This window comes from Chrysoperla carnea, chromosome 5, assembly GCF_905475395.1.
Source record: "Chrysoperla carnea chromosome 5, inChrCarn1.1, whole genome shotgun sequence".
Lineage (NCBI taxonomy): Eukaryota > Metazoa > Arthropoda > Insecta > Neuroptera > Chrysopidae > Chrysoperla > Chrysoperla carnea.
Genome location: NC_058341.1, coordinates 6,614,794 through 6,686,882, shown reverse-complemented (window position 1 = coordinate 6,686,882; position 72,089 = coordinate 6,614,794). Strand labels below are relative to the sequence as shown.

The following is a 72,089-nucleotide window of genomic DNA, read 5'->3' as shown; positions in this document are numbered from 1 at the left end:
CTCCTGACCGAATAAAGAAGAGTACCATTGGTACTCTGGCCCAAGGTACCACGGAGATCAATTCTGTCGCGATATTCGGGCTGAGATACCCAAAATTCCTCGAGTAACGAGTTTGGATCAATTATATAATGAACACCCAGCCAGATATGATTTTAATAATTAAAAACAAAAATTTTTCAGATCATTCGGTTCTGGAAATTAGAAAACGGAGCTTTCTAATTAGAAAAATTCGAATTTCTACAAAGTTAAAAAAAAAATTCCGAAAATATTGCCAACTATCTTACCTGCTTATCTTAGCTGCTTCGAAATTTGGAAAATGAGTTTTTCATAGAACTTTCTCATTAAAATATAAATAAGTTATTATAAGATTTTCTACTTCAACTTTCGAGGTGAAAACCATAAGTTTCTATTTAGAAAGTTAATACTTACTTCAGCTTGAGTTGTGTTAAAATAAAATGATGAATAAGAAATTAAATATTGTTGTAATAGAACTTTTAAGAAAAGTCTAATCAGACTATGTTTAAAATATTATTTAAAATCTTTTTACATCATGATAGAAGGTAATATGATAGTTTTTTAAATAAAAAAAAAGTGCTTTTATTATTATTTATTAAAAAGTTTTAAGCGTTTTTAGAAAAATTATTTTTATTAGAAAAAGTATTACGTTTTAACATATATAATTGAATCATACCTCAGTGTAAAAAAAAAAAAGTTACTAGTTGCAAAAAAATATGTTGTTTCTGGTTCAAGAAAATGTTTTCTTACTCTATGTTTCCTTAAATATCTGACTCAAGAAATATATTTTTGAGGTTTCTTAATCAATTTCTCTATCGAGTTTCTTTACAGAGTTCAAAAAAAGATCCGTGCGGAAGATATTCAAATTGTGTCCAAGAGACTCTGGTAGGAATATTTGAAACAATAATATTTCCATATTCGCTTTTTTGGACGGATGATGGATCAATGATAAATGCATATCAAACTAGAAATAAGAGGGTCATACACAAACATTTTGCTAAGAATTGAGCCATAACAACATTAGCTTTCAATTCATAGACATATTGAATGCTCTCCCAAATACCATTGACATAAAACAGTTCGCTTCTGACATTTTATTAAATAAAGCAAATTGTATGAGTTTATTGATGCTTCATAGTATTGGTCTGTGTTTAAAAAAAACCAATTAACCTCTTTTAAAGCTTTTCCAAAGATTTAACAACGATTGTCCACAGTCTTAAGCTGAAAAAAAATTTACATTAAATTGGATATTGTTTCGTCTGTATCTAATTTCTTTGCGAATTTGTCAATGTGACATTTTTGAGAAAAAAGCTGTGTGAAGAAATTTGATCCAAAATAGACGAAAACTTAAGGAGATAATATACATTTATCCGGAAATATGACAAAGCTTGTAAAGATTAGAATAGAGATGCAAAATTTAAAATATTAAGTACATAAAGATTTAGATATTCGATTTGATTTTCATTCTTTTATGAAAATATTATTCTATTTCAGCACAAAGTTTTCGAATTGGTTCCTTATTATTGAAGTACAGAATATCCCATTCTTTGAGTTCTATTTATCCATTTTTGAAGTGATGAGAGTGTTCTTAGCTATATTTCAAGTGCGAGTTTAGTGTTTCGTACCCGAAAATCTCAAAAATTGGCGGTGACTTTCAAAATTTTGTATATTTCACTTTTTTTTCTAAACATGGATCTTAACTCATTGATTTCTCATAAATCTATTAAATACTTTATAAGTTCAAACAAATAAAAATCAAATTCTTCATATCCAAAACTCCAAACATCCAAACTTTGACTTGGCTAATTATTTTTCATTGACACTATTTTTAGGCAAATGTACCATTAAAATTCTAATAAAAAAATTCTGGAAATGATACACTCGGTAAGAACTTATTTCAATTGTACATTCTAACAATATCCGTTCTATGAAAAGTATGTATAACACGATATATTTATTTTATTGAAACTAGAAAATTTTTGTATAGAATATTAAATAGTTGTGGGAATTGTTTTCAAACAAAATATCATTTATATATTTATATTTATGTATTCAACAAGAAAGAATAAAATATCACACAAGAGTGAAAAAGGAGGTAAATGATACGATGACAAGAAAAAAATCATTTTAGTAGTTTTATTTTTATGGAAATATAAAATAAAAAGACTTAATTAACTCAAATTTTATGTTTTATTTTGTCCATATTGTAAGTTCTTAACTTTAAAAGTCCTGTACAAAAAAGGAGGGGTAGTTTTTTTTACCTGTTTCGAGTCTTGACAGTCTTATATCATAAAAAAATCAAAAAAAATTTTTATTTCTAAATATCGGCCGCGTAGACACAGGAAAAACGTAATAGTTGTTTGGAAAACGTAATTTTAGTTTTTTCATTTAAGAAAATTTAGATTTCAGAAAAAGCGTTTAAAGTTTTTTAACAAAGCTCTGCTTTACCAAGAAACCGGTTCATATATATTTGACTTTCATATATACTAGCGACCCGTCCCCGCTTCGCACGGGTACAATGCTGATACTAAATACACTACAGAAAAACTGTGAACGTTGTATATAAAAACATAGCGGCCCGCTTTGGCTTCGCACGGGTATAAAATATATAGCCTATGTGACTAAAATCGATCCAGTAGTTTTGATTTATTCATTACTGCCCGTGGCCCGCACGCGTTAAATTTTGAGTAAAACAATCCCCCTTTCCCTATACCATGAAGATTTCCTGCTATCTTTGGAATATATAAATTCATACACTACATTTTTACTTATTTACTTTTTTCATTTTTAACTTTTAACCTCAAAAATAGCAGTACTTCTCCACTATTTAATGGATGTTATTATACATATAAACCTTCCTCTTGAATCACTCTATCTATTAAAAACCGCATCAAAATCCATTGCGTAGTTTCAAAGATTTAAGCATACAAAGGGACATAGGGACATAAGGACAGAGAAAGCGACTTTGTTTTATACTATGCAGTGATTATGAATTTTTTTTCATCTTCGAATTTCTTTATAAAATAGTTAGAAGAGTATTATATTAAGTGAAATTGTAATTAAATTATAAAACAAGAAAGTTCGCTTAAAAGAAAATTGCTTCATAAATATTTTATCCCTTTAAAATTTTAAAAACAGACATGAAATATTTTTCTTAAAATACATAGTCAAGAAATGGTGGAAGTGCAATTAAATTAGGTAGCATATCCTTTGGTACTGTATATTATATATTTATTTGCGCTCCCACCATATTCATATACATATGTAAAGGTATCACATAAATTAAGGCAAGATTTGAATGTTTGCCCATTTGCGTGATAAAGTGTTGACAATAAAACAGTAAAGACAGCATGACAGTTGGTAAATTAGGGTTTTTAATCAATCGAGTACTCGACGAAAAAAGAACGCGTTTTCACTGTTAGGCAAGGTTTTAAATATAATAAAGTTTAACCACCTATATGAAGTATAAGTTGAAATTGTGATTTATCTTCATCGAATTCTGTAAAGATAGGTTTTTCCAAAAATTTAGAGTGATAAAATCATTATAGATCACCCTAATCATGATGTTTAACAGGGTTGAACTTTTTTCATCGATGTTTTTTGAAGACTGAAGCTTGTAATAACATGTCTGAGACCACCACTCACGTTTTGAAGGAGATAATTAAGGTCTATATTACCACTATTCAAGGAAAATTTCAAGAAAAACCTTCTGTATCATCAAGATCTTTGAAATTTATTTAATTATGCTACAAATTTTACCACATAAGCTATTCTACATATAATCTTATTCTGAAAACTTTATCAACTCAAAAAAAATATATACTTTTGATAAAAAAATATGTTTTTTTTTTATCAAAATAGCTTCTTTCGTTAATTTTGAGATTCCTTGTAAAAGCTAAGTTCATTTACTCCTCTTTATAGGTGTAAATTGTTTTTATTTTAGTAAGTGTAAATATTACCTATAAAAATAGACATTCATACAGTTGTAAAGACCATTTTAAGTGGACATTATACTGGGCAATATAATTTTATTTTCAGTAAAAACAGAAAAAGCAGAAATAATAAAAAGACAAAGAGTTGAAAACAGAAGAAGTGAAAATACTTTCTATCCTAATGTGTTTATTGAGAATATTAAAATTGATGATACTCATTGATTTCTAAAATGATTTTTAAAAAGGATTAGTTACCCAGGTAGATTAGTATTTTTCTTATATGAATTGACTTGGTTGACTTGGAATTTGTAATGCAAATTAGAACTGCAATGCGGCTATAGAACTGTAATTTATATTTGGCTATATTTGGCTGTCCACGAAGGACACACTTAGGCTATAGAGCCCAATGTGATACAATAGAGTGTTTTACCACCTTTTCGCTGATAATTTCATTTATTATCAGCTTCTCAATTTTTTAGGCTGAGTGCACCTCCTTCATACATTTACCATGCACTAAACACCAACCCACCAGGGTATTTCAACCAATAATTCAGTCAATTGTTTATTTTCACTTGTGTAATATAAAAAATATACCATTTTATTATTAGTAACAATTAAGTTATATGTATAAATATTTATATGTAAGTATTTTGTATACATTAGCATATTACACAAGTAACGACAGACAGTCTAACCATAGTGCCTTTATTATGGTTGCAAACCATTTTCAATATGAATGAAAATAAACTGTATTTGTTCGTTGAGAAGACATTTTAATTAAATAACATTAAATAATACGATTTGATAAAATTTAATTTATATAACGTGTATATGTAAGTATTGCATGCATATATAGAGTGGTCTATTAAAAATTTGATCATGAACTGACTTTTTTAAGCAATTCGTTGTGTGCGTAGTCAAATTTTGGCGTTAAAGGAGGCTGTTATAACAAATTTGCAATTCTTTACATGTTAATGTTATAGAAAATGTCAAATTAAAATTATTGAAAAACACTTAATTAATAATTAAACTTAATGCATTAAAAATTGTGAAAATAAGAAATCAAATTGCACAAATATTATTTTTAAAATGTAAATTAATCATAATTATTTATTTAAATTTGTGAAACAATAATATTAAATTTTCAATGTAACTCATAAATGCAATATATATGCATCCATACAATTCTATAATTGAAGTAGTGTATCGTTACCATTGAAACGCCTCCAATAAGTCTTACACACGGTGCGAATAGTAAGTATTCCACGATATCATATTCAATAGTTTTCATGGGCAATTTTCTTATATAGATATAGCAAAGCTTATGATGAAAGTATTATAAAAAGTATACAAACTTAATTTAGTAGAATACTTTTTTAGCAAATCACTCTGTAGGAAAAATACCAACACATTAGCGCCATTAGTGACAGTGAATAGGAACTTATTGTACATTGTATTATGTATATAAGCTTATTTTTTGTTTTTGCAACATTGTTTTTTTGCAACATTGAAAACAACATACCTACTTACAATTAACACAAGTAAATAGGAAAAAACTGTTGCATAGTTTCTATGGAAATTGGAAAATACTGTCTGTACACATTGTTTTCACATTTCAATTGTAAAAAAAATACCTAAACTGATTAAAATTAATGATATTGTTAGTGAATGCATTTTGTCTGGAAAATTGCATGGAAAAACCTATCTTTGTTAGGTTTCTGTTTTTGTTAACAATGTATTGCGTTTTACTATGGTTTATTTTTTTTGGAAGTATATTAAATATTGTATATTTTTCATTCAAATGAAAAATAACTTTTAGAAAATCACAATAACTCAAATCGTCTGTTTTTGAAATATTTTCTGTAAAGTAACGAAATTCAATTTTATTATGCAAATTTTCCTTGTCTATTGACACATGATATATTTTCGTCCAATACCTTGAAAGATGTAATTTTGAAAGGTCTCTCAGGCGCCAGATAATAAGCTTTTGTTCTAAAATTATTTTATTGCCTTCAATTGACGTTCCTTATCTAGTCAAAACAACGTGTGAAATCAATTTTTGGATTACATTAATAACTACGAAAATATGAAGGATTTAAATTTACAAATAGAAAGAAAGGAAAATAGCACGTGGTGACGTCATAACTTACGATTGCCATAGAGATTACATATCAAAAGTTTTTTTGAAAGAAAAAGATAGAAAAAATTATTAAATTGCTTATATCTTTGATGTCTATCAATCGATTTAAATTTTGATTTCTGATCTTGTTTTGTTTTGATTATTCTAATTACCCTCTATTTGTTAATATTTTTCGATCTTATATATTATTTCTCTAGCCTATTTTTCTCTGGGTCTGCGAGACCTTATTACTTAATCAAATTCCGTGATTATCACTCATTTTCAAGCTATCATGCTGGCTCATGACGAAAACTAGACCCATGGTCTAAAAATGAAAGAAAGTAAATTACTGTTGATATTTTTTTTATCATTTATACAGTATTTATCTAGCCTGTCTACGGAATTCCGCGAGAATTTCACGGGTATGACACTACGGAATTCCGTACGGATCGACTAGCAAGCGTTAATTTGTATGTGGGGTGCTTTCATATGTCCCATACTTAATATGGATTCCAGTATTTTTAGCGTTGATGACAGAGTTATGTAAATAATTAAGCTGATTTTATTTATTTTTTATTATATCCTATTATTCTATTTTAAACTATTACCAATTAAAAATTTTATTACATTTTACTCTTAAAATTGCAATATTTTAATCACCTTTTATTTAATTTTAATATCCATATCATTTTCGCTTATTTTGCAATCCCATCTTTTAAATTCAGTTTATCAAAACCGTTGCAGCGTAAAATTTTCTGACAAAAAATCAAATTCCATTAATTTACACAAACAAATACATGAAAAAAGAGAATAAAACATGACAACTGATGTCTATTTGATTGTAAAATGTTTAACTATACATTTTTCATTTTTAGTATTCCGTTTCAAAAAAACTTACTATTTCAAGATCAGATCATACAAAAATGTATAATATATAGATTTGTCCTGTCCATTCCGATTTTGCTCAGAGCGTAGTGACACAAGATTGCCCAAGTTTCATTTTATCTCAGAGGCTAGAACTGGTACTCTAGATTTTCCTGTTGAATACCTGTTTTTTGCTTGAAAGCCACAAAAGCCCTGCAAAATCTAGTATGAACGACTTTGTGGGCTATATAAGACAACAGCTTCGACGTATTATTATCAGTGATATAACCATGAGGAATGCATTTCGATTTTAGAGTAACATTAAGCCCCAGTCTTGCAGAGTTCATTTTTTTTTTTTATTAAATGTCTCTCGATTTAATCCAATGAATTGGTGATTTATAAGAAAATATTACTTTTCTCACTACCTATTCAAACAATGTGCTTCGATTTTCCAAATTTTCTAGTAAACAAAAGTTACTTAACAAAGTCAATAGTGTAATGACCAAAATTTCTACCATCACTAACGTAGCAATAAAACTCATTCTTCTATACTCTCCGAATTATAACCAATTCATGGGGATATTTTTCAAATTATGAAGCTAAACATCAGGAAAATCTGATTCATATAGAACCAATTGGCGTACAATTTAACACTTGACGATCATTATATATTTTGTTTTTAAATAAATACCAAAAATAATATATTTTCAATTTGTTTTTGTCATATGTCTATTTTATTACCCAACCAAATAAACTGTCACACTGTTTGCCACCATAATCTCTCTACAATCAGAGCATTCTATACATACAACAATTTAGTAGATTTTCACAACACAAAAATATAGACGAGGAAATTTAACACAAAAAACATCAAAACCACGAAAAATGTTTAAGGTAGTACTAGCGGTAATAGACTTTGCATTCAGAATTTAATGAAACTTGGCATAGTTGTCAATTATTATATCATAATTAACCAGTTAAATTTTTAGGGGACTTCAGAGAATTGAAAAAAAGATATTTTAACATTGATCCTTATGGGAAATCACAGATTTTATTTTATTTCACAAAACTGAACGTTCAGATTTTCAGTTCTCTAAAGGCTCCTATAAAAATTTAACTGGCTAATTATGATATAATAATGGACAACTATTCCAAGTTTCATTAAATTCTGAATGCAAAGTCTATTACCGATAGTACTACCTTAAGTAAGTTGAATCGAGATGCGGATGCTTTGTGAACATTACAGATTATCGGCAGATAATTTTCCAAGTTTGGGCAATTGAAAAAAAAAATTATTATCTCATCAATAATGTATCAAATGAACTGGAAATGGTTAGTCGGGGGTTGTTGAGGTAGCTCGAAGTACCTGGGTACCTGGACATCCTGATTTCAAAAGCAGAACTTTTTTTTCCAAAAACAGAACAAACGAGGGAAATTATCTCCCGATAATCTGCAATGTTCACAAAGCGTAATGCCAAAAGTCGATCAATCCATCTTATATAGAAATTTTAGAGGTTATATGCTAAATTTTCGCGACTAATTCGATAAATAATTTAAGTAAACTACTATTTTTATTTTTATTTCATTTACAATTTGATTCTATTCACAAAATGATTGTGTATATAAAGTATTTTTGTAGGGCATTAGATCAGTATATAAATACTTGTTTGTTGCCTTTCCTGTCTCGGATTAAAATGTTTAAAAACATGCAGCAGGTTTAATATAAAATAAATTCTCTTTTTTTCTCCATTTTTAAAGAAGGTGAACCAATTTTTTTTTTACCGATAATAAATCACCTTTGAATTTATTGTGTATACGAATTAACAAAACTGAACAAAGGATTGACTTTGTATTTGTTAAAATTCGTTTTTTATAATCTTCTTTCAAGTTTTAACCTAGAAATACGTATTTCGACCACAAAGTAGACATCATCGTTATATATCTAAGCTTATCGTTATTACTCTTTTGGCTTGGGTGTATTTTTAGGTGAAAAATGTGTTATTTGTCACTTATTTGTGCGACACTTGGATAAATTCAAAAAATCACGTTGTTATTTCATTAATACTGCTCGAAATCTGGAAAACAATAATCTAGAACACTTTTTAACCAGGGGCATTTCTCATAGAGTTGAACGAAAATCCGAAGTAAAATTTTTCAATATATACCATAGTTTTTGGAAAGTTGATGTCTAAAGATTTAGAAAAAATCACTTATAGAAGAAATAACACACGAATGGAAAACGAGTGCCGTTGGCTACAATTTTCTTTATATAGGAAAAGATTAGTCATGCTTTTAACTAAGCAATATGGGTTTTTCCAATTAACAGAATTTTTTAAGTTTAAAACGCAAACTTAAACAACTCAAATCTATAAATTAAACACCGTAGGAGGCATTAAAAAATTTATCTAGTTTAATCAAAATTTATTTTTTAATACACCCAAGAAAGACTCTAAAAAAACACACAAATTTTTTCCCAAAAAAATTAAAATTAACTCATTTTCTTTTCATGTATGTACCTACTACAGAACATAAATTTTCCGTTAAAGTCAAAAAAAGAAAAACTTTTTGATTGTTCTTGTATAATAATAATATAATAAACACAAATATAATAAATATACAATTTTAACATATACAACTTTAATTTTAAATAAAATGAAATGAAAAGTTTTTACAGAAATGTAATAATAATGGTATCTACATAGAAGAGAAAATTTCAATTTATACAAATTATAAATATGACGTAATTCGTAGTAAGTTAACTTAATTCGTAATCTTATGAGAGGTTATCTCATGTGATGTGGATGTTAGAGATGTTGTTGAGTTAAATTTACTCCATGAATCTGTAACAAGTGTATAGACCAGAGATTTAGGCTTTTATTTTTCAAAATTTGCGTAAATCTTATCTCTTGATATATGATATAAGATCTGGCAAATATCACTAAGATGTTGATTTAAAGACGACTAGATTTTGGAGATACCTTTTTTCATAAAATTAGGTATGGATATTTAAAGAGAATTGAAAAAATACACTCGAACCAGAACCCGGAATTCTTGGATTCATGTCAAGCACCCTACCAATTAGGCCATTCGAGTTCTAGACACAGGGTGCAACTCATTGAATTTTTATTTTTACTTTGTTTATTCACTTATTATTACTTTTTGTTTTTGTTTACTTTTAATCATGTATACGATATTTATTTACATCATGGTCTCTCGATTATAATTCATGATTTTTAATATGATACATACAGCGTATACTAGATATTGACAAATATCTTCTAGTAATCCAAATTAAAGAGAATTGAAAATTATGGTAAACGTTTTTATACAAAGAAGTCCATTTCGTTGTTAAAAATGCCACGATTTTCAGAAAAACATGTCAAATTCCGTATAATCTAACATCAAATTTCGCCAACCAAAAATATCTACCAGACTTTTATTACTTTGTTCTCTAAATTTCAAGAAATTTTCAATAATTTCAAAATATTCACTTTAGACAGTCAGATCCATATTCGCTTTTACCTCCCCTCACTCGAAAATTTGATAAGTTCTAGAATATTCTGAGACTTGGCACAAAAAAACCAACCATGATAAAAAGACATTTTCACCACACATTTACCTTTTCAAATAGCAGTGTTTTTCCATACTTAATATAGTTTTTTCAATCCATTATTCTCCTGACTATAACTAGAATTGTCGAGTTAAATTTACTCCTTGAAGGCTATAACTGTAACAAGTAGTTGTATGTGTAAATATGTAAGGGAGAGTAATGTACCTTGAATTATAAATATAGAAATAGTCGCTTGTAATTGCACAAGTATTCCTACCCACTATAAATATGTATACAATGCGCTTGCTAAATCATTTCGCAAACGATTACCAGTTATGGAGTAGAGTGAGCTTTTCATTGAGCTTAAAAATCTAGGTCAAGTTTAACGTCTGCGTAAAATTTGCGCTTACACATCCAACATTTTTCGCTTGAACCATTTTTATCGATAAAAGTTATTTAAAAGACAGCCTGTTGTTTTCATATAGTTTGCTGTCTTATTGATAGTAATACTTTTCCCAAGAAAAATTGACGGTTGATCCAAGAAACATTGGCATCAAGGTACAACACTTTATCCTGCACCTTATTTGTAACTCATCACATATATAAGTCAGACGAGCGACTGTAGGACCACAAACATTTATCATACTCAAGAGTAAATTGAACAAACAAACTTGGTGTTAATAATTTAATAATATAATATTTTATGTAACGCGGGCGGTGATTACATCAACACGAACACGACTAGGCTAGGACTAGGCTCTTGATTGCCATCACATGGATACTTCAACTTCGTATTATTAACCTATGCTTTCTGTTTGATAAATAAATTGGTATATTACATTGATTTAGGTATAAAACTAGCATACATTTTTTGCCACAAGTTAAAAATTTATTGGTAGAGAACGGATGTTTTTGAAAGAATTGCTCTTCTCTTTCTAAGCTAGCTAAATTTAATGAATATCTAGTTTAATTTTCTATTGTAATTTCAGAGACGTCCCTTTGTTCGGTATGAAGCAAAATATTTTAGCTATTATTTTCGATTCATCAACAAAAAAGTGTTTGCGTCAGCTCCGACGGACGAGAAGAGTCTCCAACTGACAAGGGAAGTTTAAAAATAATTTATGACGAGAAAAATATTCACCACTAGACTAATAAATTTTCATTAAAAAGTCAGACAGACAAATTATTCATATTTTATTTTCTGGATTCTTTTTTTTATAAATTAATTCCGAAAATGTGATTTGATTCATTTAGAAATTCGTTACCACTTTATCAAAACTTTATCAACTGTATATATAAAATAGGCTTTACATAGAAAGTACAATACAATCTGATTCAGAATAACAAATTAGTTAATTAACCTGCTTAAATTACAAGAACAAACTAAATTTAACTATTTAGTTTTAAATAAATATTAGAATATTTGTGTTAACACAATAATTTTAGCATAATTTTCTTTAATAATCCTATTTCTACATCTTACATAAATTGATTGAACGTGATTTTATGTTGATTTTAGTTATCGTATAGGCATTAGTCATTACAAGACTGTTAAGTTAGTTGTCTAAATTATTATTTATATAAGGTATTTATTAAAATGTATAACTCACGTATTCACAAAAGGGACACTTAAAACGGAGTTATGGACAATATAATGTGGTAAAATAAAAACAAGTTTTTCAATATAAAAAGAAACCTCAGTTTTCACTTTGAAGATTCAATGGGAAAACAAAATATTTTTCGTAACACATACTTTCTACCTTTAACAAATCTTTTTACTTTTTATCAATGCTATAAAGTTTACAGATATACCGTTTTCACAAAAAAAAAGCTACAAATACTTATACAGTGTGAACTCTTTTAATCTATTATGGCTAATAGCTCGTTTTGTAAATGACCAATCAAAAAATATCTTAAACAAAAGTTGCAGAGTTTGACGGAGGACATCATGCTCTGACATCTGATTGGACCTAGTTTTCCGGGTTTTTCTTAAGCTAGCGTATTTTCTTTCAGTTAAATGCAATAACGGCATGCTTTAAAATTGCATTTTCTCCGAAAGCTTGCGATTTTCGAAAAAATGATTTGAATAAAAAATGTTAATTTTTTAATGAGGATCAACTTTCTAATTTAAAGTGTTATTCCATCTATTAACTGTTAGGAAATAAAACTGACTATTAAAGCAACCCAGACAGCTTGAACCAATCTGATGTCAGAACATGATGTCTCCCATCAAACTCTGCCACTTTTGGGTAAGTTATTTTTAGATTAATTAACTACAAAATGAATTATAAACCATAATTGCTTAAATACAATTATAGAAAATCGAATAAAAATTTAATAAGTCCATAGAAGAAGATCATTTCCGGATGCATTTTTCTCGAAACACACTGTATAACTGTTATGTTCCAAAAAAAAAATTGAATTTTCATGAATACCTTCCTTTTCTTTTCACTTGTAGTATAAATAATAATAAAGTATACACAATTTCTTAATGTTTTTCATGAAAATTCAATCGATTGAAGTATGTTTTTCTTTAATTACATTTTAAGGAACGACAAAAACAGTGAATTTGATTGTGAAGTGTTGACATTGAGAATAAAACAAGATTATGGTAGATTATTAGATTAAGGATAAAAAATTTCGTGTTATTAGTTTAATTTGTATTAAAAAAATTCGAATCTGCCTTTGAGAAAAAATACAATAACATTCCTAATAAACCAGAAATGTTTAACTATCTAAAACACAATGATTTCCATGATTTTACGATTTTAAAAGGTTCTCAAAAGCAATGTCTTCAAGATAAGAAAATTATCAAGAGTTATAACGGATTATTTTTTGTCCCAATTTTGATAAACTAATAAGCATTGAGGTCGTTCGATGTTCTTATAAAAACTCAATAAAACTTTATGATAAGTTTAATTAGATTTTTCTTTGAAATCTATTTCATTCCTTTATTATTAGTAGAATAAAAAAACTAGAATAAATTATCTTTGAAAAGAATATTCATAGATTTGTTTAGAAATACGTGTAACGATACAACTATTCACTATAGTTTATTTATTCACTGAAATGCTTTCTTTTTAAGTAATCATGAATAATTTTATCTGTGCATTTCATCGTTGTCGAATTATATTAATATTAGAAGCACGTTTTACCAGAAAAATTCGAATAACAAAGGAATTTGTATTTTTCTAATGATATAGTTGGGTTTTTATTCAAAATAATAAATTTACATCGTTGACTCAGAAATTCTCATCGGTTTTTAATTTAGATTAGTTAAATTACTAGCCCATATGTTATTCATTAAATTGTTTCGATACCAAAACGAAAGTTGTACCTAAAAACTAAAAGCAAAAAACTTGTGTGTCAATTCATGAGTATTTGATACGCCTTCTGTATAAATTTCATGTCGATTTTCGACGATAAATTAATTATTAAAAACATTCCGGTGGTACATTAAGAAGTCGTAATAAATGTTAGTTTTTTGGTCAATAAGTGCTTTTAAAAATGTTTTACTATTTACGTAAAAAAACTTTTATCAATATTCCTCAAGTTTTAAGCTGTAAAATCATACCAAAATTCAGAACTGTGCGTAAAAATAAAAAACTTTATTTTGGTAAAAACACTGACTTTGATAGTAAATTTCTCTTAAACCGTACAGAGAATCGATATGAATTTTTCACAAAAGACGTATAAAAGTATGATTAATTGATAAATAAAATTGCGCTTTCAATTTTGTATTCACATAAATTAAAACGAATGATTCATTTCGCTACGAAGATTTTCGTTCCGAAAATATATAATTTTCATCATATTTTCAAAACAATTTACTCAATTATATGTTTTAAAATAAAGTTTTCCTTTTTCTTTATTTTAACTTTCTCCAAAACCATCACATCGAGAACTCAATAAAAACATAAGACGTGTCGAGCCAATTCAATTTACCAAAAAAAAAAAAAATGTTTCCTATACTTAGTTTGAAAAAAATGTTACCTATATTTTCAATTTTATAGAATCTCTAAAAAATATACGTTTTAGATTATCTACATTTAGAGAATGTTACCTTTGTGATACCGTATAGTGTGCCACTAACGGTGACATATTGTTGTTTGATGTGTGTGAAAAACATTCCATTTTATGAAAATTATTTACAACAATTTCTCTCTACTTACAGTTTTAAAAGGTAATATTAAATATTCTTGTCAGAGTAGGTACTATACAGCGTGTCCAAAAATTACCACAAAATAAAATCCAATATTAACGAAATAGTCTTTCTTTCCTGTAATTTGGAGAAAATTTCAGCACCAAGGCAATTTAAAATAAAATATATGATGTTAGGCTACGTCTAAATCTGAAGCTAACGAAAGTTTTTCGGGTACAGCTAGTACTTGGATGGTAGATCGTTTGAGAACATTGTGTGCTGTTGCCTATTTATTGTTCATAATAGTTTTTTTATACTCATTGTGTATCTTATTTGTTAAAATTTAGCTTCCGTACGTTTATGATCGCAAAACTCGAAAAATAGACAATAGATTGACTTGAAATATCGACACACCTTACTGGAGCAAATATTAAGAACAGGAATGAAAGCTATATAAATTTCAAATGTGTTTTTAGACTATTTTCATGTACTCATCTACTAATTATTATCAGAAAATCCACAGCAAAACGATATATTCTCAAAATTAAAAAGATAATTACCGAAGTCCTATCTCGTAAATGGTACATCGGATACAAAAAACTGTAAAAGAACATTTAGCTTAAAATTTTATCATTTTTATCATTCTGTTGAATTTTATACGATAGTTCTGTAACATCTTGTATATAAAATACGACATTTCATGTATAGTATTTATAACATATAAATATTTACATATACCTATGCTTTTGAAGTTATATATTATTATGAATTATATTATATAGGTATGTAATTTTATTTTAGAATAAGGAATGCCAAAATTTTCGCTTACATTCATTTTGTAAGCGATACATAAACAAAAAGAATATAAATATTAGAAATGTAATTATTCTAAAAATACACATAATTTTTTTATATTTGATATTTTATTTCAAGTTTTTCATAGAAAATATGAGCACTTTTCGTATCAATTTTCATGTTTCTCATTGAATTAAATTTGGGTACAAAATAATCTTAAAGGGACCAATTATGCTCAACAGAAAATTGAAGAAATAAACGTAGAATTAATTCGACTAACTAATTAATATAGATTTTAAGAAAAACTATATTTTCTATTCATTTGTCCGATATTTCTTTGATGTAGGCATTGGAATTAGACCTTTTGCACAGCCACATTTCTAACAAAATTGATGTCCAAATGTAGTCAAAATATTCATAACAAATACATAAAAGATAATATCGATGAATTCAAGAAAGGTGTTTCATATCATATCCAAATTTTCTTTGATGTTTGTATTTAATAGTGGGGTAAATCTACCCGATTTTGATAGTCAATTCGTAGAATTTTGCGGCTAATTTAAAAAAAAAGGTTTCTATCGTTGTGAAAAACAGAGACAGGGAGTTATTGCACGACCTTCTGCACGCTGTTTTAGGACATTATTTTCTTTGGAGACGTTTTCTTGAATATCTGTGCTCCTATTGATCGATATTGCATCGACCTTTCCTGCTATCAAATCCTGAACAAAAATCTCAAGAAAACCGCAGTAACCGCATAACGTACTCGGATAACTTTTCGAAAAATGAAGGAATTGAGTTGAAGGAATTCGGGAAAACGTGTAACTTATGATCATAAAAAAGTGTGATAAATTTTAGTCCGATACATAAATTCAATATTGAGAAAAACGATATCTCGTTCAGTTCAGGCAAATCATCGGATTTTTATGTACTTTTGGATAGTGCCAACGGTTTTTTTTTTCAAAACCTGATTTCAGCAAAAGTCCATGAAAAAAGAACACAAAATCCATTCATCTTGAAATCAACTTTTTAGCGTCATTGTCAGCTCTGATATCAAATACCTTAAACTTTCTCGAAATGACCGGTAATAGAATAGAAACAAAAAGACATCTAGGTATTTCTAGGTAATAAAAATTCCGATATAATGCCCATTGAAATAATTGTGGGTATTAAATAATACCCAATAATATCAATACCCAATAATATTAAAACTATTGATATTAATAAGTACCTATACTATTGATATTATTATGTTTTGTATATGAATAAATACTTTCAAACTCATCAATGTATAATGAAGTGTTAAAATACCTTTATATATAGGTTACAGGTTGATGTGTAGGTATGTGAAAGTGGGTGTTGTTGATCATTGATGATGTTGGTGATAGATATTTCTCTGTGCTCTCATTCATATGCAAATACTTTCAATATATTGAAATTATAGTATAAATATTTATAACTATTACCTATATAGGTACTACTACCTATCATCAATAATATTATTTAACTATAGTTGAACTCTGTTAAAAATTGTATGCTACATTCGTTGCTAAAGCACTGGACAACAGGAATTAAGGATGTATGAGCATGACAACAATGTTTGATTTAAAGGCTCAAAATTTGTTTGTAAGTAGTCTTTTACTCAAAGAATATGTGGTTAAAATTTCAGCTTAGGTAACCGTGCAAATTTTTAAGAAAAAAGTCATTAAAAATCGATATAAAATACATTGGCTCTTATGGAGGAATCTCAAAAAAAACTACATATTTTGGAAGTTTTTGATAATTTTCATTTGGAATGAATGAAAACAAATTTAAAAAAAACTTTTTAATAGAAAGTAAACATATTAGCAATGAATTAGAAAAGAAAAAAACTAAGTGTCACCGTCCATATAAGAGATGTAAGAGCAGGGTAGATTAAGGGTTGAAATTATTTTTATCTTATTTTCAACTTTGATGATGAATTTTGTTATAACTTCATGAATGTAGACGAAAAATAAGAATAAAATTTTTCGATATGTGTCTTGGTTTTCGAAATATCGAAAGCTAAATAATTAAACAAAATTATCAATTTTCGATATTTTGAAAATTAAGCCAGATATCGAAAAATTGTATTCTTACTTTTCGTCTTATATCGTCAAGTAATAATATAAATTTATCATCAAAATTGAAAACATCTATTTTTAAATTTGTGCCCCCACTACCATGCTCATACCCTTAAGAATTTTAAGTTCTAACAACAAGAACGTATTGTTTAACCGTAAAATTTAGCAGATTTGGGTATCAATGGATTATTTAGGATCCAAACGATATAAGAATCTAGCTCATTTGATGAATATTTTTCGAAATATTTCTCCGAAATAAAAGTATGCCAGTATCGGTGTGATACTGGGTAATATATTGAAGGAATAGTAACATTAGCAGTAGTTATGGCGTGCGAGTCAATGCAGTATAGCCGTCAGGTTCAATCTGGTTGGCAATACCCACAATACTTCTGGTGGATAACCCTCTTCAATACAGTAATATTACTTATGCTAACATACATACTATATAATATATCTCTATACCATACCAGCATTGTAGTAAACGCTATGCTATGGATTTTCTTAGCGTATAACATGAGATAACATTTCTACAAGAGATTTTCAATGCTAAAATGGACAGGAAATAGAAACGATTTGGTTGAAGTTTAAAGTCCACTTTCTGAGGGTAGGTAATTGTGCTATTACCATGGATTTCATTGATCTTGCGTAAGATTTAAAAAAAAATAAGAATCACCAGGTTGTTACGAGTTTAAACTTATTTAGGTTCTAATTAGTTTATCAGACATTTGATCGTTAACTTCGAACATGTATATTAAATTTTACCCCGCAAATAATTTAATGACACCACATAGCATTTATCCAGCTAGAATGATAGAATGAACTATGAATGAATGACTGACTCCGAATGAATCTCTGTGGTTTGAGAAATCATTCATTTGGTTTTATCTATCATGTATTTTGTATTATACAATACATATAATCATAATAACAATAATATAATACGAATAGTTATAGAGATATAAAATAAATAATAATATACGTGTTAAATTTTCTGGATTTCGATTTCCATTATAATTAGTTTAGAATAGAAAAGCTATGTCTCTCAAAAAGGTCTCTTTGTTTGTTTAAGTGTTCGATACCTATTTACTCCATTCTGTTCATTTATTTAGATTAGGCACAGTAAAAAATTGGTTATTACAACATTGAAGGGATCGAAAATTACAGTCACCGATAGTCAATATAAGCGATATGTACCTTTTTGTATTCAAGTACACGTGTGCACTTGTTGATCGTTATTGCTGGCTAATTCTAATGACAATTGGTCGATGAGTCAATAAGGTCCTAAATAAAGTTAACTGAGGCTATACAGGCTTAGTTAAAACAGGATTGAGAAATAATGAAAATATCAATAGTAGTTTACTTTCTTTTTACTTATAGGCAATTTTAGTACAGGTATGATATACAAATTGTATAATGAACAGAATTAAATCATAATATTATTTTTCTGTTTTCCTTCACATAATTTTAAATAAAAAATGTTCAGAAATTACTTGAACTTTAGAGGATTTATCTTGACATCGGTAATCGGGAGAAACTACACGTTTTCCTTAGACACCCGATCAAATCTTGAGAGGTATCATTTTATCCTATTTGACAGAAAATCCAAAAGTGGCCTTTGAAAAAAAAGAGACAAATTTCTTTATCAGCTTTTAAGGACGTTACACCCAAAAAATGACCTTATGAAATAATGGAGAATAGCGTTTCATATTTTGAGGATTGGATTCTATTAGAACTTTGAAAAACTACACGAATTATGAGTAAAATTTTTCGATATGTGCCATATTATTTGAAATAAGGATGTCTAAAGATTCAAAGAAAATCACTTTTAGAAGAAATAACACACAAATGGCATTCATTTCATCACTTTAAATGTATTTTATGGAAAAACGAGTACCGTTTATTATAATTTTCTTCACTGGAAAATATTTGCAATACTTTTAACTAATAAATATTAGTTTTCTAAGTTAGTCTTAAGAAAATTAGCCTTGTTACATAATAAAGCATACATTTAAAAAAAACTTTAATATAGGATTTAATCTTAAAAACGCAAACTTGAACAGCTCAAATCTAAAAATTTAACACCGGACCTTAATTAGAATGCATATACATGATTTGGAAATGATCCTAAGAAAACGTGATTTTTGGGGAATTTCCTTAAGACATTCTCTGTTTTCTTGTGATAAAAAAAATGAAAAATTGAATTTTAACAATATATATTTTTCATATTAAATTGAAACACTTATTTATGTAAATTTTTGCTCAAAATCATCGATGCATAATATTTCTTATATATGAGTTATGATATATTATTACATCATAAAACTATATGATGATGTATGACATATTAAGTTCATTGATATGTGTTTGAAATGAAAATAATAACATATTATTACGGAAATATGGTATGTGCCATACAACAATACAATAAGGGCAGTAAGCAAGCATTCATTGTTTGAGATAGTGTAACATCATACGTATATAAGTTTTATAACAATAATGGTCTCATTGTTATTGAAAAGTCAATCTAAAGACTACTATTGTTAATATTATTCATTTCACTTACGTACAAGTTAACTCATTGCATTCTTCTACAGGTGGCCAGAGGCGAATCTAGAAATTTTGGGTCCATAGTCAGTTCAAAAAGTTAGCGACACTCTTAATAAAAATCTATCAATAAATACATTTTTTGTAGTTCTTTACTATTAAGTTCTTTATTTCTTTGAACCTTTAAATCATGTTGCTTGTTCGAGGCAGAACTCCGGCTCAAGCAGTCGTTATAAAAAAATCACGAATTTCGACCGTTATCATAGAAAATATTCGTCCAATCGTCAAGTGAGAGCGATTTTTGAATTTTTTGGGTCAAAATTACTCTAAATAATGATTTTCATCAAATTCTGAAGCAAAAAATTTGTTTGTAATTTTTCGATTTTTTTGAAGGGGTACCCCTTAAGAAAATCCCAAATAATTGAATAAAATTTGTTGCCTCCAATTTCAATAAAACTCATAATATAAGGTAATTTTGACCCAAAAATTACAAAAATACCGTTTATTTGATGATTAGATGAGTAATTATCCAGGTATCGCTCAAAATAGTTCAAAAATATCAGAATTTCGATGGTTTTCATAGAAAATATTCGTCCAATCGTCAAGTGAGAGCGATTTTCGAATTTTTTGGGTCAAAATTACCCTAAATAATGATTTTCATCAAATTCTGAAACAAAAACTTTGTTTGTGATTTTTCGATTTTTTTGAAGGGGTACCCCTTAAGAAAAACCCCAAAAAATCGAAAAAGATTTATTGTCTTCAATTTCGATAAAACTCATTATATTAGGTAATTTTGACCCAAAAATTTCAAAAATCGGAATAATTTAATCATTGGATGCATAATTCCGAAGATATCATCAAAAATCTCATACCAAGAGCGATTCATCGGATCGATTTACGACAATTTCTTGGCAAATATTTGTTTAATAGTCAAAAGGACTGAATTTTCATAGCTTTTGGATCTAAATTAATTTGGAAAAACAAAAAACCTTTAAATAAAGTTTTAATAATCACATTTATTAGTTATTTTTAAAATCATAATAATAAAAAGTTTAAAAAACTTATTCCCGATTCATTCGACTTTTTCGCAAACTTGTATTAACATATTACTGTATTTTTTTTTCAGACGTACAAAACTAAGAATACAACAAATACAAAAATGCAAATCAACAATCATAATTTTATTACGGCCAGCTTTTTTGGAACAATTTTCGTATTATTTTTGGCTATTATAAACACAAAAGCAATACCTATAAGGTATGTATCGTAACGACATCTATGAAATAAATACTCAACACACATAGTGAGATTTTCTTTATCGAAAATGTTATTAACTTTTCATTTATGTATTTCCAGTGAAAATGGTGAAAAAGTACCATCCATTGATGAATTTGTTCAACTATTAAGAAAATCATACGATTATCAAAGGTAAGAGTGTTATACGGCGATGTTATCTACACTAACTAGAGGGACTCTAAATTTGTTATTAAGGACCGTGAGCGAATTTCAAAGTGAAATTTCCATGATTCTTTTTCCTGCGTTCTACAGGATTCATTTAGAAAGGAAATAGAATGTTTTCATTTTCGAGGTTTTTGACGATTGTTTTTTTTGTTATCCATGAAAAGAAATTCATTCAGAAATAAAAGACCCCTTCGACAGTTGTAAATATCCAGCCATTTTTTCCCACTGATTGTATAGGCCGACAAAAAATTACCATCGAAAAACTCTATTTCAATATATTCGACACTCGAACCACAGTTAAAACTTCAAATTTCTTTACCAAACTTTTATCAGCTCAAAAAAGAAAAAATAATCATAAAAATTGCAATTCAATATGGGATCATGGTCTACTATATACACTGTCATCTAGTTTTTTACTTGTGAACTATTAGTTAAGACACAAACCAGTATGATAACATTAAATGACCTTCAATAAACCTTTTCGGTTGAAAATTCAATTATTCGATTCAATCAACTTTAAAGCAGAATCATTCTTATAGAAGAACACAGAAAAATTGTCAAATAATCAACTTTTTTTTGTTCGTATGTGTATGAGTATGTCAATAAAAGCTCTATATTTTTATTATATATACGATGCAATAATGTGAAAAACTGATTTTCGATTTGAGTGAAAAAAGTAAATAGGGTTTTTAAGAAAATAAATTGATATTTATATAAATGATAAAAAAAATGAAGCATGAAGATGAAAAATCATAGTTGGATTTTCTCATATCAATTCCAAACACTTAATTCTAAAATTAAACATGATTTTACTACAGATTTATTTTTTTAATTCTGCATTTGTGAACAATAATAATCTCTTACGTCAATATATATAGGCAATGTTATTATCTAATATGTATTACAAATTGCCTATATATATAGAATAGGCTATTACTATTATTGAGTAATAAAAATAAATAAAAAACTTTTTTTTAAAATGACTCATAGAGCAAATATTTAAATAGTTTTATATAAATTTGTCAAATATATTTCATATTGACGTGCTGAAAGAAAAGTATGGATATCGAGAAGAAATGAAATGTTTTAAAAAGGTTGAAGGTGTTTGTTTATATACATCATTTAATTTAAAAAAAAATCCACCTACCATTTAACATTTTAAGTTATAATATTTACCAGAGACACATTTTCCATTTGATATGTGAAAAACAGGGACGTAGCTTAAATTAGGACTCAAAGGCGTCACAGTTGTAAAATTTATGTCGCATAGTGATGAGCAAAATTCGTATCGATCTTGCAGTCTTGGTCTTGTAAATTTTTCAAAACCGATACTAAGATTATCCGACAAGACCAATACTAAGACATAAAATCGTGTTATTAGCCTTGTCGAAGTGATACTATATTGGTCTCAGTTTTGAAAAATTGAAAAGGTCAAAACTAATTTTTGCAAGACCAAAACTTATAACAAGACTTTTTGTTGAAAATAATTAATGAACCCCCAAAAGAATTTTTCAATGTGCTTTTTTTATTATACCAGAACTAATTTTTCTTTCGAATTTGAAGTAAAACTAGAGAAATAAAGAAAAAGCAATAACTAATCTTCTAACTTTCGGTATAACACATCGAAATATGATCCCAAAAGGACTAAAAACATCGAAATTTCCCACGTAATCGAGTAAATTAAGCCTCTATCGTCCAATATTATATTTATTTAATGTTAAAAATCGAAAATCAGCGGGACCAACGTCTTTTTTGTTAATTGATTAATACATACTTGAAACTTCGTGAGTGGCTTCCTTTTAACGAGTCTACCAAACTTTCTTTCCATACGATAATTTTCGACAAGTGGTGCGTTTTCAAATGAGCATTGTAACGTAAAATTTAAGCCATCGATCGGAAAAACCGTAGCAGGAAAGTCGGACACTATGACCACTTGATACCATTATTAAGCAATAAAATATTTTGGTCGACAAAAATATTGAACCGATGTGCTTGTCTACCACCTCGAACATCCCTTACTAAAGAATTGCTGAATTGTTTGATAATTATCAGACCGATCATGTTCATTTGAAATCGCAGCACTTTCGAGAAAAGTCGTGGAGAGAAAGTTTGATAGACTCGTCAAAACAGAAGGCACTCACAAAGTTTCAAGTTATATATTGATTATTTAACAAAAATGGTACTGTCCCGCGGAATACCATAAAAGTTGTCTTTATAATGAAAGTTGTGTGTGTTGTCTTTATTATTAATCCAAATCTGATTGAATTCAGATGGACATTTTTCTATAATATTGAATATTGATTCTAATCGAGGTGTGTTGAATTTTGATTTTAAAACATAAATATAAAATTATAGAATATTTTTTTTTTTTGAAATAAATTATTAAATAATGAAATAAGCTAGTAGTTAGTGGTTGACCTAAATTCTCATTTTTAAATTTAGCAAAAAATACATTTATATATAAAATTGAAATGTGAAATGAAATGATACTTTGTCATTTTTAGCGAGTCAAACGATTCAAGCGTGTGTATTTGTGTATGTTGTTACTACTCTACATTTTAGTTAGTTTTATATATATTTTTTTTTAAAAACTAAATAGATACACGTATTTAATGACAGAAACTTGTTTTTTAATTTAAACTGGTTTTATTAAATAAACAACCTCAATCAGTATACTACAAATTATTATTACAACAAAAATATATGGTTGTATGAAACATTACTACCCGATTTTGGATTATATGTTGACATATGTTTGAAACACGCGGTATGCTTAGGATAACGGGTTCGATTCCCGCCGTCGCACACAAAATTCATTTAATTAATAGTTGTCATGGGCTGGTGTAGTGCATGGTATATGCATGAAGGAGGTGCACTCAGCTTCTGAAATTGAGGAGCTGATAAATGAAATTATCAGCGATAAGATGGTAAAACACATATGGTATCACAATGGGCTCAAAAACATTTCAATATTTTCCGGTCATGCCAATGAAGATATCACTTTTTCCGATGCGCAAATCAGAAAGTCAGATATCTATCGTAGTAACTAGGGTACAGTATCCTAAAATAATTCAATTATTTCAAAATAAAATAAAAAAACGATCACATAAATAAATAGTTAAGTTTTTAATACAAAAACAACAAAACAACATGCCATGCCATTTTAATAAGTTATATAACTGTCAGACATACCAAAAACCGTTTCACTTATACATACATACATACTTATAGATACATATTTATTAATTATTATTAATAACTAGCTGTGAACTACCCGCTTTGCTGGGCAACATCCAAACTTGCACCCCTCCCTCCACATTTCCTTGCGTGGGATAACAGTTTTGTAATGTACACGTCATGCTCTTTTATTTGATATCCCACTTAGGTATATTTGTAAATATTCGATAATTCCTTCCCACTTTCTCGCTACACCTTTCTACCCTCCGAAGGTTAAATGTAGATAAAAACAATAGATCTTTGAAACTGGTTGTTTAACGTGTCAATATTTGAGCTTAATCGATGCACAACTTTTTTAGTTTTTGAAGCATATCCCTTTCAACCCCTATTTCAACCCCTTACTCTACTATAATATGGATGTATTATACATAAAAACCTTCCTCTTGAATCACTCTATCTATTAAAAAAACCGCATCAAAATCCGTTGCGTAGTTTCAAAGATTTAAGCGTACATAGGGACATAGGGACAGAAAAAGCGACTTTGTTTTATAATATGTAGTGATTATTAATAATAATAGTTATATATACAGGTACTATATTGTAATACCATACTTATACATACCTAAAAATTTAATTAACAGGTAGGTCTTTTTACAACGTAATTCAATTGTAGTTCTTAAAAACTGTAAAACAATAAGCATATTGGCCGAAAAATAATTTAGATTTATGTCTTTTCTGCATTAGTGGCAGTTTAATTAAAATTATTTTAGGACATTCCCAAAAAACAACACTTTTTCTTAGTATCATATTTAAATCGGAAAAGCTCAATAATCGAAATACTTTTCGTTAACCCGAAATTGTCGTGCATAATTGCTGCAAATTTAATACTTTTATGGTTTTTTCATGGATGGCGTTGTCAAAACCGGACCAAAATGAAATAAGACGACACGGGAAGCACCAGCTTTCAAACAGTTAAAGAATTATCGCAAATCGGTTCACTCAGTCAAAAGTTCTGAGGTAACAAACATAAAAAAAAAATACAGTCGAATTGATAACCTCTTGTTTGAAGTCGGTTAAAAATGATATTGTTCGTTTGTATACACATCTAATTTGACTTAATTATATATGTACAGTCTGACTTAAATACATACATTCCAATTCTGTTTTTGCAATGCTTTATTTTATTTATAATGAATTTTTTCACAACAATCCTGGTAACTCGAACATATCCAGTAATCGAAACACCTCTGTTATTATATCGAGAGTTCGAATTATCGAAACTCAAATTCATTGCCATAAAAACGTGGATGTATTTACTTGAAATCCGCCACTGTGTAATCATACACATACCTATACTTATTAATTATTTATTTTTATAATAATATAAAGTATAAATTAATTAATTTAAAAATAAATATTTTTATAATATTTAATAATATTAACAATTATAATATTATATGAAAGTTGAAATATTTGTAAGCCATGTTTAGATATTGATTAATGATTACAAAATAATATATAAATATTCTTTAGAGTATTTATTGTGTTTAAGCCGTTTAAATAGATTTAAATAATTATTATATAGTAGGTTACGACCCAATAAAGCTATGACAGTTTTTAATCGATAATAAACGATATGATCGATTGAATATTAGATAAGGATGGTTAAATAATTGGTATAAGATATTTGAGAACTACGTTTTTTTAAATTTTGAAGGTGTATTCTGTTAGGGCTAGGAAAAGTTTGACAAAATATCTTGAATTTGAAATATTGATGCCTAACGATTTAGAGAGAATCACTTATAGAAGAAATACCACACAAACGCCATTCATTTTGTCACTTTAAGTGTATTTTATGGAAAAACGAGGGCTATTTGTTATAATTTTCTTTATCGGAAAATATTTGCCATGCTTTTAATTAATAGAAATGAAATTTCCGAATTAATCTTAAGAAAATTAGCCTTCTTACATAATAAAGCTTACCTTTAAAAACTAGAGCACTAAGATCGAGATTATTTTATTATTTGGGAACGTCCTTAAAATATATTCTCAAAAACATTGCCACCCCTCGTAGCGAATGTGGCAAAACGAAAATACAAAATATATTCGGTTTTATATTCGTAAGCTTGAGTATAATGTTTCCGTTCTTCGCAAACCGGGTATCAATGAATAACTAAGCCAATATTTGTTGACCCCGAGACGTTGCAGAATGACTAATATGTTCTTAAATATTAAAAACTTTTTGAATTTTCAAAATCGGCTCTACGAAAAATAAATTTTTGTAATTTTTTACAAGGTTTCGGAACTTTAAGGTACCTACTAATTAAAAATTGAACTTACCTTTTTAACCACAAGATGATTAAGTTAATTCTTGACCTTAAATCAAACATATTTGGGTTTTTTTATATGATGTTAATTCAAGAGAAACATCATTGCTAATCAATTAATTCATCGCTAAAAATCATGACCTTCTTAGAATTTGAAGGTATTTTTTTTAAATTGATTTAATATATAATTTAAATCCTGCTGAGTCAGTAGCGTCATTTGAATTGAACTGAATAAGAAAATTTTCCTCCGAAACAGGTTCTGATCGGCGTATTTGTAGTGGCATAATTTACAAATGTAACAGATCTTCATAAATTCTAGTCGAGGTAAAATAATTACAGTTTTGAATCAAATTTTACAGTGAAAAGGATAAAATATCCAAAAAATTGTCTATGGACAAAAAATTCTGAAAAGCGATCGAATTTTTCGGTAACTTACCCAAGTAAAATCTTCGTTAATTACTTATTACTCACGAATAGAAAAGTGATCTTGGTTTAAAAAAATCTTTACTAGTATGCAAGATATGAACGTTTAAAATTCCTCATCAAACAAAGAGGAAGATACCCCCTAGTGACGTCAAACGTGGGTATCGCCATAGAGATTACATATAAAACTTTGTTTAGCTAAAAGGGGATGGACAACCTTTGAATGAAATCTTTGATTGCTTATAACTTCTTGTTTTTTTAATAAATTTTACACATTCAAATTTTACCATGGTATCAAGTCTAGTTTTACATTTTAATGGGTAATGTTATCCATATTACCCATATCATATTATTCTGTACCCCCCGCTACATAAAAGCGAGACATGGAAACCTTGACTCTATGTAGATGTAAATTAAATTCATTATTTTGCAAATATTTGACACATTCTAAAATTGGCCCATATCAAAAAATCAAAATTAGATAATCGTATTTTGAAATATACCCAAAAATAAAAAATAAATTCAATTGACAGTAACAAATGAAAAAGATATAAATCTAATTTTTTTGTATATTAAATTAAAGTATTAATAGCTTTAGTAAGAATACGTTAAAATAAAATAAATTTATTCTTATTTTTTTTTGCCAAAAGAGTTATTACGAAATAACATGTTATTTTTTATTATACAAGAAAAGATAGATATTTTCAATGACCTTGTAAAGAATTTCTGCTTTATAGTTTTTGATTAAGCGAATAACAATAAATGAAATATTATTATTATTAAAAAAAATTAAATAAATAAATAAAAAATGAAAAAAAAAACGTATTTAAATACATGAGAAAATCTTATTAACTTCATGTAAATTTAAATAAAATACAGAGTTTACCGTAAATGGGTTGCCAGTTACGAAAACTGTTAGGTTTTTTAAATTTAGGCACATGATGATCATTTCATAAACCTCAATTTTTTTGTAATTGCAGAAATAATGTTTATTATTGTATTTTTTATCTTCCCTGCACCACCACCAAAAACATGCAGTAATTACGTAAAAAAACATACAATTATTTTACATAATACGCGAGTGGTGACGAGTTAAGAAAAATTTTAAAAAAATATGAAAATCGCTAGTTATTTATGATCAAAAACTTTTTCCATATTCTGATAGTTTATTCGAGAGAATCGGGATCTATTAGGAATACTTTTTGGAATTGTATTTCTACTTACGCCTCACTCTGTATGAAAAATTTATATAAGCAATAATTTTGCATGTACAAATTTTATTCATGTGTGTTTGTAAAACCACATATTTCCAGTGATTTTCAAACAATTTTCTCATTCACCACATTGCTTTGTTGCCTGTGAGTCTGCTAAAATTAAAGTACTTTTCCATGACATAGAAAGATGAAAATTACAGAACACTTATAAGACAAAAATAAGTCATAATACTAATCAGATAATCGCACAGAACTTGTCTCAAGTGCGAATCTTTCCGAAAAAAAGACAATCCCTCTTTCATAAACTTAATATTGCTACGATAAAATTTTCTTGACTCGTCATTCATCCAACATATCGCACATATAGTAGACGAATCCAAACTTTTCCATTTTCATTCGAAAGCTCTATTGATTGAAAACATAGCCACAACGTATTTCTGAAAAATAAGAAGAAAGAGAAAAGCCGATTATTTTTAAAATAGAAATGAAAGCATAAGTAATATATTAAAATGTTTACATAATAATTATTCGACACGCAATCAACAAAAATGAATTTATTTTGCTAATGAGAGTGAATTCATTCGCTCACCTCACCATATGAATGAATTTACCATTATTTTAGTCTAAGAACTAAAATGAAAAAATTCAAATGTGTTATCATAAAATTTCTTACAAATTTTGATGCATAGCGAACGAATAATCGGAAAATTGAGACAAATGAATTAAACTAAATATGATATGCCTTAAGATTATGGCGTGTCCATGACAGGAATACTGTATATCCAATATTCATTTCAAGATATTTGATTTTGTAAGAAAATCTTTTATACTGTATTAGAAATCTATACTGCGTTAGAAATCTGTTAAAAAATTTAAGTTTCTACCTTCAATGGTTTGCCGATTTCTATTTCGTACAACTATAAAATATAGTTTCAGATTTTCGATTAATAAAGAAGCAGTCCTAACATACTACTTGTGAGAGTAATAATTAGAATAATAGTTAAAAACAAATCCAAGTAACACGACATTTAGGCAAACGTGGATCTGTATTTGTCTATAAAATTATTTTCATGGATTTTCCATATACAAAATTTCATGGTCACTTCCACCCCTCAACCTACAACTTCCTGGGAGTTAAATAGGTATAGATAAAAAAAACCATCTTCGAAGAAGGTTGTATATTGTGTAACAATTTTTCCGCTAGCTCCCGAACTATGCGTACTAGGTATATATACATGATGTACAAATGACCGGAACAAGAATGAAACGTAAAAACGAATCCGTTTTTATTTCTTTTTTAGTCTTGATCGCACGTTATTAACAAAACCACCACCACCTACAATTAATCAAACTGTTCGTATAAATAAGAGTATTACCATTAAAACCAACCAATAATGGACGCAGTGACTTGAATATATGTATTGGGTATTGCCAAGGCGTAAAATAGGAGAGAAAAAAAAATAAAAACTTTTCTAATGATTATTAATTAAAATACAAACAGAGTACTTTTAGACCGGCAGCTAACAACACTTTCAATTTGCTTATAAACTATGCAATAACCAAAAACACTTTCTGGATTGTGGTAAATGCGTTTCCTTGAATAGTACGTGCGCCAAGGCAAGTTTAAAGTTGTAGTTGAAATAATTTGTACCTGATTTTCAACTTTAATGATGAATTTTGTTATAATTCCATGAATGTAGACGAAAAATAAGAATACAATTTTTCGATATCTGTCTTGGTTTTCGAAATATTGAAAGCTAAAGCCTTGGCGGTCGTACTACCTTAACAAAAAGTTTACAAGAACAGCCTATACTCATCACTCTCTCTAATTCTACTTCTTCCCAAACGCGACATCATTTTTCTTCATTCATTCTCTAGAAAAATGCTTCAAACTTTAGTCTCGAGTTAATTATACATCAAATTGAGTTTTTTCAAGTATGAACAGAAAAAAAAATACTTTTTTTTTGTATTTTATTTATAACAATAGTCATCTTGAACAATAACTAACGTCAACAATAAAACCTCTTTCCGTCTTCACACACACACACACACACATATTCACCCGAACATGCACGTGGTGTGTTTGGGGTGGGGGGGCGAGTTTATAAGGGAGGATTTTATTTACTTATATTGTTACATAACAAGGTCAAAGGGCGCATATATACATCACAATTATTTTTTTTTAAATGTTGGAAAATTTTTTTTATATGAACAAATTTAAATATTAAATGTAGGAAAACCAAGTGAAAATAAATAATTGACTGAGATAATTGCTGAAAATTCTCTGCGAAATCCTCCTAATATCTCAATCTACCTCTCATTTTAAAGCTTACCGTGATTTCTAATGGCGAAAAATAGACTTACGGTCTAAAAATATACCGCTTAGGAAAAAAGCAGACTAAAAGAATAATATTAAAACATAATTTTGTTCATTATGTAATTTTTATATCATTGGTGTAATAAAATTGCATATATACAATTATAAATAATATATCCATACTATAATTTGTTCACCATGTTTGTAGCTACGGGTACGGGAATATTTTACGGCTGCTAAGAAAATTCACCCGATCTATGCTGCTCATTTACGAACTCAAACTCACTTTTTACGTCCTGGGTACGCTTTTAAATTTTCAGCTCGATTTCTCATTTCGTTTTCGAGATAGACTAAGTAGATGATTTTATGAACACCTTAGCCAAAATTTTGTTTGTATTAATATTTCTAAGCGTTACAAGCTTGGTACTAAATCGAATATACCTTGATATATTTCATCTATAGGGTATATACAAATTGGAGAAAAGAATTTTTATTTCTGTCTGTGCAATTAGCAAAGTTGTTTGCATATAATACAAATTGCTTATTTTAGACAATATATACGAAAAATTAAAATGTTTATAAAGTTTTTGACAGTTTTGTGTCACATTAACACAGCGTGACTCAGTTCTTTTTGCTGTCTCAACATCCCATTTTTGGCCAGCTAGATTTTTTTTAGCCAGAAGATATTTAACACGCCTTCTATATAAATTTCAAGTCGATTCTCTGTACGGTTTACGATAAAATAGTTATTAAAAACAGCTCTTCTTACATGAGGTGGTACATTAAGAAGTCGTAAAAATATTGGTATTTTATTCAAGTGCTTTTAAAAATGTTTTGCCATTTACATAAAATACTTTAATCAATAGTCCTCAAGTTTTATGCTTTAAAATCATACCAAAATCACGAACTGTGCAAAAAAATGAAAAACTTTTTTTTGGTAAAAACACTGTCTTTGATAGTTAATTTCCCCGAAACCGTACAGGGAATCGATATGAATGTTTTATTGATAAGTTATGATTAATTGATAAATAAATTTTCAAATTTTTGGGATCATTTATTTGGTATCAAAATACCTTAATCATAATTAAATGGTCGACTCTTTATATTTTTCAAGTTTTTAATAAATTATTTAATCCATAAAGTTTATAATAATATTTAGTTAAATGAAAATTATCATATTTTTACACCCTTCTTCAAACTTCTATACTATTTTTTTTAACCCATCGCGTCACGCCGTCATATCTTTAATCAATATATCTATCTCTTGAATTATAATTTTAGATTAAAAAAAATAAATAAAAATATATATAATAAAACAAAATTAATAATAATATATATACCCTTCTCTTACATTTAATTAAGTCTCTGTCATTTTTTTTTGTATACCTTTTTATTAGAAAGTTATCGATTTGTGTTTTTTTATTTTATTAATGGATTGTTTTTGTCATAGTTATTTTGGTGATATATCAATGTTTGGGTAGATTTCAACTGGGCACTTATTTCTTCACATACTAAAGCACCAAATTTATTTGTGGCTTCATCTTAAGGCAAAAAATTAAACTTTTTTTTTTTTACGAAATCTGATTATTTCTAGAACTTTTCTTACGTTTCTTAAAATTATCATTGGTTCATATTATTCGAAACATTAGTCCAGATAATCAGTTATAGAAATTAACTAAGAAAGCGTCAAAATTTTTTTTTGTTTTTTAGAAGTTTAGAGCCCAGATTTCAAATAAGAATCGAATTAGTTATCAATCAATCTTAATGACCTGACAATACACTAAAATTTTACAGTACAATTTTTTTAAGGATGTACGAGCGCTGAGCAATTTTGGCTAAAATTGGTATTATGGCAAAATGGTAGATGGATGATATGTTTTCATAGATTTCCCCAAAACTAGTCGGTGGAAATTAAAAATAGACTATTTAAATTAAAGTTAAAACCTTAATAAATTATTGAAAAGAAAAAAGCGCCGCTGTGCCCGACTAAATAAGGATGTATAAACACGGTAGTGGGGCCACAATTTTAAAAAATTTATATATATTTTCAATTTTGACTATGAATTATGTTATAACTTGACCGTATAAACCGAAAAGTAAGCATAAAATTGTTCGATATCTAGAGTTATTTTCAAAATATCGAAAATTGAAAATTTTGTATAAGTATTTGGAAAATCAAGGCAGATATCGAAAAATTGTACTTTACTTTTCATCTACATTCATGAAGTTATAAAATTTATTCTCAAAGTTGAATCCCATTTATGGATGGAGACACGTTTTTTTTTTAAATTGTTTTCATTCGTTTCAAGTGAAAATTATCAAAAACTTTCTAAATATGTCGTTTTTTTTTAGATTTGTCCATAAAAGCAATGTATTTTATATCGATTTTCAATGAATTTTTTCTTAAAAATTTTCATGAATACCTACCTAAGCTGAAATTTTAACAACATAGTCTTTGAGTAAAAGTCCCATTAAAAACTTTTGAGACTTTATACCTTAATGTTATGTCCGAACAACCTTAAGCTATAAATTAAAGCACAATTCACCTTGATTCGTTGAATTGTTTCATTTTTATTCAAATTTTAATTAACATCACTCTTATTGTGTAAAAGATCGTATATCATCTTAAAATTTTCCAATCGATATAAAATTTATGCGATTTCAATTCGCACTTAATTTATTAAAACAAATAATAATTTTTCGTTGAAAATTAATAAATAATAATTTTATTAATGACGCAATGTTTACACACACACATTAAAATTGAATATTGAAGAAAAGCTTATGGATTTTATCACACGAAGCTAAATGATTATAATTATTACTTTTTTTTTAGTACTACTCAAATTATAGAATAATAATTATATGAATAATAATTTAAAATGTTATCAATGAAAATTTAATAGCTATAATGACATTATGACAATAATCACATGCAAAATGAATTAAATAAAAATTTTTTTTAATATTTTTTTTATATTTATAATGTTTATTCGTTTTGTTTATTATTACTATTACGATAAATGATGCTTGGACCTTGAAAAATTTTCTAATAATTTTTTATTTTATTACATACAATATTTAAAATCTATAAATATTGAAAAATTATGGTTCTGTATCTGTAATTTTAATAAAAAATACTTTTTAATGGACAAACTTTTATTGTACTAAAAAGTAGAAAATAATTTTATCTATAAATCTCTCATACCCGACTATTTGTAAAAGATTGAGGCGGTTAACTTAAAATATCAAAAAAGGAATCGGATCGCCTCATCTACTCCACATGCCTAATTACTTTTCGATTCATCGTTAATATTAAGCGCCTCAAGCTTTTATAAATAATAATAATAATGACAACAAGAACTTCCCTATACTATGGAATATTACTGAACCATTAAATTATTGATATATTCTCAGACTCCCTCGCTATGTAATAATAATAATAATGATAATATCGAAATATTATTTTTTTTTGAAGTTTATGAAGAAAATATGTTAAAAACTTTTTTTTTATGATATACAAAGTACCTCCTGACCGATTGACTGACTGACTAAATTTTGAATTGAACTCCGGTTCTGTTCAAGTTAAATTCCCATGACAACATCAACAAAATTTTATTTATTGTAATAAAAATACTGCAGATATTACAGAGATGTGTTTGTTATTAAACAGAAAATGTTATTACAGTCAAAATTGTTTATAACGACAAAATTGCAAAGTCTCGATTTAATTCCTATATAAACACATATATGAATGTAACGACTATACCAACATCGATTATAGGAACATATCGGTTATAGCGACCAATATACGTTGGTTGAGAATATGTGAAAATACTTTTGTTACTTGAACATAATTTTTCAGTTTAACACAAACAACAACATATAACTATTTCGAGCCTTTCTCAACTTTATTTTGAACCTTAGTAACTCATATATCGGTTATGGTGACCAAAAGTTAGTCAGTTATAACAGCTAACATGTATCGATTTTCGGTTTAAATGACAATAAATTTTGGTCCATTCAATGTCTTTATAAGCAATTTTGACTGTACTTAACTTTTTTAACTAAAAAATTTTCAATACTTTTTTCTTCATATTCTTTTTTATACAAAATGGTGGAAGCGCGTAGAAGTCAGGGACGTTTATAATATTTACTTATAGGCTAGTATTTAGCCCGAAATTGGATTGAGGCTCTGATCTGGACGCTATTTTCGTCAAAGGATACCTCCAGTAAAAATCATTCATTTCCATAAAACATTAAAGAAATACATTTTTCTTATTTTCTCACAAAAATAAAAATATTCCTTGGATAACCATGATTCTGCTGTCCTTATATATGAATTTGCGTAAAATTTTTAGCCTAATGGGAAATCAAACTTTCTATGTTGCTAAAGTTATCCAAAAGTTATTCAAAATTCAACTATTGCTAAAATCGTTGTTCGCTAGGAAAAACCATGAAAATAGGTTTTAGAGTCATAGAAAATATTTTTTTTTTTTAATTGGAAAAATCATACCATTCCTAGAATTGGTTTTAATTTCTGGGAATAATTCACGTTCAATTTACGTTCAGTTTGCAATAACTGAACAAAATTGAGTCCTTGCAAAATGTTTAAAGAAATTGAAATTTTGTTAAAAATACAAGACCGTGTGACGAATTTAAATTACCAAATTTTATTTTTGAATATTTCATAGTACAATTACTTTACAAGATTAAAATATTAAAATTTATGCCTTTTTCTAAAAAAAGAATGAAAATAACTTTTCATTAAAGTAAGAGTTCGTTTTAAAATATTGATGATTTTCGAATATATTTAGTAGTGTAGGGGAAATCTTTATGATTTGGAGTAGTTTTTTTCCAAATTTTTATACCATGTATATGAAATATACTAAGGTATACTAAGTTTAGTCCCAAGTTTGTAACGCTTAAAAATATTGATACCATGAACAAAATTTTGTTATAGGTGTTCATAAAATCACCTCCATTTCCAGTTGTCTGTCTGTCTGCCTGTCGTCTGTCCGTCTTTTATCACGATTACTCAAAAACGAAAAGAGATATCAAGCTGAAACTTTTATAGCGTGCTAAGGACGTATAAAGTGAGGTCAACTTCGTAAATGAGCTACATAGGTCAATTGGGTCTTTGGTCCGTAGGACCCAACTTTTAAACCGTTAGAGATAGAACAAAAGTTTAAATGTAAAAATTGTTCCTTATAAAATAATAACCAACTTTTGTTTACAACATTTTTTCGTAAATATCACTGTCAAGTCTCTGTTTTAACTTTTTTTTTTTTGGTTTAATACTACTTTGAGAAGGTTTATAAAGTTCACTTTTCCATTTTTTTGGTATATTTTCCGAATATATCTCGATAAGATTGAATAATAGTTTTTTCTCGAAAGGGTGCGAATGCACTTAAAAAGTAGCGAGACGAATAATTCAAATTTACTTCAAATAATCCAAAGATCCGATAATATTATATCGACAAGAATCGACAGACAACAGTCTCCTCTATATTTTATCGATGATTTGAGATATCCCACAAGAGGATAAAATAATTGACAAAAGTGGTTTGTGAGATGAATATTTTTGCTATTGATTATACAAAAAAAGGAAAAATTTTTTTTATATGAGTTTTTCTTCTCTTGCTTTTATATTTAAATATAAACCTTTTCAAAATGAAAATTCTATATAGAACAAAGGGAATATTATCAAAAGAAAATTATGTGTGTATCTTTGAAGTATAGAGTAGTAGTTGAACCTACAGAGTAGCAGCATTTTATAACGAGTGCCCAATGGAAATGGTTGGAAATACTTATATGGGGCCCATTAGTATAAAATTTAGAAAAGTCACAAAAAAGTTTAGTTCAAGATGACTAGATTTTTGATATTTCGTTTCTTATTGAAAATAGGTACAAATGAAGTACGTTTTATACCTGAGATCGCATTTTCCAGTGCTCATTCTCGGGATATTTGGATAAAAGGCTTGATTTTTTTTAATATAAAGTTGAACTAAATCTTAATCAATTCTGAAAACTTTAGGGGGTTGATCGATTATTTAAATAAATAAATGACTTCAAAAGTAGGCATATTGGTCTTATGGGAAAACGGTAGATGGATGATATGTTTTCATAGATTTCCCCAAAACTAGTCCGTGGAAATAGAAAAATAACTATTTAAATTAAAGTTAAAATATTAATAAATTGCTGAAAACAAAGAAAACCCACATTGTGCCCGACTAATTAAGGATATATGAGCGCGGTAGTGGGGTCCCAAAAATAAAATATATATTTTCAATTTTGAAGATAAATTATGTTATAGCTTGACAGTATAAGACAAAAAGTAAGAATAAAATTTTTCGATATCTGAAGTAATTTTCAAAATATCGAAAATTGAAAGTTTTGTTTAATTATTGAGCTTTCGATATTTCGAAAACCAAGTTAGATTCTTATTTTTCGACTGTACTTATAAATTCTCCCTCAAAGTTCATCATACATCCCGTATATGGATGGATAAACTTGGTTTCTTCTTTTCTATGCCATTGCTAATATTTTGCTAAAAATTTTCTAATGGTCAGAAATTTTGAAGAAAAAAAAACCTTTTTGAGTAAGCGTGAAGGGTTACTAAATATGTAAGCTTTTAATCAATCATGAAGCACGCTATATAACATGATCCCATTTTTACCCAGTCATTTTTTTCATAACAATTGACACTTTTGGATTGTTAGAGAGAAAATATCTTCATATATATATTCTATTCATTTAACAATAAAAAGCACTACTGTATATAGGGGAAAACTGTGTGTGAGAGTGGAAAAGGAAAAGCTAACACGTAGTGCTTTTTTTTTAATGTTCTATATAGAACAAAATTGATGAAGCTTAAAGCAAAAATCTTAAACGAACTTTATACTATGAAACTATATTAAAATAAGCCACAGTTTTTTTTTTAAAGCAGCGGCGGCAAAGTCCAGAAATCATTTATTTAATAGGGGACACCTAATCCTGATGTCGAATTGGCCATATTACCCATAAAAATGTAAAACTAGACTTGATACATTATTTGACAGTGAAATTAAAATTGATTAAAAAACGAAGAAGTTATAAGCAATCAAAGATAGCATTCAAAAGTTTCCCATCTCTTTTTAGCAAAACAAAGTTTTATATGTAATCTCTATAGCAATACCCACATATGACGTCACTTGTGGGTATCTTCCTCTTTGTTTAATTAGGAATTTTAAACGTTCATATCTTGCATACAAGTAAAGATTTTTAAAAACCAACTTCACTTTTTGTGTTCGTAAAGTGAGAATTCTTCATCTGAAGTGATAACAAAAATTTAGTCAGATTCCCTATTGATTCGCGAACTTCTCAATCATTCTGTGTACGTATTTATCGAAGCGGCGAGTTACTGCTAGCGTTTTTTTATATAAGTATTTTATCTCTTTCTCATACATATCTACGTGAAAATATTTTCTTTATGTGGGTATTGAAACATTATTTTTTTCAAATCCATTACCTTTGTAAATAAAAAGAAATTTTCAACCTTTGATGTTGATTTTTTCTTTTTTAAAGCCTTTTTTTTTCTGCGATAATGTTGATTATTTTTACAAATCAATATTATTCGACTATAGTAAGTTATATATGCTTTCCGAAAAAAAAAAATCATTGGAAAATCTGATTTTTCAATATTTTGATTCGGAGACTATAAAAGATACATATCAGCTCGATCCAATAGGGGTGGAAATAGGCGTCAAAGTTCGAATTAGGACCAAAAATTTGATAGTTTTCACCACCTTTAAATCTGTAAAAATCCTAAAGCCTAAAACTTCGTCAAGATCAAATTTCACTAAAATTGTTATTTTACGAAGTAAATTATGATTTAGAATTATCGGAGTAGGCTAGTAATATATTTTGGGAGGGATTACAAGCCCAGATCTTAATCTTGACCCAATTTTGATGAAGGAATAGGTATCCCGTTCATAACTAAATAAAAAGACAAAGAATTTTTCGTTTTTCAATACATGGTGGAAATAAGCGACAAAAAATAAGAGACTCCTTAAAATCTGTAAAAATCCTGAAGCCAAAAACTTCGTCAAGATCAAATCTGCGTAAAATCGTTACTTTTCGAAGTAGGTAAACTTGATTTAGAATTATCGGAATAGGCTAGGAATATTTTGTTGAACAAAATAATCGGTATTTTGTTAATAAATAAATAAAAATGGGAAACAATTTTTCCTGAAAGTATTTCCATAGTTCCAAGAATTAGAGATTACGGGTGCAAAAAAACATACAATTTACTAAATCATCAGAAAACACAATAATGAATGAAAACAACACATTTAAATTTTTGTGCACTAAAAATACATTCATTCAAGAGTTTGTTCTTTTTGATTTCGATGAACTACACTCAGTGCAAGTAGAAAGCGATAGTGCTTATTACAATGATATTAAAACTTTTCTTTTTCTACTTAAACTTAAATATAAATCGTATATACACTATTGCTTAGAAAAAACATAAAAGAATTATAAATAAAAATAAATATTCTTAATTATATTTTGCACCTGTTAGCTTGTATGTCGTCATATCCGTCTGATCAGTCTTACTTTAACATTAATAAATAATACAGGAGCTGGCAGTTGGACACTGAAAGGTTTCACATGATTTAAAAGTCTTTTCCAATATTTTTTAGCTCGATTTTTCATTAGCTCATTCAGTTTTTCCAAGCATATAGTCATAAAATCAGGTTTGATCGATTCGTTAATATCATAGTAAACTCCTAATCAAACGATCAAATCCAGAATGTTCTTAGCTTCTCCTTTTCTAGTTGTTTCGAGTACCGTAAACTCTTACTTGAAACAGGTAAGAACACTTTCGACCAAATTACTACTCCAAACTAACAAAAAATCAAATTGGTTCATCTGTTTAGGAGCTTCGATGCCACATGCAGACACACAGATACCTCTTTGTTAGTCGGGGTCTACTAAAAGAGCGCATAAAAATACGGATTGTGGAAAACTGCCAGAAAAAATGAACCTAAAACCATCAAAAAATCGATTCTACAAGGGTCATCAAAGGAAAAACCTGGATGACCTATATCATTTTTGATGAAGGGATGTCCCAGCGTCTGGAATAATCAATAAAAAAACATATAGCTAACATTTTATAAAATAAACTATACGACCATCCATTCAACCGCATCACAGCTGTCCGTCTGTTTGTCCAGCTATCTATCAAATCAGTAATGTCTTTCATCAATATCAATATAAATATAATATGATATATGTACACCACAAAACTTCCTTGTACAGTTTCAGAGAGTAAACAAAATGGATATTCTCAATACACAAAACCTGTTATAATGGTATCGTCTGTAACGATGAAAATAAAAGGTCTGGATTGAATCCTTATATAAGCATATATATGAATCTGTCGGCTATAACAGCGACCAATATTCATTGGATTTATATGCTGATATATTGGCTATAAACGATCAATGCAAACAACATGAAACAAACAACATACTTTATTTTGAGTAGTATTAACTTTATTCTGTTTCAACTAATATTAGAATGCAGATATTGCTTATAACGATTATCGGTTAAAGCGACCAAAATTATCGGTCCCTTCAATATCGTTATAGTCGATTTTAACTATAATATTGAAATTTATAAAAAATATGCACAATCAGGTAGAGTTAGACATCATTCCATGACCCTGTAAAATGGAATCAAAGAATATAAATAAATGAATTAAAATCGTATTTTTGCGTGATTACAATGCTTCCATTAATTTGCACAAGGAAGTCAAAATAAAAAACAATTGTGTGTTGGAAATGAAATGTATATTAAGGTACATAGAATTCTATAAATTTATATTATTTACATATTAGACAATGTGATTCATGAAAATAGATATTGTGTAATTAACATATGGAAACTCGACTATATCAATTATTAGTGCTGCCTTCAATTACTCAATTCAATTATTTAGTAATTAAATGGTGTATTTAATGCGTAGAATGTAACGACGGCTACAAAGATTGATTTCTTGAGAAAAGACTGGGACCCCCGTCGATTGCGAGACTCTGGGCCAGTACCCAGTGGAAAACAGGAGTCTGTGAATTTTCAAACGTATTTGTGAAAGCAGTTCATCAAGGCGGTATGTTTTTAACCTCTATGTAAGTGTAGAACCGGAAAAATTAGCTCTTTTCAATTCTATATGGTGTTCCCCTGCATTAACGTAAATAACTCCCAAAAACTTAAGCGAAAAAAGGTTTAGAATCATAGGTAATATTACTTTCTACAACTTGCTTATTATACTTACATAGTTTACTATGAACGAGATAGGTTTTCGTTTTTATACCATGTTTATATGAAATATATCAAGGTATACTAAGTTTAATCTCAAGTTTGAAACGGACAAAATTTTGGTATAGGTGTTTATAAAACACATAATTAGTCCATATCCGGTTGTCTGTCAAGAGAGATATCAAGCTAAAATTTTCTAGCGTGCTTCGGACGGAAAATGAATTTTCTTGTTAGCTCTTCTCTACTATTCTAATAAAATATTTTCAGGACAACCTACCTATAGAACAATTTCTTATATAACATATACAAATATGAACAACTTTATACTTTTCCTATTATTGCTGAATAGGTGAACATTTAAAAAATATTTTCCATAGTCATTTAAAGTTGGCAATTATTGTTTCCATATATCTATCTCATCATTATTATTATTATTATTATTATTATTATACGAACACAAAAACATAATCATAATTATAATAATCATAATCATCATAATAATAATCATAATCATAATAATCATATAGACGTACATACTGTACAGCGATGACGCACAACTAACATCCATGAAAACAAAAACAAATAGATAAATGACGAACGACAATCAAATATATATAGGATAGCTTTACATAAACAGTAGGTACAGAGTATATACACACATAATACAGGCGCCAGAAAAGCTTCCATAGCTGATTGGGAACTATTGCTCCATCGATCCGAGTAAAATTCGAAACAGGATGGATAAAAAAGTGAATCAAAATTTTTCGGGGGTTTTCTATGCTTTCATATTTCAAATACGTAAATTATTTGTCAAATATTAAGGCTGATCGGACAATATACAGTGGGCCAAATTCGATATTTTCATAGGGTATCTCCATATAAAACTATACGAGATAGAAAAAATGGATAAAAAATGGATAGTAGAGTTCTTTCAATCTTTTTTTTTTTGAGACAATCATTGGCGTCAACAAAAACGCATTTTTTCTTTCGAGTTACAAGTAAAAGCTCGATTTTTCGACTTTTAAACTTATGAGAAAAACGTCGTTGTTTGAAAAGCTAAGAGAATGTAACTCATCCTAATGGCATGTAAGACATCCTAAGGGCACTTTTGTTCTGTAGAATCGAGTGGTATCATTAAAATTGAAATAAAACGGTCGATTTTCGAGTTATGACCCAAAGTTTTGTTTTTTTTTTTTTTAAATAGGAATCATAGCTGGCTGTGGCTCAGTTAAAACAGATTTTATTTCCTCTTTATAACCATGTTTTATCTTGCTGGGTCTTTTCGAAAATCGAAAATTAACAACCAACAAGGACATTAAGTTGAATATGTAAATTCATTTGTTTTTTATCTGGGTCCTGGTTCCAGCTCACGATTTAAAATTGAGTAGTTTGCAATCACCATTCCAATAATAGAAATATAGCATATATATATTTCTTTCTTTTTAATTTCTTGGAATATTATTCTTAGCCTCCTAGAAACAGATATTAAAAAACCCAAAAGTAATCGAGCTAAATATTATTTTTCGCTATTTCGGGCTTCTCTGGCTCTCGAACTAACAAAACAGCAGTCAGTACTGAATGACTGACATTCTACGAGCGAACAAGTCAAGCGTATAGAATTGTATAATAGAAATATGATGATGAACGTTTTATACGAACTAACTTATATGGAAACATGTGACAAATAAAATTAGCGAGACAAAAAAAAAATTTATAAAATTTTAATTTATAATGGAAAAAAATTTTAAACTTTTTATTCAATAATATATATACAAACTAAAAAAAAAGGACTAAAGACGGAAGAAAACTAACGGAATAGTCGCCAATTAATTCAATATGAGGCCTTACATACGCTTTTTTTTACTGAAATATGTTTATTTCATGTCAAATTAACAAAAATCCACAATTTGTGTGGAGCAGAACCATCGGTAGGGAACCCAACCATTACTAACATGAGGGCAGAATTTCTGCTTTAGGGTAGACAAGTCAGTTAATCTAAGAATTACTTAAATTCTGAAAAATAAAAGGAAAAAACTAGATCCAGAGAAGGACAGTTACCCAAACCTGGTCTTCCAGCGATACACCTATGAGCAGGAATGTCAGGACTATAACCCGAGTCCTGACATTGTCCCGAACTTGACTTTTTATTTAAACTCGGCTAAAAGTTTATATACCGTATTTTTTTCTGTAAATGTAAACAATTTGTAAACACTAGAACAAAATAAAATTAACGAAAAATTATAAACACTCAAATGACCTTCGTATAACAATAATAATTAATGATTTAGGTAGGTATTATGTATGCATAGGCGAGAAAGTGGATATTACCCGAGTAGTTGGTTTTTAAATACGCGTATCAATTAAAAACACTGGATAATTAATTAAATATGTACTTAATTATTAGTTTTTCTGGTTTTTACGTAAAATTATGTCCGATTTAAATTTGTTTGAACAAAAAATAAAAATTTAATTAAATAGAATGTCATATTTCGATTAAATTTCGGCAGAAAAATAGTATGCACGCCACGGCGACAAGTGAATAATATCTCAGATCTCATATTTGTCACCCTTGACTTCGTTCCGTGCGACAAGGAACATGAGATCTAAGACATTCTTAACTTTTGCTCCCTAAATGTGTATTATACTATTACTTTCGGAATCTACGTGAAAGGGCTTTCTTTCGAACGAAAAAAATTATTCTTCGCATGGGAAATTTTAGGGATGACAATTTATTATATCAGTTCACGTGTTTTTTTTATCTATATCACTTCAGATTTAATACACAACGTGCGTTTTTGGGTGTCAAAGGAATTAAATAAAATAAAACAACAGTGCCGACATATTATATTTTATTTTGAATCAATCAATCAATCAAAAACAGTGCCATTATAAAATACTAAAACTAAACATATTACACACATTAAAAGAAGCAATTTTATTGATGATTGAAAACCAAAATAACAGTCACGTAGCCAGATACGTGACATCCATATGGTATGTTTTTCAATTAGGATCTTTTTTTTTAGTATCCTGTACCAAAATTTATTGTATCGAATCGAAAAAAAGAATATCGTAGAAGGATCGAATTGAATATTCAAATATTATAAATGTGAAAGTGAGTTTGTTTGTTTGTTATACTTTCACGCAAAAATTAATCAATGGATTTTAATGAAACTTCCATACATCAGAATAACACATGAGCTATAATTTATAAAGATCTATGGACATCATTGTATAAGCATAAATTAAAGATTTCTGAAAAAAGAATGAATAAGATATAATTTATGGCCATCTGTACAACCAGGGTTTTCTGATAAACTCAATGCATTATGACCATTTTCCTGTTTTTTTTTTTGTAAATTGAAACCTGTACATATACTTTTTTATGTGTAAAACAATCCCTATTCTGATTTCGAGCGTTATGGAAGGGAGATAAGTGAGATGAAGGCTATAACGCGGTGGACCAAGTGAAGCGGGCGGATATCATGCTGAATTTTAATAAAGCGTGTTTTTTTTATGTTCACTCGGTTGTCATAAACTACGTTAAGACATTTTCAAAATAGGGGATAATCCTGATGTCGACTTGGCCATATTACCCATAAAAATGTTAAACTAGACTCGACACCATGACAAAATTTGAAAGTGTAATTAAAATTAATTACAAAACGAAGAAGTTATAGGCAATCAAAGATAACGTTCAAAGGTTTCCCATCTCCTTCTAGCAAAACAAAATTTTATATGTTATCTCTATGGAGATATCCTCGTATGACGTCACTAGTCGATATTTTCTTCTTTGTTTAATTAGGAATTTTAAACGATCATATCTTGCATACTCGTAAATATTTTAAAAACCAACTTCACTTTTTTATTCCTAAAGTGATTCCGATCCCCTTTTATGACAGCGTACATTACGGCATGGCAACTTACTCATTCAACGCCGTGCATTACACAACAGCTAGTTCTGTATAAAATCTCAGTAGTAGAATAAATGAAAGTAGACAGTAGCAGTATGCTTACTTCTCTGCCGTTGTTTTAACACAAACGCTATTAATATTTAATTAAATAATACTCCTCATCATATCTATATAGATGAAATGTACGACGTAGCGATAATACTTTGCTACTGATGATGACGATAATATAAATGGCAAGAAACATAAGAAATCATAAGGGTAATCACTTGGATTTAATATGCGAAATAATTTTAACTTTAACAGGCACAGGTTGATTCATTTGTCTGTTTGTGAATTAATGATTCGAGTAAAAGCTATCGTACATTTTTTGGTCTTATTTGAAACAAGTGGCCTGAGCAAATAGCATTGCAGTCGTGCTTGGGCCTTGCCCTCCTCAACAATTGACCTCCGTAGCCGTTTTTCGTCTTAAAACACCATTCTGTGAACTTCGTAGTTCAGATATAATCCATGGCATTGTCAATCCATCTCATTTTGGGTGTATCCTTGTGATGTAAACTTTGGAATTTAGTACATTTTTAGGCATTCGGGAGACGTCCAGGCGTTATATATGGCCAAACCATTCAATTCTACGAGCTTTAATGAAACGGATAATGTCTTGATTTTGCAAAATCTAATGTATTTCCGTGTTGTATGAGATTCTCCATTCGTTGTAGTCTTTCACTCCATATGGTGTCTTCAGAACCATAAAGCGCAGCTGCCTCAATGATGCCCTTTCTCAGTGTTATTAGACTAGCCGAACACTAACACAAAGTGACAAAATTTTGCTCTATCACATCCAAATTTTATCCAATTTTGATAAACCAAGTATGTAATTCTACTAAATTTGGGCCATATTTTTCAAATTTATTATCAAAATTCACCTAGCTCTATTAGGTTTCAAGAATGTGGAGGTCTGGTCCCGGAATTAAGCACATAAGTGATAACTAGCGAAAAACTGACATCACAGCTGAAAAGAATAACCCAAAATTAGTGGGTTTCAAAAAAAATTCCAAAAAGATCGGATCAAAATTGCCTGTGTTATTAAAAAATCGAATTTTTGAACTTGATGACGTCATCAAAATTCAAAATATTTAATTTTGCTCTATTACATCGAAATTTTATCCAATTTTGATCAACAAAGTATGTAATCCTACTAAATTTGGGCCATATTTTTCAAATTTATGATCAAAATTAACCTAGCTCTATTAGATTTCAAGAATGTGTAGGTCTGGTCCCGGAATTAAGCACATAAGTGATAACTAGCGAAAAACTAACATCACAGCTGAAAAGAATGACCCAAAATTAGTGGGTTTCAAAAAAAAATCCAATAATATCGGATCAAAATTGCCTGTGTTATTTAAAAAAATCGAATTTTTGAACTTGATGACGTCATCAAATTTCAAAATATTTAATTTTGCTCTATTACTTCGAAATTTTATCCAATTTTGATAAACCAAGTATGTAATCCTACTAAATTTAGGCCATATTTTTCAAATTTATGATCAAAAATAACCTAACTCTATTAGATTTCAAGAATGTGTAGGTCTGGTCCCGGAATTAAGCACTTAAGTGATAACTAGCGAAAAACTGACATCACAGCTGGAAAGAATGACCCAAAATTAGTGGGTTTCAAAAAAAATTCCAATAAAATCGGATCAAAATTGCCTGTGTTATTAAAAAAAATCGAATTTTTGAACTTGATGACGTCATCAAAATTCAAAATATTTAATTTTGCTCTATTACATCGAAATTTTATCCAATTTTGATAAACCAAGTATGTAATCCTACTATATCGAAAAATTTACTAAAGTTATAACAGAATCATTAAAATTTGAAACGTAAGTCTCAAATATTTTCATACAGTCATTTTCTGGAGGCGTCCTCAAATTATAACGAAATCATAAATTACTTAATCCGAAAGTTCTTAATTTAGTTTTCAAGGGCATAAAAGCTATATATATAACTTCTTGGACTATTCTATAAAATGAGATTACGATCTCGATTATCATTTGAAATTATCACATAACAAAAATTCGAACTTGTAATGCTCTAAGTTTTCTAACCAATATCATCAAGAACAATATAAAATAAGACCTCGAAATCGGAATCATATTTTGCATAAGTATTTTCTTCGATTACAAAATTTATGATGAAACAGCATATTCTCACCGAATATACGACATACACTTTTTCTCTATATATTCGTCCTTCAGTCCATTTTAAGGATATATAGAAATATACAGGTAGGTAGAATAGAATATTATATAGAAATCTGTATAACACGAGTACTATCTGCTCGTGTATTAACTGAGAATTTATAAAACGATTATATATTAAATAATATTATTATTTAACGAGTTATATTAAAGCCACATAATACATATATATAAGTGTTAGAAAGGGATAGAAACATTATCAAGAGCTGCGTAAGCTAAACGAATTACATTCTTAAGGTAGTACGAACACCATGGCAATTTTAGATTTAGGGTTGAAATAATTTATACCTTATTTTCAACTTTGATGATGAATTTTGTTATACCTTCGTGAATATAGACGAAAAATAAGAATACAATTTTTTATATCTGCCTTAGTTTTCGAAATTTCGAAAGCTAAATAATTAAACAAAATGTTCAATTTTCGATATTTTGAAAATCACTTCAGATATCGAAAAATTTTATTCTTACTTTTTTTCTTCTTAGATTGTCAAGTTATAACATAATTTACCATCAAAATTGTGTCCCCGCTGCCGTGCTCATACATCCTTAATTAGTCGGGAACAATGAGTTTTCATAATTAGGTTTTAACTTTAATTTAAATAGTTTGTTTTTTTTCGTAAATTACCACCGACTAGTTTTGGAGAAATCTATGAAAACATATCATTCATCTACCATGTTTAAATACACCTTCTTTTTTAGCCAAAAACCCCCGAAAATTTTCAGACTTAAATTATCAAAAAAAATACAAGTTTTATTGTACTTAAAAGTAGAGAATAATTATTTCTAAGAGCCCTGCATACAAAACTATTTGTAAAAGCTTGAGGCGTTCAATTTAAAATATCAATGATGTTTTGGAGCTTTTCTAGTTTTTTTACAAATAGTCATATATGAGTGATTTATATAGAAATAATTTTTTTCTTCTTTTTAATATTTATGGTGAAAGCAATGGGAAATTCCGGTCATACTTTGAAGATACTTTCTCCAAGAACGGATAACCATAACTCATTATCCTTGAAAAGGAAATTCACTCGAAAAACAAAGAGAAGTATATACTGCTGCATAATAGATGAGAAGAAAACCATGAGATGAAATTTACTCAACCTCAAACCTTTACGTTTTTTTTTTATGCCATCCACACTGATATCGATGGTGTGTGTGGGTTTGTATGTGAGTGGTGTGCAAACCACCATCATCGTTGGTGGTGCTTACCACCTATTTATTTTATAAAATAAAATCATACCGCATGTTACGACCATCGCAATATATATAGATAGGTTTGTAAGAGTGAATAAGGCATACCATTAAAGTATTATTGAAATGGGAAAAAGTTGAATCAATCTGGGATTTTTATTTTCGTACGATACGAAGATTCTTATTTTCGTATATAATTATCTCTGGTTGGAGAATCGCAATCACCACAGTAGCCAATAAATCCAATCTCAAAGACATCGTACCTAACAGAATGACCGATGTCAAATATTTGTTGTTGGTTTTATCTTCTCAGAGATACATAATTAAAGCAATCTTAGATAAGAAGCTTACATACTCTTTTCTTGTCTTGCATCCATGTCTCTAATTGAAGGCTAGCGGTCTTGGTTTTTTCTTGTACATTTCTCTGCATAAACTCCGGCAAATATGCAAGACAACCCTGCGTAACAAATTTTTATCAAAATCGTTGAAGCCGTTTCCGAGATTGCTGATAAAAGAGATAAATATATCGACAAGAGGTCAAATAAAGTTGTCACCCCTCTCAATTTGATCGCAAGGCTCACTTCACTATCTTCCGACTTGGTGGATTATTTGTCGACTTCTTGAAACCTTGACGTGGCAACCCTAGAGTCAACAACGTCCGGCCCTCATCTAAAAAAAATTAGGAGGGTAAAAAAATCTAACAACGTAAGCTTTTAGGTTCCAGGGGACCTCAAGTAGGTGAATTAGTAATAAATCTCGTTCTCCATAATTAGCTGCGTAACCTTTTGAGTTCCAGGGGACTTCAAGTAAACAAATCAGTCAGAAACATGGTTTCCCAAAATTTTCTCACTCAACTTCCTCCAGAGTTTGCTCTACTTAGATATTTAGCAAGGTTTTAAACTTGATGTGAGCGTTTTATATCTAAATCTGAAGACTGGACTGTAGTAAACTGAAATTTCCATGTCAGGTTGCATGAAATTTTTGTGATTGCATGTGTACACGTCCACAGCCAACGTATGGTTTTCAATATTAGTAGGTATACTAAAAACAGTGTACTCTTTTACTATACATAATACTACACACTAGGTATATATGTATATACCTATGCGATGCGAGTGATGACGCAAATACTATGCTTCAGTGGCTTTATACTTCAGTATAAAATACTCGGTTTTTTTTTTCTATGGATATGTTCTTCTTGTACACAAAAGTGTATGTATACACCCGAAAAAGATAGTCTTATTATAAGTGTAATAACATATATTATCCTTTTTTATTCACACTGGGTGTGCTTCACCGTGGTAAAAAGAACAATAGTTATATAATATTATTTCATGTGTATGACATATAAATCCAGTCGCGCCGATCAACTAGTCAGTCACACGGAGTCAGTAACTTTTCTACGAACGCAGTCAAGGCAAGCTCGCTTTATCCTGATAGATATGGGAGAGGCTGTTTTGAAAGGTCAAGTCTACCAACTTTACCTTTGCGAAAATTTCGTTGATTACAAGTCGTTGATTTTTACATTTTTCCAAGAACAGCTTACCTGAGGCTGCAAGGGTTGCGAGTCATTCAGGTAGACGGACCTAGGAGGCGCATACCGATCTCCTTATGCTCATGCCATGCGTAATATCTTAGTTTTGAAAATTACCTAAGAAACATTCTTTGTACCCATGAAAATATGGTCACCAATATTGTTTGCCCCAATGTTAAGCAAATAATGCAATACGGTAATTGTATTTGCGTCGAATTTGCAATATTACGCATAAAAATGTAAAACTAGTCTTGGTACCATGACAAAATTTGAAAGTGACATTAAAATTGATTAAAAAACGAAGAAGTTATAAATATTCAAAGATAGACAATGACGGCACTAGCCTATATCCTCATTATTTGCGCACTTCGAAAGAATTTAAAAAACCAACTTCATTTTTCTGCTCGAGCAGTAAGAATTCTTCACATGAAGCAAAAAAAAAAAAAATTAAGTCAACAAGCCTATTAAAAAGTTTCTCAAGTTATCCGACAAGGCAGCTCGGGCTATGAAAATATTTGTAGCATTCTCTCAAATTTTCGACCATCCTGAAATGATAAAAACCTCATTTAGCTCCAGAACTATACGACTAATATTTTATTTATTGTATAAATGTCGATTAGATTGACTGAATTCAACAGCAAAGGATTATCTTACAGAATTTGTGCGTGAATAGAAGTCAATCAATAAATTTAGTAGATGTTTTACAGAGATTTTCGGCGGAGAAAAAAATAAAGTGGATATATAGACAGAAAAAAAAATTATAGAGATATTTTTTATATATATATATATATATATATTCTACTACAAATCAATCAATCACATCAAAAATAATTTGACATGAAATTTTTTTGTAATTTTTTTTAGATAAAGATGGCAAAAACTTTTTTTATTTATTATGTCTTTGTTTCGAAATAATAATGGGTATTGCGTGTTTCAAATTTTTCATAAACAACTTAAAGTAATTGGCAGACATGTAAGAGAAATTCTAGTTTTTTTTTTCTTTCCACAATACTTCTTTGTCCGGAGGCAAATATGATTTTAATTGCGTCGTCAAGTTGATGAAAATTGGCATTGTTTTGGAAGTGGACAATTATACATTTTGGAAATATCGTCAGACTTCTAGTTTTAAAATATACCAGCTGCAATAATGCTATGTTATGTAAATTAGAAATTGGCCCCAAATGTAGCTTATTATTTTGAAAACCTTAATTCGAATCGAAATTTTTAGTGGATTTTCTTAAACTGCGGGTCAAAATGGCCTTGAGACATTATTTTTACCAAGATTGGAGAAATATATTATGTTTCGATTTTCTCGATTTTTTTAAAGGGGTACCCCTTAATAAAATTCCGAAAAAATCAAAAAATCGAAACAAATATTTTTGCCCTGAAACTCGATGAAAATCATTTTCTAACATAATTTGGACCCAAGAAAAACAAAAATACAGTTGAAAATATCATCAGACTTCTAGTTTTTAAAATAAACCAGATACAGTCATGCCATGATCCGTAAATTAGAATTCGGTCACATTTACAGCTTATTTTTTTGAAAACCATATTTCAAATCAAAATTTTAAGTGGATTTTCGTAAATTATGGATCAAAATGACCTTGAAACATGATTTTTACCAAGATCAGAGAAAAATATGGTTTTTCGATTTTCTCGATTTTTTTAAAGGGGTATCCCTTAATAAATTTCGAAAAAATCGAAAAAATCGATAAAATTATTTTTGCTATGAAAATCGATGAAAATCATTTTCTAACATAATTTGGACCCAAGAAAAACAAAAATACAGTTGAAAATATCGTCAGACTTCTAGTTTTTAAAATAAACCAGCTACAGTCATGCCATGATCCGTAATTTAGAATTCGGCCCGATATACAGCCTATTATTTTGAAAACCATATTTCAAATCAAAATTTTCAATGGATTTTCGTAAATAACGGGTCAAAATGACCTTGAAACATGATTTTTACCAAGATCGGAGAAAAATATTGTTTTTCGATTTTCTTGATTTTTTTAAAGGGGTACCCCTTAATAAATTTCGAAAAAATCGAGAAAATTGAGAAAACATTTTTTGCCATTGAACTCAATGAAAATCATTTTCTAACATAATTTGGACCCAAGAAAAACAAAAATACAGTTGAAAATATCGTCAGACTTCTAGTTTTAAAAATAAACCAGATAAAGTCATGCCAAAATCCGTAAATTAGAATTCGGCCACATATACAACCTATTATTTTGAAAATCATAATTCAAATCAAAATTTTAAGTGGATTTTCGTAAATTATGGGCTAAAATCGCCTTGAAACCTGATTTTTACCAAGATCGGAGAATTTGGACACAAGAAAAAATGTAGGAACTACCACAACGAGATATTTTTATACGAATTCAACCCATTTCTAGGCTGTATCCCAGAACTTTCTATACTTTTAATAAAGATTTTTATCGCCCAGGTAAACAAAAAAAACTGCCAAAAAACATGGGAATCAATTGTAAAATATTTGGTTGTTTCGAAGAAACGTAAAAATAACTGCAAATATAGTCTATAAATGCCGTGTGAATACTGCAAATTTTAGTCTACATCTTACATTCCCCGCACTTAAACATTTGTTACAGCAGCTTGTAACTTTTCCAGGTATAGTTGTCTAACATCAAATTCAATTATTCGTTAGATTTACATGAAAATTATAACAAAATTAAATTCAAATCACGGAAAACCGATATAAAAACAAAGGATACAGTGTTATATGAAAATTTACGTTACGTCTTCTCTATATTTTCATAAAATACTGACGTCATTACAAGTATGTGTGTATAAAACGTAATATTTAACGTGGAAGAGAGAGAAAGACATGAAAAACATGTGACATAGAAAGTTGTATAATCGAAACAAAGAAAATAGTATACCTAACATACCCTGCATTAAGAGCAAGTAACTGTTCAGTAAAACCCCGTTTATAGGTTGGAAAAGTTTATAGGTTGGAAAAAATAATTTATTAAAAAGAAATTCTGATGCAATTTTCTTAGCTCACTTTTGGTAAGAATGCAAATTTTATTTTCAATTTTAAAATGAAAATTAAACTATGACGAACTCGTTATTATAGTCAACTTCATAAAAACATGTTCTTATATTCCTGTACTATTTGTGACAACAGTGTATAATACTGAGACATTGTATCTATACATATACTCAATAAACACACACACACACACACACAGATCTAAATTCATAAGGTTTTTATCTCTTATCTGTGAACCGTTTTCGAGATATAGAAATATTGTATATTCGGTATGCCTCAAGAATGATAAATATGCATATTTTGATTGTTACCGTTTTCGAGATATATAGAAAAGTATCTGTTTTGTCTAGAGAACTACCTTAACTTAGAATAAGTTTTAACCAATTCCTGATGATACTTTTTCGTCGTAAATTTTGTAATTTTATAAAGAGTTTTCACTGTATACGAACTGTTTCACTAAACGAAAGTTACACATCCAACATCCAACTATTCGGTTTATAATTTTAGACGGGAAGGTTTGGTTGGGTCTATAGAGATCGCATATACCTCTACAGAGTGGGACGTAAGTAGAAATATACACTTGTCAAATACTTGTTTTATTCTTTAAAGAATTTAATTTTATAGCTTCTTTTAAGAATAGTTTAAAAAAAGTAATACTTCTGAATAATAGTAATCAACCCAATATGTTCTGCGTACATTTCCTTGTACTTACTTTAAATTATCACTATTATCTTTAACTTCTGAGAACTCACTTGCACAACTTATTTTTTTAAATAAAAAAACATACAAATCGATAAATAATAAAAATATTCATGGCAAGCACATTTTCTCAAAATTTATGGCAAGCTGAATCGATTGAAAAGTTTTAGTTTCCTAGAATACTTTAAAAAAAATTGTATATCCACTTATGTCCCATTCTGTATTTTGTAGGCATTGTATATAATGTATATATATGGTATGTGAAATGGTTATGTGGCTTGGGACATATTAACTTGGTTTCGAAACATCAGAGCGCGATATAGCATAATATTAAAACGCCGAAAATCTAGATAGATATAGGTACATTTAGAAATGGGTAACTAACATGGGATTCTCCTCTGAACGCATTGTGTCGTCATTGTACCACATGTGTGTATGCGACTGTGTGCTACTCGAAATTATACATTTTATATGGTAGAACAGTTCGAAAGCAGTGATTTTTCATCAGTTGGACGTTTAACATTGAGAGGATATGAATTTTACATTTCTCGAAATTCGATTTTTGTATCCTAATGAGCAAACAGGCCGCAGGCGTTGCCCAATCGACCAATGAATTTTATACTTGCAATTAGCAAAACATAGCAAAAAAAAATCGCAGAAAATTGGCATGCCTGGCATGGCACTAAACTTTAGAGTGAGCTTTTCATTGAGCCTCAAAATCTTGTCTGCGTAAGATGTGCGCCTAAAGAGTGTGTTTCTAAATTTAAACAGATTTCTACAAGTTCTTCAATGGAATTAATCTCAGGTCATGAACTTTTATTATCATGGAATCCAAATTAGTTCGACCGTAATTCTAAAAATTTTATATATTTAATCATGAGAAAATTTAAGATAGTTCCCAGTGATTTGGGAACCACTGATATTATCTAAGTGATAAAACAATGCATGATATACAGCAATAGACCAAAAATTATAAAGCCTGTGTTATACATTTCAATGTTTCCAGAAGAAAAAATGACTTTGCATACTCTTTAAAATAATTTTTTTTTAATTTGATGGAGAGTTTTCAAGTAATTGATCATTAAAAATTGAAATTTTAACATGTTCTGAATAGGAAAAATTGAAAGAACGCAAACATTTTCGATGATGTTGTTCCACCTTCTATCGACTTAAAAGTAAATAACTTTTACTTTTATAAAAAGCTTTGTAAAATCCCAGTAAAAATATAAAAATTCACCAAGGCGGACGTCAAAAAATCAACCTTAAGCATGGTCGTAAAGTAGAATAAAAAGGCCAATACCCTGTCTCATTATGTAGAAGATTTTATAAATTACGCTTCAATCCAGATTGTTCAAGCATTGAATTACCTGTGTGTAACATTGAAACAAAATGTGGACATACCATTTTTTGAATGAAATGATAAGAACAAAATATGATTTATAAAATGGAACAAATCACTTTAATCGAAAAGAGAGGTCCTTCACCTTAAAGTTTGTTATAATTTTTTTTTACTGAAAAACCACAAATAGACTATTGTAATTCAGCCAATATTAGCTTTAACTCTACTCCATAATAACTGAAATTGCTACGGACCTTCGTATGTGCTTTTTAACCACATTTCACAAACCTGCACGTCCAATTGCGAAGTGGATCCGATTTTTATATTTTTTGGACCAAAATCAATCTAGGGAATTTATGGCGTTTTGTAGGTCAATGGGCCTTACATAGTTCCCTTATTGTTAAATTAACTCGATTTAAGTTCATTTTTGATAAAGTTTTGAGGAGTAATCCTTGTTTAGTTAAATAAAATAAAAAACTTTTGTGAAATTCTTTCGAATAATTTTTTTTCTACTATGACAGACAAACCTTTTTTTGAATGGTAGGCATATCTCTATGAAAAATATTCTCTTGAGAGAGGTTGAATAATTTAAAATAAAAACAAAAGGGCATATACACATATAAATAATATGACCTTTTGCAAAAATTTAAATTGGATAATTTTAATATTGTTCTTCAAAAAAGGTTTTTGCTCCCGACACAAGGTGTGTAGGAGTTAATGTAGACCAGAGTATATAAGCGAACTTTATTGGAAAAAAAGTTTTGTACAAACTTTATCTTTTGGTTTATCTATTCGAAAGAATTTGAATTCTAAATCATTTTCAAGATCGAATCGACATTCTTAATACACTTATAGCCGAGAAACCGTCTTTTTTTTTAGATAAAGGATATGGAAATTTTGGAAAAAAAAGGTTATTTTTGTGAATAATACTAAAACACTCTCTCTCGAAAAATTAGAAATTTGACAGTAAGAGCTAAGGATTTTTCTTGATTGAAAGCTTATGATGATAAACATCGAAAACCAGGGGCTTATTCAGGGGTTCTGGCAGCTAATCTTAATATCTTGAATAAAGCTCAAAAGAAAATGATCAACTTTAACAGACAATATGAACCTTCCCAAAACTATGTCGATCAGATGTAAGCGATTGATGTATTTCCAAAAAGATATTTGGACAAACGTCGATATTTCACCAATTGCTGTTTTTTAAGATCTGTGACCTTTGTAGAAAAACATAATTCCTTCTATAAATTTCCCAAACGAGAGTGTCAATATGTATCATCCGATAAGAGTGCCTAATATAAGCCTAAATTATGGCCAGAAGTGTTGTACCAGAACAATTTTTAAAACAAATCAACCCAATTCTGATGGATATGGGCTTTAATGATCAGACCAATCATTTGTACATCAATATATTAAAGTTAATCAATACTAAATTAAACACGTTGAAAATTCAACGATACAAGCTATTTCATTTAGCTTGATTCTGTATATTGAATCAAAAGAAGCAAAGGTTACATCCCATTTTACCATGTTCAAAAGGAAAACGTTATTGTGGAGAATCCTTTGAAAGGGTTTTGTATTACATAACAATAGTGTATAGGTACGATAATGTATTGTGTTTGGCTTTTCGAAAGATGTATGATTTAAGGCTGATCGGGCATTTTAAATTAAAGTAAACCGAACACACGTTTAAAATAATTTTTTGAAAAAATCTGATGATGGATTTCCATTAAATTAATCATTAAAAATTGCAATTTTAACTTGTTGTGAATAACAAATGTTGAATAAACATAAAAAAATTTTTAAAAAAATAGTCTGACGGAAAGTTTTGTACTTATTTTCATTAAAAAGATAAAAAATTATAGAAAAATTTCAATCGCCAAGACGAACAGAGTCAGTACGCGATTATGTATTATTTTGAATAGTTAATTAATTACATAAATCCGATTACTAGCCATGTTAGATGCTATCAAATTACTGTTAAAAAGATTGTAGAGTGTAGATACTGTAAAATTGGGATATTCTGTCCGATCAACCTTAATCATTAACATATTACACAGAAGATGCCTTTACGTATCGTACACCAAAGTTTAAAGGACACGTTAAAGGTATATTTTTGTTTATCCATTGGACGAAAGTGTTAGATTTACAAAAGAGGCAAAGATGACCTTCTACAACGTAATACATCCATGATACTACGACTAAAGCCTACAGGATCATCCAGTTATTTCTGGCTACCAAGTGCGGTTTTTGAAAAAATTTTAGGCAATAAAAACTTTTCATGAATATTTTTTGAGCAATTAATTATAACTTTTATTTCGTAGCCTTAGAAAATGATTTAACGATAAATTTCTGAGATTTCGACCTAAATTTATACCCGCTGTTTCTTGTTACCAGAAAAATTACCGAAAAACAGCTCTCTTTGGAACTTCTAAGATGACAAATTTAATTACTGTTATGAATATCTGTGGTTTATATGCAATATTTACTTTAACCAACCCTGTCATGGTTAGTTCATGTATAAGGTATGTTCGAAGGTATGTTTGTTCGAATTTTCGTTCGAATATTATTGGTATACATTAAACGTCAAGTCTCTATACACGTATGTGTTATGAGCTTCATACGAATTCAGCTATTAGCCGACGAAATATTTGCCCATAAAGTTTTTAACATTACAATACGAGTTGGCAAAGTTAGCTTATTTGTACCTTATAAACTTGGGTTGAAATTATTTGTACCTTATTTTATACTTTGATTATGAATATTGTCATGAATGTAGACGACAAATAAGAATACAATTTTTCGATATCTGCCTGAGTTTTCGAAATATTGAAAGCTAAAGAATTGAACACAATTTTCAATTCTCATTATTTTGAAAATTACTCAAAGTTTCGAAAAATTTTATTCTTACTTTTCGTCTTATATTGTCAAGTTATAATATAATTCACCATCAAAATTTTTAAAAAAATATTTTTTTAAATTTGTGTCCCAATACCGTGCTTATACATTCTTAATTAGTCGGACACAACGCGTTTTCCCATTATTATATATGCGCTTTATACTTAGCCAGTACTTTATGTTACTCCTGGCCGAGTAACAGCTTAAGCGAAATCTTAAGATTTTTACATCGCGTTATGGAATAAAAATTCTGGAACTAGTTTAAATCGATTATTACGAATAACAGATATAACACACGAACGATTTGATTCAATACTATGTGCTTACTACTTAATAATGTTGGTTAGAGAATCGATCCGGATATCTAGAACGAACGTACCAATACCCTTTTTCTAGTTACAGACATAACTTAGAAACTAAAATTTCATTTCGATATATTTGTTATAGTTGTAACAAGTAACACATTTACAAACTAATTATAGTACCATCAATTTAAAGAGAATTCATTGATCTACATTTTGCAAATCCAAAAAAAAAAAAAACACAAAGTTCGTCTTAAAATATCTTGAATGATATTATCGAGGTACGTTGACAATGTTATTTCTAACAATTTCAAGGATTCTAACAATATCTAGTAGTGGCTCTAGTTCTTAAAAGGCGAAACATTGATTAAAACTATTCTACTATCAAAAATTGATGGCCTAATAAATACCTGCGACAATCATCTGACAAAACAATAAAATAAATAAAACAATTTCTTATTAATTTGACAGTACTATAATTTTTCCTTATTTGTAAATTCTAGATAAGTTTTTCCGTATATACATTTAATTTTCTCTCCGACATCGAAATGGTTTTGTATTGAGAATGATGTATTCAAAATTTTCCACACATATACGACAAGTTTTCCCGACTTTTATATGTATAGTAATTAATTCTTGACAAGATATAGGCGTTAAATTTTTAAGGCTGTTTTGCACAGTCTTGTAAAAATTTTATTTTGGGGAAAAACAATGGGGATATTTTTTGTTCCATTATATCAACAATTTTTGGGATAAATTTCGAATCAAGAAGCTAAAAACATGACACTATTCCAGAATTTTCGTATACAAGAAACATACTCATTTCCATTCAAGAAATTAATTGAAATTTTTTGTTTGATTTACAGTAAACGTGGATTAGATTTGGGTTTCCATCGCGGTCATTCTGGTATGATGACAGCTAAATATCTAGCTGGTATAAATATGGCTGGACCAATGGGACCAGGACGAAAACGAAGTTCACCATCCACAACATCTATGGAACATAATATGGACTATGATATTGAACCAATTGCGGCTGCTTATCAATATAATAATTATTTGGATAATTTATTGGGTAACAATAACGGGCAACATCCAAAGCGTGGTCTAGATTTTGGTTTTGGACGTGGTTTATCTGGTTTACAAACCGCTAAGCATTTAATTGGTATGGAAGAGGCCAATGATGCTATGGGTCCTGGACGAAGGCGACGTGCTACACAACAGCAAGCAAATGTGCAACAAAATTCTTTAGAAAATAGATCTTCGTAAATTAGTAAAAATTTTTGATTTGATAATGTATAATACGAGTTGAAGGCATAAAAAAGAGAGGCAAAAATTCTTATCCAGCCAATTTTTTATTTATTTGTATATGAAATTCATGTTTCGACAGTCGATCGTATAAATATCTTATTGATTCGATCCTTAGATTACCTTGCGTGAGTAAAAAAGCTATTACCTTAAAAAAAAAGGCTCTTTAAAATTGACAAAAGCTATCGAAAGTTCTGACGCACAATCATTGGATAAAAATATAATCCACATTTGTAATTAAGCCTATGTACTAGAACTTCAAATACTTCTACCGGCTGATTTTGTTAAAAGTTTCCAGCTAATTTTTCCGAAAACAGATCGGAGTATCACACATCGTCAAAATACGGGTCTTCTTATAACCTGGGAGAATACAAATGCTTGTAGTTTTATTTTCAGGGGGCGCCTCTCGATTCAAACGATTGTCAACTTTTAAAATGAAGCTACCTGTTTTTTATAGTTTCATTTTTTGCCAATAAAAATGTTTGGAAAATTTTTTTTCTAGATCTCAATTTTCGACAGCAGCTTTCTGGTATTTTCAGATTAGAAAGTTACCACCAAGGATATTTTTAATGAACAAATTATCATTAAAATCACAATACTTTTTTGTAAAATTACAACTCTATAATTAATAGAACACAGTAAAATATTAAGAAGTAATATTACTTACTCTCCCGAGATATTTTATGGATTTTATCTACTTACAGGATATTTATAGGCCCAGATTTTGGAAATAGTAGGAAAGTTAATCAGAAAAAAATATCAATAAAGTACAATGACGACATTTTTTTTACGTGATAATTTCAAAGGCCTCAAAAAAAGAATAATTTTCAAATATCCTCCAAATCAAAAAACAAATTTTGACATCGTTTCCCTATTGTCGATACGCACTGTATTATCTTCCTTCATCTGGTATTATCACTTTATCAAAATAAATAAAAAACTTTTGTGAAAAAATACAAAAAAGAGAAAATTATATTGTATTTTATTTATGCTTTTCAAAAATTTCATGTAGGTATTTCTCAATAAATATTTAAAAGAAAAAAAAAATAAAATGAATAAAAAAAACTTGTGTAATTACTAAAAAAAAAAAGGTAAAATTGCAATTTATAACCCCATTCTCAAAGCGGTGAAAAAGGGTGGTTTTAAGCTAAAAGACCGTCGTCGGACACACAGTATTAAAAATGATCGTATATTATACATGTAGCGAAGACTTTTTCCTGAAAACTTCAGATATTCATTCAAAAAATCAAATATTTATTCTTTAAATAATTTCATTTTATACCTACTTTTTCCTTTTACTGTATGAATTAATTATAATATTAGTTTAAAAAAGACATACTTCTGATTAAGTAATCAACCCAATATGGGCTGCGTACATTACATTTGGTTTGATCAGGATCGTTACTTTAAAATGAAGAGTGACTGACGTAAAATTCGACCGGTTTTATGATTAGAACAACTTGCTCAATTATCCTCGAGCATACTACTCTTACTTTAATGCAGATACAAGCATTTTAAAGTGCAATTTTTCCCAAAAAAAAAAAAAATAATAATTACCGAAAAAAAAGAAAAATGAAAAAATTAATTGTAAAAAAATAGAAAATTTTATTATTAAGAATTTATTTAAAAATAATTATTATAAATAATTTATTTTTGTTAAAATAATTATTATTAAAATACATATTAATTAATTATTAAAATATGACAAAATACATTATAATTTTATGGTGTCCAAAAAATAAAATGACTAATTAAATATTCATATATTTTGTTTCTCATATACATAACTATTATCATTATTACTTATATAAAAACTTTATTTCAAAATCCTCTTTTAATTATTTTAAATATTATTAAACCAAGAGCCAGGACGAAAGCAAAGTTCCGTTTATTTTAGTTCAACATAAAGTCAGTATTTTTTAATACGATTGTAAAACGAAGAAGACGGCTAGGCAGATAGAAAACCATCTACAAATTATTGTTAACCGATGTTTTCGCTGCATAGTAAATGCTAGATTACACAAAGAATACCAGTTGGCAAAGAACCAAATAATTATCCATTGTGGCAGAGATAAAAGGAAAGTAAGTGAAAGTGGTCATACCTTTAGAAAACCAGACGAGATTATAGAAAAAGACATGCTATGCTAGAATCCTCAAGAAAAACCCAAGAAAAACTCGAAAAGTACAAGAACACAAAATCAATTTATCTCGATTTCCAAATATATTAACAACCAATTAATTTAACAACTAGTATTTAATGATTCAACTACTTGAAGCAAGGCAAGGTTGTGTCAACCATCCACAATGACTGCCCATAGACAACAACTTGTTATTTTTATAGTACCAATCTACACTTTTACACTAAAGTCGTTTTCATTGAAACCATGAACTATTTTCCACAGTCAATTGTATTCTTCCATAAACGTCCTTCACAGGCAATCACGATGCCAGACATTATATGTTTACTAATTGAAGAATCAGAGCGTGTGGTCTAAATTTGGCAGATCTGGTTAGCTCTTGGTGTATATTATTTATTTATTATTTTTATGTCAAGGTGCTTTTATGTCTGGCTGTCTGTAGGTAATGTTTTTTTTTTTTTTTTATTTCATCGTGTTGTTGATGTTCATATAATGAGTCGTTTTCTCTCCAGTGCAGAAAATGTATTTCATAAATTATTTAATAATGTAATTGACGGTGAATTCCATATAAATTTAACAATTTAACTTATACTGTTTCTACTGCCTCGGAACAGATTAATATATGGAAAAAATGTAAGTCAGGTCATTTGAAAAATTCACTAAATGAATTATATGACAGAACCGGGCATCAAGTACTAGGATTGCAAATGGTAAAAACGTTCAAATGAGGACAGGATTTTTTAATAACTCTACGAACTATCTTACAGAAATATTGGCATAAGATCTGAGAATCTAAAGTAAGTAAAAATGAATTCCAAAATTAAATGTTATTTTATGAAGAATAACTAACTAATTCCATTGCTCCAATTTTGAAATTTTCTCTATCTATTGTAATCCACTCATCCATCTTTGTCAAAAAAGGATCAACTAGGGAATCAAACCGAAGCAACTCAATATTTTGTACAAACCTATATTTTGATAGTACAAATGTTGTCTCAAAAGTCACATAGAGCCACGGACAAAGGTCGCAAAAAGTAGTTTTTTGAAAATCTCTCGTTTCCTATGCCTTCAATCGTCATTCTGTCCGCTACAAAATTTTGTCTGAAACCTTTTTTTAATAAGAACACTTTTTTCGCTGAAACAAATTATAGAGTAGAAAATTTGAATAAGTACATCAGTTTTATATGGTACACCAAGTAAAAATATTATGAAATAAAAAAAACCACAAGAAGATAAAAAAATATTCTAAATATAATTCGGTTTGGTACTAATTAAATACACACAAAATATTTTCAGAAAATAAAATTCATTTTACTGATTATTGAGAGCCCATCAATATTTGCAATAAATATTTTAAAATATGGTAAATTGATTGAGAAGTTCAGTATAGATGATGATATACATATAAATATAAAACCTTAAGAATTATAGGGGAGAGTATCCTATTGTGTACCTACCTACCAGTGCACAGTACGTACAGACCGATTTTTTCATAACTAGTTATTTTTATGCGAAATATGCCGTAAATGCATTTAATCAAAAAAAAAGTTTATTTTTTTTAGAATGGACAATAAAGATCATTCGTGTGCGTTAATAATTTTAATGATCAAGGTCAAATGTCAAGAATTTCAGGTCAAACCCATGGACAAAAGCGAATATCCTCTAATACTTCCGGCAAATATTGGCTAAAACATTTTTCGGTAGCTGGACAGTTTTCTTCCTGTTAAATGCAATAATGACATATTTTTCCAAAAGCTAACGATTTTCGAGAAAATGTTAGTTTTTTATGAGGATAAACTTTCTATTTTAAAGTGTTATTCTATTTCTTATCTTTTAGGACTTAAATTGACTTTAAAAGGAAAACAAAGAACTAGGTCCAATCTGATGTCAGAACATGATATTCCCATTAAGCTCTGAAACTTTTAAGTTATTTTTTTTATCTGTTAAGTTTTTAACAGATTAAGAGATAATCTGAAAAACCAACAATTAAAGGCATGGACCAGCTACGAGGGAGGGCAAATCGCCAAAAGCCTGTGGGGTGAAGGAAACTCACTCGGTAACAGAGCCGAGGAGATCTTGAAACTGAACAGAGCTGATATTAGAGTCATCGTAGAGTTACTCACAGGGCATGATAACCTGAACAAGTTCCAACATCAGATTGGAAAAAGACAATCTCCCGCGTGTGACAGATGCGGAAAAAATTCAGAAGAAACATCGATCCACTTTCTCTGTTACTGCCCGGCGCTCATACAGCAGCAAAGGAAATGGTTTAGTCCGGCCATAGTCGAACCAGAAGAAATTAGGAAACTCAGCACTAGACAGATCCTGGGTTTCAGTACATCAGTTGGTTATAATAGCCACTGATTGTACTGGGGATAGAGTACAAGGGTCTATTTGGCTAGGTGGTCTGAACCATTGCTTCGAGGCCCGATGCTCGAGCATGGCCCGCTAACCTCCATACCCATAACTATAAAACAAGCTATTAGCCATAATAGATGAAAATGGTCCACCCTGAATATTAGAGTACCATTTAGGAGACGAGAAAGTACAATTTTCCGAATGCAATTCCTAAAAATTAAAAAAAAAAAACGAAAATTTGAATGATGTACTGATATCTCTTTAAATGAGTCAAATTAGAGCTACTCTCCCCTAAATGGATTGAGTTGTTAGGTATAGATGATATATAAATATAAAACCTAAAAATAATACACATCGTTTGAGGAAATCAATAAAATAAACCAATCTACTTTACTAAAAAACAGACAAACAGACAAATACTGGAGCTAATAAATATTTGCTTTTTAAGTTTATTTGAATATTTAATGACATAAATGGAAATTTATTTTAAATCTGTGTCAAATTGGAAAAAAAAAATACCTAATACAAAAATAATTTTAATGGATTCTGTTTTTCCACTTATTTATTTACAATATTCCAGTAGTCGTTGGTATCGGTATGGAAAAATGGACACTCCTTGATTTAAAACAAAACAAAAAGATAGCTAAAGAACATTTATAACCAATTATTCGGTGCGTTGTCAAGAATTTCATTCTGGCAAGACCTCTGAGTCCACATTTCGAAATTATAAAGTTTGTTCCCTTCAGAAAAAAGTCTTCATGAAGGCTTGATCCTTGGGTATGGGGGGTATGGGTATGGTGGTTAGCGGGCCATGCTCGAGCATCGCGCCTCGAAGCAATGGTTCAGAGCACCTAGCCAAATAGACCCTTGTACTCTATCCCCGCTACGCTTTTCAGTGGCTATTATAACCAACTGATGTACTGAAACCCAGGATTTGCCTAGCGCTGAGTTTCCTAATTTCTTCTGGTTCGACTATGGCTGGACCAAACCATTTCCTTCGCTGCTGTATGAGCGCCAGGCAGTAACAGAGAAAGTGGATCGATTTTTCTTATAAATTTTCTCCGCATCTGTCACACGCGGGAGATTGTCTTTTTCCAATCTGGTGTTGGAACTTGTTGTAGGCTTGATCCTTATGATGCACACATTTATCTTCAGTATGATAACGAAATTTTCATCATTCCTTTGACTTAGAGTTAATTCGAGTTCGATCTTTTTGTAAGTTTTATATTAACCAAATTTTAAGATTTAATTGGAGCTCAAGATAGTTTGGAACGTTTACACTTCCAAAAAAAAAAAGAACGAGAGGTATCGTGGGAATTCGATGGAAACTATGTTCCTTTCGTACCTTCGAACATAATAAATGTAGCGCTTACTTTATTATTTATACAAGATATTTTTCGAAAAATTTATGATATTAATTTAAGAAGCCAACGACCTATTTTATTCTTTAGAGAATTTAGAAGAATTAAATTTTATAGCTATTATTTTTTACTATATGAATTAATTGTAATATTAGTTTAAAAAAGACATACTTCTCATTTTTAGTAGTCAACCTAATATGTGCGTATATTACCCATATTTATATTTAATTTATTATGACATAGCATAAAAGTTTCTTGTACTGATTTTCAATTATCTCTATTATCTTTAACTTCTGATAACGCACTTTCACAATTCATTTGTTAAAAATGAAAAATTATAAAATTTTGACAAAAATACAAATTGGCTGAATATAAAAATATTTTTGCATATTCTCAAAATTCATAGCAAATTGAATTGCGGCAAAAAGCTGTTGTTTCCTAGATGACTTGACTATCGTTGTTTTCTTACACTGTTTTTTTTGGTTTTTCCTCCCAACCAGCTAAGAAATCATCTCAATCTCTTATATGTATAAACTCTTCCCCAACTGGATCCTGACCTGATATCGAATTTTCTAAATGAATTTAATAGATTTTCACATAGATAAACAGATCAGTAGAACATCTATACAGAATTAGGTAAGTATATAATTATTTTTGTGTATAAAGTAAAATTTTGTTTACAATATTTATTCATCAAGAAAATTAGTTTCGAAATTCGAAGTTAGAAACAAGTTCGAACATATACAACTTATATATCTTAAAGTAATATCGATTAAAGAAAATATTTTTACTTGAATAAACACACATTTAAAATGATTTAAATTGTATGTTTAATAAGAGAAAACTTTTCGCTATTCGCTGTGTGCGTAGTCATGGTTGGGGACAATAAAATCGATGCCAGCGCTTCCAGTGAAAAATTTTGGCGATAAAGGAGACTGTTATGTCTAATTTGTAATTCTTTACATGTTAATGTTATAGAAAATGTCAAATTAAAATTATTGAAAAACACTTAAAAATTAAACTTAATGCATTAAAAATTGTGAAAATAAGAAATCAAATTGCACAAATATTATTTTTCAAATGTAAATTATCAATAATTATTTAATTAAATTTGTGAGACAATAATATTAAATTTTCAATGTAAGTCATAAATGCAATCCATACAATTATATATGCATCCATACAATTCTATAATTATAGTAGTGTGTCGTTACCATGGAAACGCCTCCAATAAAACTCACGCACGGTGCGAATACATACATATTGGTACATTTTCTTTACAGCAGCATGCATGCACACACATATATATGGCAAAATTCAATTTTCATTTAATGGATATTTTAAGTATTTAATTCACATATGATGTTCGAAGCTCGTGCGGCTGTCAGTCATCTTGTAAATAACAGAAGACAGATTTTGGTTTCTATATTTTCTAATAAAATTATATCCTGTAAATATTCATGTGAGCTTTGTAAACATAATCTCATGAGGTTTTAAATTTTAATACAGTGCTTTAAAATGTAGAATAAAATGTAGACATGAAATCTCTTAAGGGGTTAAATCTAGTTGTGAGCGCAAAAAAATACGTTTTTTTGTTTGTTGGGAAGGGCATTTTTTGTTCCCGTTGTTCGATTTCAAAAATTGAATATGGTACTGCTTCTTGTAGGCCCTCCAAAAAAAAAACTGTCCGTCGGTGAGACCATATCTTTGGTTGGGATTATCCAAAATAAAAAAATCCCGAAAATTTCTTTATTCGATAGATGAATACAGTTAGTTATAGTCGAGCCGTTTTGGAGAAATCTTGCGCGGCGAAAATACTGTTTCGAGAAAAACGCGTTTAAAACGTGAAATTTTTAGAGAATATACTTAAATATATGTACATTCCGATAATGCAAAGAAAAAAAATCGATTCTTCGGAAATTCTAACTGGATAGTCAAACTCAGCGCCGGCTCTACCCACAAATCATGGTAGAACGAGATCGTCTTTCGGCGTTTTTCCAAAAATTTACTTGTATTTCAATAATTAACACTTAAAATTGTTCTTCACATTTGTCATGTTGACGCTCCTTTGCAACCTGGCTTGACTTGCTCCACCCTTGGTTCGGCGTTGGTCCAACTGTCTTCGATCAGAAATTGTAATCTTTAACAAAGTAAGCCTCAGTTCTAAACAACCATACAGTTATTTTCTAGGGAAATGGGAATTTCAGAAAAACATTAGCAAAAGGTCTAAAATGGATAAGTTGGATTCGTTATCCACGCAATTTACATTAAATAACAATAATGGGGTTTAACTTCTGTTTTTCAGACCACGTCTATAACAGAGTCCACCCACATCATTATTTTTAATATTTATTTATTTGCTAAACTACATCTGAATATATACAATTAATTTTATGATGTGGGTGGAGACGTGGTTACTTTGTTTACATGTAAATTTCCACTCATTTTAATCAATACCACAATAATTTTCAGCCAATCCGAGACGTCAGGAGCGAATTACATTGATGCAGAAGGTATTACGTAAGCGTAACAATTTGATAATGATTAAGAATGTTCAACTGTTCGAGAATGATCTAAAATATTCCAAAATGGTTAGGGAGAATATTCTTAAATATTCCAGGATTGATCTAGAATGATCTAGAAAGTTCTAGAATTTTAATAGATATAGCTAGTTATTAATAATTAATCAGCATATAATAATTAATAAAATAATTTTATATCATGTAAATTTTTTACTTCAAATTAATTAAAAATAAATAAATAAAAAAACGTAAATATGATATGAGTTGTTTATTGTTAAGCGACCTGTTTGTATAATAGCTCACCTTCATGTCACCATGTATATATATATATATATATATATATATATATATATCAACATAAAGCTAGGAAAGCTCTATGTAGCTTACATTCACTCTTTAATAGCTCACCTCGTTTTTACTTACCTATGTGTGTCTCTTCATCATAGGAGTATATAGTTACACAAATTGGTCGCTGATGTAGTCATAGTATAGCTCTAAATACATAGAAATAACATAGCATGGTGAATATGACCTTAACGTGATTACTTCATATTTTGAAAAATCTGGACGCAATTCAAAGGAAAACCTGATGTCGAATTGACTATATTACCCATAAAAACGTAAGAATAGACTTGATACCATTAATGTATGACAATTATTGTTTGATGATAGTCTCCTCTAAGTGACACCTACTAATTTAATGAATTTAATAGGTTTGTGAATTCATAAATCTTTCTATTTTCCCATAGGCACATCTCCCGAATCTGGCCTCAGATCGAAATTTGGTAAAGAGCTTTTTTGTTCGTCTTTATGAGCTTATTATGTAGGCCAACGATCTGCAGTTAATAACAGAACGCCCTGTATACCATACTTATTGAAATATTGATGCCAAAAGGTTTAGAGAAAATCACTTATAGAAGAAACAAGAAACAAATTCTTTTCATTTCATCACTTTAAAAAACCTTTATGGGAAAACGACTGCCGCTTGTTATAATTTTCGTTGAAAGAAATTATTTTTCATGCTTTTGACAAATGAATATTAGTTTTCCAAATTAAAATGTTAAGAAAATTAGCCTTGTTATATAATAAAACATAACTTAAAAAACACTTCAATATAGGATTTATATGCTAAAACGCAACTTTAACAGCCTCTAATCTATAAATTTAGCACCGTAAGAGATATTTAAAAATTAATCAGCTCCGAAAGGGCATTAATGAGAATACATGTACACAAAGATGATCCTAAGAAAACGTGATTTGTTGGGAATGTCTTTAAGCAATGCGTGTTTCAAAACTCTACTCACGTTTTCAATCAATCTATATATTTCGATTTTCCCAGAGTTTAAAGAATAACCTATACAATTTTCGAAATGAAAATCTATATTTCGATTTTACCAGAGTACAAAAAAATAATCTACAATTTTGTACCACAATTTTCGAGATGAAAACAATCGTTTTATATCAAAGAAGTGAATAAATATGTTGTACAAAGTAACTCAACAACGTTGAATATTATATTACATTACAGTTCAGTTACAATTTTCATTTATTTTTTCTCTATTTTTCTATAAAATTATTACAATGTTTTACAAAAGTGTAATTAATATTGTCAAGGTCAGTAACTATATATGAGACAAGTACATAGTCCGAAAAATTGGTCGGGACTCTAAATCTAAACGTCACTCGAAGCAATTTTCACTCACTTTTACTTCGAAATAACGATTTTTTTAATTGAATCTTCAATTGAAAGTTTTTTTTTTATTGAATCTGAGAGAATATTTCATAAATTTGATAAGTCTGTTCATGGATTGTTGAAAAAACTAGATTGTTTCGACAAATCAACTATCGTTTTTATGGTAGCTCTCATATAAAAGTGTGCTTTCTGTTATTCTCGATTTGCACGGGTTTGTTTTTTGGTCTCTCTCTTTCATGGTATTATTTGACGGAATATTTATTTATAGACCAGTGGTCAGTTACTTTTTAAATACCTGGTAATTTACTTTATGAATGTTAGTTAGATTATATAAACAACACAAACACGTCTTTATGGAATATGTATGTATGCTTAATAAAATAATTAAGGGTCATTCCATGCGAAACCTATACGGAGATAGGGGGAGGTGTAGTTGCGACTAACCAACCATGAAGCCTTGATATGAAAGTGATACCGTTTAGCCTGTGCTCCAGATATCGCGGAGGTCTATTCCGAAACGACATTCGTCTTCAACGACCCAAAAAACCCCGAGTAACACGTTTTTAATCATTTTCATTACTCTTAACATACTTAAAAGTAAACCGACTTCAAAAGAAAAAATTTTCCAAAACAAATTAATTTGCACAAAAGTAAAAAAATAACGATAATATAATGTAGTTAAAATTATTATTATTTTTGGAGTCGGTTTCAGCCAAGGAAACAACTCTGACAGAACAGTTTGCTGCATTAGCTTGGCTGACACCGACTCCAAAAATAACAATAATTTTAACTACATTATATTATCGTTAGTTTTTTACTTTTTAGTGCATTTTAATTTGTTTTGGAAAAGTTTTTCTTTTGAAGTCGGTTTTCTTTTTATTAAAAGTTTTTTTTATTTTTTTATTTTTAGTGAATCTGAAGTCCACTTTGTAATTTGTCACTAAAAAAAGAAACATCGAAATCGGTTGGCGTGATATTGAGTTATTCATCCTCTTTTTGTGCATACTTAATGCAAGTTTTTAAGACTTTTATGGTTTTCTCATGGATACCGTTGTCAGAACTGATCCAATAGTAAATGGGACCATCCGGGAAGCACCCTTAAAGAATCATCAAAATCGATTCACCCAGTCGAAAGTTCTGAGGTAACACACATTTAAAAAAAAAAACAATCGAATTGATAGACACCTCTTTTTTTACTTGAAGCCGGTTAAGAATGCATATTATTTATGCAAATTGCATATTTTTAATTTTTTATAAATCAATTTAGGTTACAAAATTTCCTGACGCTTTAACAAATCGAATGCTGTAAACTGCATTCAAATCGGACTTACTGTTAAAATTTTTTTCGAACTTCGAACCGTTCTTATTATTTCGTATCTGCGACAACATCAATAATCCGCTAGCTATGGAATGACCCATATAATAACTTCAATACATAATTTTATAACTAACGATAACGAACATCAGTTGTTGTTATGTTTGTAAATAAACAATCTCATCGCTAGTTTTATAATTTGCTTATGAATTAACGCTAATGACGTCATGTTTGTACTCCAATTCTTCGATAAGACCAAATGAACGAATATATATCTATATATACAGAATGTTTGATTTACATCTAGGCATATAAATATCACGAATATGACAGAGTACATACGTTAAGCAATGCATCTAAGTATGAGGTATTATAGGTGTTATTTGAAATTGAAACAGTGACTTGTATCGTGGCTTATCTGTTGTAGTTCATCTAATCAACTATGAAACTCCCACTCTCCAAGCGTCTTACAACTATCTCAACGCATATCGAAGCCACAGCACATGTATATAATACCTCTCACATAGATGCATTGCTTAAGGATGTATGAGCATGACAACAATGTTTGATTTAAAGGCTCAAAATTTGTTTGTAGGTAGTCTTTTACTCAAAGAATATGTGGTTAAAATTTCAGCTTAGGTAACCGTGCAAATTTTTAAGAAAAAAGTCATTAAAAATCGATATAAAATACATTGGCTCTTATGGAGGAATCTCAAAAAACGACATATTTTGGAAGTTTTTGATAATTTTCATTTGGAATGAATGAAAACAAATTTAAAAAAAATTATTTAATAGAAAGTAAACATATTAGCAATGAATTAGAAAAGAAAAAAACTAAGTGTCACCGTCCATATAAGGAATGTAAGAGCAGGGTAGATTAAGGGTTGAAATTATTTTTATCTTATTTTCAACTTTGATGAAAAATAAGAATAAAATTTTTCGATATGTGTCTTGGTTTTCGAA

At 29.0% G+C, this 72,089-nt stretch overlaps 1 protein-coding gene across 1 annotated transcript; it reads left to right on the top strand.

The window, feature by feature from the left end:
- The first annotated feature begins 21,198 nt into the window (after positions 1-21,198).
- On the top strand, positions 21,199-60,068 carry LOC123301779. The gene is made up of 3 exons (XM_044884678.1): positions 21,199-21,316; positions 21,416-21,487; positions 59,298-60,068. Exons 1-3 carry the CDS (start codon positions 21,219-21,221, stop codon positions 59,698-59,700), a joined length of 573 nt encoding a protein of 190 aa, XP_044740613.1. The 5' UTR covers positions 21,199-21,218; the 3' UTR covers positions 59,701-60,068.
- The last annotated feature ends 12,021 nt before the right edge of the window (positions 60,069-72,089 follow it).

What these genes read in the sequence shown, in the direction of transcription:
- LOC123301779 (XM_044884678.1), top strand. Translation starts at nt 21,219, where the DNA reads ATGCAAATCAACAATCATAATTTTATTACGGCCAGCTTTTTTGGAACA. An exon ending in ACAAAAGCAATACCTATAAG is followed by an intron (nt 21,317 to 21,415) that starts GTATGTATCGTA and finishes ATGTATTTCCAG; the next exon opens with TGAAAATGGTGAAAAAGTAC. An exon ending in AAATCATACGATTATCAAAG is followed by an intron (nt 21,488 to 59,297) that starts GTAAGAGTGTTA and finishes TTTGATTTACAG; the next exon opens with TAAACGTGGATTAGATTTGG.